Source organism: Heloderma suspectum, chromosome 1, assembly GCF_057233095.1.
Source record: "Heloderma suspectum isolate Gila_16-S chromosome 1, 16-S_ref, whole genome shotgun sequence".
Lineage (NCBI taxonomy): Eukaryota > Metazoa > Chordata > Lepidosauria > Squamata > Helodermatidae > Heloderma > Heloderma suspectum.
In genome coordinates this window covers 145816539-145888627 of record NC_139458.1, presented here as the reverse complement: position 1 = coordinate 145888627, position 72089 = coordinate 145816539, and the positions used below count along the sequence as shown (strand labels likewise).

At 44.5% G+C, this 72089-nt stretch overlaps 1 long non-coding RNA gene across 1 annotated transcript; it reads left to right on the top strand.

Moving 5' to 3' along the window:
• Nucleotides 1-25697: 25697 nt before the first annotated feature.
• On the top strand, nt 25698-60252 carry LOC146358255 (uncharacterized). Its single transcript, XR_014787016.1, has 5 exons — nt 25698-25722; nt 35592-38747; nt 44891-45010; nt 58802-58897; nt 59302-60252. It is a non-coding gene; the product is annotated as an uncharacterized LOC146358255 (long non-coding RNA).
• The last annotated feature ends 11837 nt before the right edge of the window (nt 60253-72089 follow it).

Here is a 72089-nt window from a genome sequence, read left to right as displayed (position 1 = left end):
CATCACCACATCCAGGATTTAGGCAAAGTGCCCTCAGTGGACTTATTTAACATAGAATGGTGAGGCAATGCAAAGTGAGCATTCTTCCTGACATTCTTGGGTTGGGGGTTCTTCGCAATGGAAGTGCTGTTGGGTTAGCGAGACTTTTGCCAATCTTGGGGCCATGGCAAATGCAACAAACAGAGTGAGGCGAGCCTCAAAAGGCACTAAAATATGTTAATGAAAATCATTCTAGCAAGTTAGTTATGGAAGAGACATGAAATGATCATTGCCTGTGATGAAGAGTTATACCATAGTCAAAAACATGTCAGGCATAACAAACTTTCTGGAGCGCTTTTAATAAATAGCATTTTAAATACCTTTTGAAATTCACAGCACTCAGTTGCCTCCTTTTGCCTTGGTCCAACAAACGACCAGCCTTGTCACCCTCCAGAGCTGACCCTGGATCCAGAATATGATTAGATTCTGTTCATCATTCAAATAGATGATTATCTCAACCTTTCTTCCTGAATTATAAACAGAAACAGTGTAGAACTACCTCAGCGGGACAACATTGCATTAGAAGTAATGTGAGATGATACAGACATTTCACCTGCAGTATTTGGTCTGGATGGCCACAAGGCCGGACCAAGATATTTTGCTGTCTGATGCAAGCTGACTGGACTATTAGTTGAAACTTACTTTGATACAGGTGATGAGAATGCATCCTCTACCACACTTAAGGGCAGCAGCAGGCCAGTTTAGGGGATTAGGACAGGCCATGTGGTGCACACAGCTCTGTCCCCCAACAGAAGAAATGGCTGGGGTGCTCAGGAGGAACAGCTGGGCAGCTTCGGTTACTGTCCTGCAGCACTTACTGCCTGAGTTGGCTGCCTCACTCTGCGTAATGGGCTCTGGATGGCCTAGTCGTACATGCAATTCACACTTGAAGCTGCACTCATCAAATGACAAACAGTCCTCTGTGAACCAGCCCTGTGTGGATGATGCTGCCTTTACTTAGCTTACTTGCACAACACTATAAAGAAATTTTTAGATAATCCCTGAATTCAAGACATTGTGGGATGGAGTGATAAGTGCAGAGTTGCGTGTAAAGTCAGGAAAAGAAACAACTTACAAGTGGTGGTATGAGACCTGTTTTATTCCATATAGGTTGACAAGTTCATCCATAGTCACCATCATTGACATTTAAACTTTAAAAGGCCCTGGTTAAAATGAGCCCATAGAGAGACCTGGTTCACACATAATGACAACCCATCAGTTTAAAAAAACAGTGGGTTGTCATGCATGAGTGGGGACAAGTGGGTGTGCTGCCTGCAGGGTGCCTGCCACTTCTCCTTTTACTACACAACCCACGATTGGCTCCTTTGTAGGTTGTGGAGTGTGACATCCAAACTCAAAACAAGCCAGTGGTTAACCTATGGTTTTTTGTTGGGTTAACCACTGGTTCGGACATCACTGCTGGTTTTTAAACCAATGGGCAGCTGTTACGTGTGAAGAGGCCCAAACAGTATATTTGTTAGTGTTTGGATATATGAAATGAAACAGAGCTGCATGGCATAATATAATCAGATATTCAAGATGTTTTCTCTGCTGCTGTTTGTGATGTATACCATGTCCTATGATTACATATAAATTTTTATAAATGAATTAGGTTTTGTTTGTTTTTAACATTTATGACTCAATTTTCTACCATAGGCACTCAAAGCAATTTAGACCATATGAAATAATCTGTAGTTGTGATAATTTTTTTTAAGTGCCTGAGTAGTGCCATAAGACATCGTCCCAAAAACAGTTGAGATACCCAGTTTCTTTCTTGTAGATCAGTACTCTAAAAAATTGAAAGGAAAATTCTCTCTCTCTCTTTTTCTCTCACACAAATCTCTTCCCGGCTTCCTGTAAAACTCAGTGCATGGGATCGGAGTTAAGCTTACGTAGTCACATTGCTTGTTATTTAGGCCTCCAGCCATGTCCAATAAGAACTTTTCCTTTACATCTAATGTTGAGTTTTGGAGAATTGGCTAATGGCTCCTAGTAACCCAAGTTACAGAACAATGCCATTCTCTGTATCCCCCTTTAATTGCTTTGTTTATATCTTGGGGACCCAAAAAGTTCTTATGCAAAACCAGAGAGCATCATATGTCTTGTAAACTTTTAAATACCATGGTCAAGTATCTTTTTTCAATTTTTCTTTTTAAACCATCCTGAAAAGACTTAACAGGAGAACCTAGCTGTATTATCTCACAGTGCTGGGACATTTAATGAGCTGTGCTTTATAAGTCTGTTTTTCAGCAATTAAAAGATAAACCACAGGTTCCAAGTTAAGAAATGCTAGCGCAAATTATCTGAGCGGCGCCTCTGCTGTACATTTTCTCAAGGGAAGCGGGCCTCAGATCTGAAGCTTCAGAGCAACCAGCGTGACTTAAAAACAAAAATAATAACAATAGATTGGCATGGATCAGGGCTTTTGGGCAGAACAGGGTTGTGGAGAAAGACAACGAGAGAGGGACACTAGAAGGCTTGCATAACCTGGCTTGACTGGAGTCAAAAGGGCAGCAAAGCTTGTTTTGTGCGGTTCTCCAAACTTTCCTCTTTTTGTTATTTCCTGTAATTTTGAGGCGGCCTGAATAGCTGCAGGCTTTGCAAATTCTCCCCTCAGTGAGACTTGAAATAACAAAGCCAATTCTCATGGTTCAAGCTAGTAAGATAATGGCAGGACTCACATTTTATATCTGGAATGATTAATAAAGAGGAAAATCGTGGCGAAGAAAAACAGCCCCCAACCCATTTTGTAAATAGCACACCATAATCGCAGTCTGATCCTAGACTTTAGGCTTCTGTTTCAGGAACAGTTGCCAAAAGGTATGCACTTGCCTTAAGCAGAGGCTGGCCACAGAAAATGCATCATTAAAAAAGAGGACAAAAGAGGATGCCAATTTGCATAAAATTTGCATACGTTCATTTATATGTATCGATCCAAATGTAGAAATAGTTATCATACTTGAAATAGAAATATAGTACATCTCACCCTAGTGTGGAAGACTGTGACCAGGTGACCTGTCTGCCTTTCTCAATTGCCTGTCTAGGTGCCGCTAATGGGCAATTTCAAGGACCAGTTCTTCCTTCTGATAGGACTTTATCATTATACCACACCTGGACCGAACAGCCCTTCGAATAGAGGATGCCTTCAAAATAGAGGACAGTCTTCTGGCAGCCCTTCAGATAGAGGGCTGTCCTCTGTAAAAAGACACTTGGCTAGCCTACTTAGGGCCAAACTAAATGTGACAGGCAGCCATGATTGTTCTTCATGTGTGTGCCCCATTTGCATCTAAAGCAGGGTTGGGGTAGGTGTGGGGAGTCTAATTTTTACAACAAAGTGTTCCCACAGTAGAGGAGACTTAAATTCTCTCCTGTCTTACCTCATTGCACTCTATCATGGTAAACACTTTTCTTCTCCCAACCCAACTCCAATATCAAATGTGAGCTGGACTGGGGGTGGGGGGCGGGGAAGAGCTTCAAATGACAGAGCTGAGAGAGATCTGGCTTTACCCGTGCACACAATTTATTCCACACTAACATCGTAAATAGGGCAGGCACATGAATTGACAAATATGGCTGCCTCTATCTAGTTTGGCCCATACCAGGACAGCTTTGGAGTTAAAGGTTTGATTCGAATCCCTCCTTCCTTATGCCTTTCTCTTCCACGTGGTTGTACTTGGATGGGATATGGTTAGTTGCATCAGCCAAAATTCCCTCATATACAGGCTGGGATCCTATTATTTGAACCCATGCTGAAGTTTTACACAAACAAATCACTATATACACAGACACACACACACACACACACACACACACACTGGGATGGGCATGGCATACCTCCAATCAACCCACATTTTAACCAGCTCATAAACATGGGCAGAATTCCCATCTCTCCATGTATCGAAGAAGATACACCGCCAATTATACTTGTTTTAAATGACAACCAGCCTCTAAAGTGGTCATGTCGATTAGCCTCAGCCTCCATTTCATGAACTAAATATAAATATAAAATAAAATATAAATATTTTATTTATAATAAAATATAAATACAGTATATCTCACCATAGTGTAGAAGACTATGTCTAGGTGGCCTAGGTGCCATTCAGAAGCTAACTGTTGATGAGCAACCATTCTTATGGCTCATTAGCTTTAAACACCGGACAGGAATTGGACAGCCCTTCAAACAGAGAACACCTTTAACTAGAGAACGGTCCTCTGTGAAAAAGGACACATGGCCACCCTGTCTTTTCCTAGGATACTTTGGACTTAGCTTGGGGCCAGTTGGACTGGAATGGTGTTTGTTAGACAAATGGCCAGGGCCAGGCCCGCTCTTCCCCCCACCCCTCTGGTGAGCATGATGAGCCCCAGCCTTTCTCCCAAATTTGGAGCTGGGGAGAGAGATTGCTTCCCCCCAAAATGAAGTTTTGCTGCATTTCCAAAGACCTGGGAGTGTCTCCGAAGTAGGGATGTCAGAGAAACCTTCAACAGAACTAAATGACTTCAGATTTTCATGAATCTGACCAGTGGATTCTGCAGTGGACCAGCTCTTCCCCTGCCAGGCAGCTTCCACAGACTTGTGGACTAGTTTTCTATCTTTCCTGAATTTTGCGCAAACTTCATTGCAGAAAAATATACAAATAAAATAAACACGGCCAAAAATGCACATTTCCCCTATAGGCTAAAGCTTGAAGATGCACTTTGGGGGGGAATTTATGCATTTTCGCACATGTGAATTTGCACAAATGTGATTTTGTGCAAATTCAGAAACAGAAAAAAATATGATGCTGTCAATGGGCAGATGATGGAATGAAAGGTACCTGACAATCCATGAAACACAGATGGAACAGATTTTATGCAATCCATACAGCCCTACTCCAAAGTGAGGCAAAACCGCAGGGATGTTCCCTGAGCTCTTTTCTCACCTCCAAGCTGAGGGAGAGGACACACTATGCTTCTGAAATGCTCTCAGCACATCAGTTGTGCAGCATGACAATATGGACACATTTCAGATCTCCTCTCAAGCTTGGAGCTAGGCTGGGGTGGTGGGAGTGGTCAGGAGACTGTCCCTGACTTCACATTGTGCTTTGGAAGTACTTTCAGACATAAGCTCATTCCTCCCTCTCTGAGGCCTGGTCTTGGTGATCACAAATGGTTACCAAGGCCAACATTTATGGACCTGGAAAATGGCCATAGGCACATTTCCTTCATATCCCATAGCTTTGGTATATCCCTGCCTTCTTTTATTGCCCTCAGCTGTTGCCTGCACTTGGACAAGCCAAGGGAATGGCAGATAGTGGGGCACATCACTTCTTCTCCAGTTGTTTCTACAGCTGCCAAGTGTTGATGTTTTAAAAATGATGATGGGCTGTTGGGTGGGGCCAGAGGGGCTGAAGAGGGAGGCACAGCCAGAGCAGTGAGATCCTGAGCCAAACCTGGTCAGTCACAAAGATGGGGCTGCCATCTCTTGAAACGAAACATTCTGATCCATGGGTGAGGCCTGGGGGTGGAGCCAGCAGTTTGGATTAAGTCTGGGGATGGAGACCAGCACATAAGATACCTGTGCTTCTAAGGTGTGCAGCTACCCATGGTTGAAAAGGGAAATCCAGCTTTGCTAAGCTGTTTGTTGCTGCTCCTTTGGCAAGCCCAGTCACAGGCAGAGCCAGGGCAAAACCTGGTGTGTTATGGGTATAGCCTGGGAGAAAATGGTGGTTTCTTGGTGTTTCAGACCCCATTAATGGTTCTGTGGCAGAACAAGGTGTTATTGGATGGACCAGTAAAATATCATCTGGTTAACAATCCAATGTGTCCCATGTTTGCCAAATATTGTGACAGTGGGTGTTACGATTCATGGGTCGGCCTATGCAGAATGATGCACTGTAAATAGAGTGAAATGGGCCGTACAAGCAAAAACACATGTCGCACACTGTCCTTATGTTGGAAGTTTTGGAAAGAGGTAGCTTAGTGGTTAAGACGCTGAAATGCAGACTGGAAGGTCAGCAGAACAGCAGTTCGAGACCCGAGTGCTGCGTGACGGAGTGAGCTCCCGTCTTCAGTCCCAGCTTCTGCCAACCTAGCAGTTCAAAAGCAAGAAATTGCAAGTAGATAAATAGGTACCACTTCGGCAGGAAAGCGTTCCGTGCACCTCGGTGTTCAGTCATGCCGGCCACATGACCACGGAAGTGTCTTCGGACAGCGCTGGCTCTTCGGCTTAGAAATGGAGATGAGCACCACACCCTACTAGAGTCGGACACGACTGGTTGGGGACACCTTTACCTTTACCTTTTTTTAGAGTTGACACGGATTTCCCATCGACTATTCTCTTTGGCTCTTTAGAGGAGCGCAAGGAGAAGCAAACAGATTCATGTCCCTGTGCTGATTCCTTGGGTCCATGCCAATGTCTGGATTTAGCCCTAAGTATCCTGGGGTCATTTGGGTAGCTAGCACAACAAAACTCTGTGTGTGTGTGTGTGTGTGTGTATGAGAAAGGCCAAATGTCTTGGTTTGAACTCTTGTGTACACACTTCTTCCTGCAGTGGAGCCAGCCAGGGCAATGTCAAGTGTCCATACAAGAGACCATAACCTCTGTACGCCTGAGTTGCCTCATGCTTGCGGCTTGGTAGCACCGTAGAAGGATCTGGTTACAAAGCAACCTCGGTCAGAATGTCACTGGGTGAAATGTAAATGAAACCTTAGGACCTTACCCAGGCCTATTAATATCCACACAGTCAACAGTGCCAGTGGCGCCCATTTCAGAAACTAGAGTAGTTGGTGTTAGACATAGGTGGTAATGTGGGAGGGTGGCAAGTGTGGGCAAATGCCCACTCAGAAAACTGCCTTGCCCATGTTTTGAGCCCGCATTCACAGAGGCCCATAGAAGAATGTAGTTCCCAACCATGTTGCTTGTCTTAGCTGCTAGCTGGAACTCAGGGCTCAAACCCAGTGTACTAAATGTTTATGTTTTGCCTCCTTTTCTGCCTCCATTCTAGCCAGTCGAGATGACTTCCTCCACACACTGCCAGCATTTAAGCAGAAGAGACTAACAGTACAACCCTATAAATGTCTACTCAGGTCCCACTGAGTTCAGTGGGGCTTACTTCCAGGTAAATATCCAAGTACGGGATTGCAGCCTTAGTAGTGTATCAGTAAAGGAATCAACCCACTACTTTGTAAACTGCTTGATATGTTCTGCCTGAGAAGGGTGGGTGGGTGGGGGAGAGAAAGAAATATGGATGAGTTTGAGACAACAGGGAAGAGAATTGGAAAGAGAAGTCTTAGTTCCCACCCAGAAAATAATACCTTAAACGGAAGCTCCAGGAACAGTCTTCCTCACCATAGCTGCTCTTCAAGATTTCCTCCTTTAGCTTCTCCTTACTGCCCTAGTAGAGCTTCTTGCCTTCTAAGCTGGGATGTTCTGGAGACTCGAACTTTACAGGACAATTCGGGGTCTCCAAAGGTGTGAAGTAGGGGAAATTCTCCTTATCCAAATCCCCCCCCCCCCCAACACACACCAGATTTTGGAGTTCTGAATGACATGGTCTTCTTTCCAAACAGGAATTGATGCATTAGAAATTTTCTTTTGTTCCATTTGTTTAAACTTCTGAATTTGTATGAGGATCAGCACGTCATGTGCAGTCCTTCCCCCTTTACTGATTATTACTGATGCTCATGTGTAACACTGCAAACACTGCTCATGAGCAAGTAACTCTGCAACCCCCCTCCCCCATCTTGATATGATTGTTCATAGGACTGCATCAAGATTCATTTTATCTGGTGTTTTACTATTGTGCATATGCACTTGCAAGCACTGGTAAAACAATGCAGAAAAGAAGTACTGATGCATGTGGTTGTATCAATATTCTTTTTGTGTGGTGCCTTACCAATGGGCAAGACCACATGCGCACATCATTAAAACTATTCCTAAAAAGACTTCTGAGGCAATCATATGAACTATCACATCAAGAACACTTTTTTAGTGGTTTTTTTTTTTAATCTGTGCACATATGTACACCAGTAATTTAGGCAGGGGAAACGATATGAAGGAACTAAAAGCAATGCCAATCTGTGCATGTTCCAATTCTGGGATTAATTTTAGAAATTCTCCTGTTCAAAGGAGAATTCAGGAGAAGTAGATTGCAAAGCAGAACAATCCCATGGAATTATACAAGAAAGGAATAGGGGAAGTTCAGCCATCTCTAGTTTGAACACAGAAGGAATGCATGGTGTATTTGTCTCATTAACAGGAGTCCTGTTAAGACATTAACCTAAACATGGTTAGGGTAGTTACATTATGTAACCCTTGCCCCTCTCAATAGTCCATCACCACTCTTCATTTAACCTGCTACTGAATCCTAGAACTGTTTTCCTCTTAAGATGATATAAATACAATGACTTCCCATTTAAAAAAGACCACACTAGTTCTGTTTTCTTCCATTAATAAATGTATTGCTGTTTATTCAAGCTTGCCCTTAAAAAAAAGAAAAAGGCAGGGGGAGACAATCAGAATTTGCTTTCTGTACAGACTAGGTTGTTCCTAATTAGATGTTCTCCCAGGTAATTGCTGGACACTGTTTTCCCATAAAGTACCAGCAGGAAAATGGTTAAAGATTTCTCACAGAGACTGTTCTAGCAAAGAAGCCAAGAAGATTAGTCCCGTGTATGCTGCATTAGTTGAAATGTTTATCTCCTCCCCCTTCTGTCTTCCAGGTCATTTTCAAGGCCAAAATTTCTTTAGTTTTGGATGTATCTGCAGCACTTCAACTGCTGTGTCAGCCACACAGTAATTTAGACATGTTCATATTCATAGCTATATGCTCCATATATGCCAATTTTTAAATAACCACAGTGTTAGGTTCCTTCGTTTGTCCTTGACACCCTTGTATCCAATGATTCCACTAATTCACTAATTCCATGATGCAAATCAAACAAAGACAATCAAAGAAGACACTTTCACGTTTTATTGGTCCTTAATTTGCTTGTTCAGTTGCTGTCTCACACTCATAAAACGATTAAGGGCACAATCCTATCCAGTTAGGAGGCTGCCTCCGAACTCAGAGGCGACTGCCTATCCAGTGCAGGGCAGGAGAAGCACAGAGGGGATCGTTCCCTCCACGCTTCTCCTGCCCTGCATTTCCGGCTAGACAGCCGATTGTGGCTGTCTAGCTGTGGGAGGACAAAGCGGGGGAGGAGGCTGCTGTAAGACACATTGGATGTGTCGTACAGGCATTCCCACCCTCCCTGCCCCAGAACACCCCCAGACATGCCACCTTTCAACCACTCCACACTCCTCTTGCAAGCACGGAGGATGGGGCTGTTCTGCGCTGCCTCCGAGGCAGCGTGGAAGTGGGGGGAGGTCAGTTCCTGGAGAACAACATATCCTATGGCCGGCTAGTCGCTGTCTAGCAGCCATAGGATTGCTTCCTCAAACTGCAATAATATAAATTCAAACACAGATATGGAACTCCCTCCTGAAGGAGGTATGGTTGGCTCCCTCCCTGTCTGCTTTTAAGTGGGTTTTAAATACCTTTTTATTACAATTCATTTTTTATTGAAAAGGTGACTGAGATTTTTAAATGGTCATGATCTCTGTTTTAAATTGCAGTGTGTTTTTTATTGGTCTGATTAGAGATTTTGTTGCATGCTGCTGTTTTAAAGGTTCTTACATACTGGGTTTTAAAAAATATGTTTTTATTAGGGGTGACTCAAAACAATGATTCCTCCACCCCGCCCTCCCCACAAAATTGGGGAAATAATATATTAACTCTAAGCCACGTTGAGTAAACGTTTGTTTTGAAAGGTGGTGCATACGTTCCTTCAAAGCAAACAAACAAACATTGCTACTGAGCCCAAAGAGGAATTGTGCATTTCCTGTGCCCACACCTGGAAGGAAAATGGATACACATCCAACAGTCCCACAGCAATTTCTGTTCTTTAACAAATCGAGTAAAGAGTAAACCAGTTGGTAACTGCAGCAGCGGTGTGGTGCGGGGGAAGGAGATAAAACTGGAGCAAGATAGCACCAGGCGCCTTTCAGTGTCCAACGTATTTTTCCTTCTACCACAGGGCCTGAGATATTTTATGATTACACAACTGGCAGCTTCTAGACGCTGAGCGTGCCAATTACAGATGCAGCAAAAGGTGAGAAGCTGCAGAATTGAGGAATGCAGTCTGAGAAGATGCTAGAAAAGCCACAGAGTGGGTTGGCGAGCCACATCTGCAGTAGATTTGGAGAGGGATGTGTGTGCATGAACGTGGGAATTAGTTGTATTGAGTCCAAGCAAATTTGCCCAAGGATTTCTTCTTTCAGCCCCCTATGGTAATACCCTTTCTGGCCAAACGTTTTGGAGGGGACAAAGTCATTTATTTCATGGAAGGCATGCAGAAGAGTCGTCTTCTGCTTTCACTGCATGCAGAACACTTGTTCCTTAATCTCCTCTCTACATGTCAGGTCCATCAGTGGGCTTTACAGGTTGCCGCCTGCAACAAAGGTTGAGCAACACGGTGATGTGAAGAATTAACATGGCTTCTCTCTATTGTAGTGCAGTTGCTTGCCAAACATTTTGGAGAAAAAGGTCATTTCTGTCACGGCAGGCAATTAGTATCGTGACAGCCTGTGTAGTGGTGAACATGCAAATGTGTGTCCACGTTCCAGCACTGCTGTGGATTCACTGGGGCTGAATCTACACATAGCAGTTATACCGTTATCATAATTACTGGTGCCCATTGGTGTCATGTGTACCTATAGTTATGATAACGGTATAACTGCTATGTGTAGATTCAGCCTTGGTGGCTTGGGAACCTTGTTCTCTGGATAAGTTCACCACTCATCAAACAGAAATAACATTGACCTTCCTAATCTGGCTAAATGATATAGTTCCCTATTAACTGGGGGCAATCCTGGGACTTGTCTGTGCTAAAACATTGCCCCTTTTTAGCTTTCGGAAGAGATTTCAGGGATGTCACTTAAAAATGCTGCTAGCCTGAGTTGCTAGATTTAAGTTGCCATTGTTCAGCTTTCAAGCCTCTCCCTCTGGTTTCTAGAACGGGGTACCCAACTTTTTTGGACCTGTGGGCACATTTGGGAATTTGAGAAACTGCTGTGGGCACCACTACAAAATGGCTCCCATGGAGGATGTGTCTAGTCACGTAATGGGGGCTTGGCTAGTCAAACGTGAGCTAAAGAGGTGGTGGTGGTGAGGGGGAGAAATAGTGAGGGTAGAGGCTGGGAGTGGGGAGAAAGTAAAGACATGGTGAGAGAAATAGCGAGGCTGGGAAGAAGGGGAAACAGCAAGGCAAAGGGGTAGAGAAAGAGCACGGCTGGAGGCGAGCAGGTGGAGAAACAGTCAGCTAAAGAGGTGGGGGGAATAGCAAGGCTGGAGGGAGGAGGAAATAGCAAGGCAAAGGGGTAGAGGGGAGAGAAAGTGCAAGGCTAGAGGCTAGGAAGGGAGAGAAAGAAGAAGGCTTACGATTGGGAAGGGAGAGAAATAGCAAGGAAAGGGATAGAGGAGAGAGCAAGAGCAAGGTTACAGGCTAGAAGGGGAGTGAAAGAAGACTGCCCTAACATTTTCCCTAGGTTTTTATTTTAAAACATTATTTGAAGGGGCAGGGAGTGGAGAGCTTCATGGGTGCCATTGGAAGGGACCCTGCTGGAGCAGAACAAAGGCCTTTCTAGTCCAGCATTCTGTTCCCACAGTAACCAACCAGATGCCTATGAGAATCCACATGCAGGAGTGCAATAGCACTCTCCTGCTTGTGTTCCCTAGCAAATGGTACTGAGAGGTATACTGCATCTGATACTAGAGGTAATATACCTCTGTCATGACTAGTAGCCATTGATAGTAGGATGGCCACTGATGCTTCACAAAAAAAGAGAGGAAATGCATCACCAAAGAAAGGACAAAGGAAGACACCAATTTGCATAACATTTGCCTATGCAAATGTATGTATAGGGTGGAAATTTAGAAATAATTATTATAATGTAAATAGAACTACAGTACATCTCACTATAGTGTGGAAGACTATGACCAGGGGCCTGTCTTCATGGGTGATTTGCCTATGCAAATTTATGTATAGGGTGCAAATTTAGAAATAATTATTATAATGTAAATAGAACTATAGTACATCTCACTATAGTGTGGAAGACCATGACCAGGGGCCTGTCTTCATGGATGATTTGCTGCAGATGGGGACCATTCGGTGGTCCTTTGTAGCACATGACATCGTGGCCAGTCTGTGGCCACCCCAGAGTTTACCTGTGGGGAAGCCACATTTCTGTAGAGTACTTATATTCCATTTCCCCCCTTTATTTCGGCTCCCCTGCAGTTCAGCTGAAGTGTGCCCATCCCTTCATTTTAAATTTGGTAAGATCAGGTTGTTCCTAGGGCTGTGTCTTTCACCTGGCTGTGCCCCTGGTCAGCTAGGCAAGTAGAATAACTAGCCTGCCTTTCCAACACATCAAAGCACTAGAGCACTCTTTCAAGCCTTCAGAATCACACTGTGCTTCCTTTTGGCCAGTGGAAGTAACTAGCCTCCATGATTATGCACTTCGCTGATGTTTGTCTTACTTTGCTTCTGTGATGTTGTCTGAAGCCACTTCTCTGATGTTGTGTAACTTCACTTCTTTGTGATAGAATCCTAGAATCCTAGAATAGTAGGGTTGGAAGGACCCTACAAGGCCATCCAGTCCAACCCCCTGATCAATGCAGGAATCCAAGTCAGAGCATCCCCAACAGATGGCTGTCCAGCCTTGTTTTGAACGCCTCCAGTGTGTGGGAGAGCCCTCCACCTCCCTAGGTAATTGGTTCCATTGTCGTATTGCTCTAGCAGTCAGGATGTTTTTCCTGATGTTCAGCCGGAATCTGGCTTCCTGTAACTTGAGCCCATGATTCCGTGTCCTGCACTCTGGGATGATCGAGAAGAGATCCTGGCCTTCCTCTCTGTGACAACCTTTCAAGGACTTGAAGAGCGCTATCATATCTCCCCTCAGTCTTCTCTTCTCAAGGCTAAACATGCCCAGTTCTTTTAGTCTCTTTTCATTGGGCTTTGTTTCCAGTCCCCTGATCATCTTTGTTGCCCTCCTCTGAACCCTCTCCAGTTTGTCTGCATCCTTCTTAAAGTGTGGTGCCCAGAACTGGACACAGTACTCCAGATGAGGCCTAACCAGTGCTGGGTAGAGGGGAACTAGTACTTCCCAGGATTTGGAAGCTATGCTTCTATTAATGCAGCCCAAAGTAGCATTTGCCTTTTTTGCAGCCACATCACATTGTTGGCTCATATTCAGCTTGTGATCGACAACAATGCCAAGATCCTTCTCGCTTGTAGTGTTGTTGAGCCATGTATCCCCCATCTTGTAACTGTGCATTTGGTTTCTTTTTCCTAGGTGCAGAACTTGGCATGTATCCCTATTAAATGTCATTCTGTTGTTTTCTGCCCAGCATTCCAGTCTATCAAGATCATGTTGAATTTTGTTTCTGTCTTCCAAAGTATTAGCTATCCCACCCAATTTTGTGTCATCTGCAAATTTGATCAGCATTCCCTGCACCTCCTCCTCCAAGTCATTAATAAAAATGTTGAAAAGCACTGGGCCCAGGACTGAGCCCTGTGGCACCCCACTTGTTACCTCTCCCCAGTTTGAGAAGGTCCCATTGATAAGCACTCTTTGAGTCCGATTCTGTAGCCAACTGTGGATCCACCGGATCGTTGTTTCATCTAGCCCACTTGGACCTAGTTTGCTCATCAGGATATCATGGGGCATTTTGTCAGAAGCTTTGCTGAAGTCGAGGTATATTATGTCTGCAGCATTCCCATGGTCCACAAGGGAGGTTACTTGATCAAAAAATGAGATCAGATTCGTCTGGCAGGACTTGTTCTTGACAAAGCCATGTTGGCTTCGAGTAATCACTGCATTGTTTTCAAGGTGCTTCCAGATGGATTGCTTTATCATCTGCTCCAGAATTTTCCCAGGGATTGATGTCAGACTGACTGGTCTGTAGTTCCCAGGTTCCTCCTTTTCACCCATTTTGAAGATAGGGACAACATTAGCCCTCCTCCAGTCATCTGGCACTTCACCCATCCTTCATGATTTCTCAAAGAGAATAGACAGCAGTTCTGAGAGTTCTTCTGCCAGTTCCTTTATTACTCTAGGATGCAGTTCATCTGGCCCTGGAGATTTGAACTCATTCAAATGCATCACTTACTATCACTATTATGCTTGCAGTAAGGGCATAAGCCTTTATGCACATAAGGGCTTTATTGCAGAAGCTATATACCATGGTCTCAGGATCGTGGGAGTTGAGAAGCCTGTCACTGTGAGCAGGGAGAAGTGGCCAGAGAAGGAGAAAGGGGGCTTGGAAACTATAACTGCATAACAGATTGCTGGAATTGGGCAAAATTGGGGTGGTGGGGTGCTCTTATGGGGATCCTTCAGATGCTACACTAGATAAATGGGGATTCTGGGTTCTTCATGGAAAAATAAGCATTCCCCCCCCCATCCCTTTGACCATAAACAAATGCACATTAGGGCTTTATCGCAGTAGTGATCTACTGCAGTCTTGGGATCACAGGAGCAGAGAACCCTTTCATTGCAAGCAGGGAGAAGTGGCCAGAGAAGGAGAGCTAGTGTCCCTGACTGTTTGCTGGAATGGGGCTTATTTGCACTGGTGGGGGTTTCTCATGAGGAGCAAGTATCTAGCCTGCCTTTTTAGAGCTATTTCTAGCCTTCAGAATTGTGAATTAGTTACTCTCCATTCATAATAATTTAGTAGCCAGGAGAAGCCTGGACAGGGGCAGGAAACAAGGCTCTCTCATTGGTTGAGCAGATCCTGCCAGGTTGATGATGTTCAGTTTTACTCCTCCCACCCAACCCGGAAGTATGATCCTTTCAAGCGCTGTGTGACCTGTGAAAAGTGGATTTTTATGGTACGGTACACTTGGCTTTTCTTGCTTCATGTGTCCTGGATGGACCAAAGCCGATTCCATGAAAATCCAGATAATACTCCAAACACTTCTCATTCTGTTGTTGTGAAGATCCCCACCCCAGCCCAGGTGATCTGTGTGCTGCTGGCTCAGTCTGCTATCCAGATGCTAACTGCTGATGGTCTACTTCAAGGCCCCTGATGCTCTTCCTCTTTATGGTTCTTTGACTTCAAACCAGACTTGGACTGGTCACCCAATAGAGGAGACCTTCATGTAGAGGACTATCCTCTGCCAGCTCTCCAAAATAGAGGACTGTCCTATGTAAAATACAACACCTGACCACCCTAATTGAGAGCCTTCTCCGCCATGAATGTATCCACTCCCCTTTTAAAGCCATCCAAATTAGCGGCCATCATCGCAACTTGTACCACATTTCATAATTAAACTATGTGCTGTGTGCGGAAGTTGTATCTGAGAGTGGTGGTGGGGAATAAATCTGTAGCGCACATGCGTGTAAAAGCAGACACATGAGCACTAAAGTAACTTTGTGGAACTGAACCTACCATTTCACACACTTTGGTTACTTCCAGATGGATGGCGCCTTGTGTTACCAGTCCCCCAAAGTGCCGCTGTTCTGTTTTTTCATCCTTAACAGATTTTCGGTGACAAAAAAAGATGGAAGAAGCGGGGAGAAAACACAGGAGGGTTACAAAGGGAAGACGACATTGTCCTGACCCCAGTAAAATTCATTGAATGAGGCAGAGCAATTGCACAATAAAAGGCTTGTCTAGAATCACCGTGTGTCTGGTGAACTGTTTTGCAAGAATATATGATGTCTTCCTGGTGTATTTTTAACCAAACAAACACACACAACCTCTTTGCTTTTAAAATCAGTGTATGGCAGGCTATTGCCAAGAAAATAAATCCAGGGAAAAGACGCAGGTAGAGAAGAACAATGTGTAACAGGGGATGGAAGGACTCAGGCAGTGATCCATGGCATGGGAATATGGGTGTTACAGTCAAGTACACAAGAGCATCCCTCCCTATATTCAGCGCTGACATGTCAGAGCTGATGGTACTATAAAGCATTTTATGCAGGTACAAGAGCTACGTAAATCCGCCATCATGATGATAGGGGGACTTTCCTTTTTTTTTTTTTAAGTTGGCAAAATTCCTTATGTGACTGAAATGTTCTTTAAAGAGTCCAATTTCTTGTTCTTGTACAAGTGAAAGGATATGCCAAAAACACAAACTCCTGCCTCAGTCATAACAAAGAGAAGCACAGTTTCCTGAATACATAGGAGTGGTGCAGCTACAACAAAGGAAGATATATAAAACGTTATACAGAAGTTTACAAAGGAGAACAGGCTGGACTGCTTGCTTGACATATGAATTCCAGACGTTTGAAGGTGGGAAGTGCCTCAATTGGAGCTTCCACATCCATGCCATACCATAACTGAGGGCCGAGAAGCAAGCGGATACATGATGTGCCAATCTGCCCATCTGCTCCACCTATTTAGATTTTATGGGAGACTTTTGTGTGCGTGGTGTGCGTGTGCATGCGTGTGTGTGTGTTGAAATCAGTGCCTATAGATGCAGGGGTTTAAACTTGGGCCCAGAAGCCCAGCTTCCAGATCTCAAATGAATGTGAGCTAACTATAGTGATTCAGGAGAGAGGAAAAGGCAATCTGCACATGCCAGATATATTCTCCTCTCTCCAACAAGCTTGCGGATTCAGAGAAAAATAATTCCAGTGAATGGGGGATTTTGCAGAGACAGGCTGTAGAGCAAGGGACTCTTCCAGACTCCCCAAGTACTGCCACTGGAGGCTATTGGGGGCTTGGGTGGGGGGAGATGGAGAGAGGAACCCCTGCTGTTATTTCCCACTTGGGAGGGGGAGTGGCACACAGGGGAGCAGCCAACTCAGGCACTGGATATTCCTCCACAGGCACCTAGGCCGGGTAGGCCTCTTTCGGCCCGGGCTTTCCCTAGCACCCCTGCTGTAGATTCTGACCGGAGAAAAGGGCCCATCTGTCGGGCAGCTTGACTGCATGTTTTATTTCAAGAGGATGGCAGTGCTATTGCTCTAAGCTTTTAATTCTCCTATTTCTCACTTTCTTGGGCTAAGCTTCAGATTTGAAAATGACCCTTGGTACTTCCTGGTACTTGCCCGATGTGTGAAAAGCCTTGCACGTTTACAAGGCTCAGTGTGCAAGGCCAAGCTTTATACACTCTTGTATAAAGTCGTACAGAAATGTCGGGTTCCTCAGTGCAATACTAACATGAGCAGTATGGCAGCAGGGCCTAGTGTGGCTTGCAAGCCTCAAGCAAGAGGGCGAGTTGGAGAATGAGCCAGGTGGCTGGAGAAAGGGCACTTTTCTCCTGCTTTGTTGCCAGGAATAGGAGGTGGTGTGCAAAGGAGAGTTCCACCCATGCACGGCCTCCGATGAAGCCAGCACCATGATCACCAGCACCTGTGGCAGGGGCGTTGAACCTCTTTCAGCATGAGGGAAGAATTCCATTTCTTTTGGGGGCCGCATGGTGGGTGGGGCTGAAGGCAAAAGGGGAGCGGCCAAACTACCAGTGTATTTTAGCTTAAAGCTCAGTAACTAAGACTTAGGGGAGGCATTTTAACTTTTTAGAAAGGGGAAAAAAACACACTAAAGCTGGGAAGCTACCAAAGAAGTGGTGGCTGGGGGAAGATGAGGTGGGCCAGGGGAAGAGGGTGCAGCCATTTAGGGGACCCTAGTGGGCCAGATTGGGATATCTGGGGGGCCACATGTGGCCCCCGAGGCCTAGGCTCTGCTCCCCTGACCTATAGCATCCCAACATTGTACAGGTGGCAATAGGGGACCCTTGTCTACTTCTAGCATACCTATCACTACCAAAGGGATCCCTCCTCGCTATGATACCTAGCTGAGCGCTTTTTTCTGCACACTGTATGATGTGTCCTTTTGTTCTGCAATAGGCTGGCTGTGAAGAGGCTATTCTTTTGGCTGCATATCCACCAGAAATATATAATTTCCAGAGCTGTGCTTTATAATTTTAAAGCAAAGAGGCTATTCTTTTGGCTACAGATCCACCAGAAATATATAATTTCTAGAGCTGTGCGCAAACGGCTCCTCAAAATTCTCCAGGCTATTTGTGGGAAGAGAAATTCGGGGGACAATTTCACTGAATTTCTCCTAGGTGAGGAGAAATTCTCCAACAGTTTCTCACAGATAGTGCTCACTATTGGCAGGGGTTGTAGCACAGGTCCTTTCCTTTTTCCTAAGGGGTTTTGGTTTATTGCACGGCTTTTGTAGGTGGCAACAGTGTCAATTATGTTGAGGCTTCCACTTTTCTGAGGCAGAATTTTGAATTTCTTTTGGGTTTTGAGCTTACGTAATCACTGCAAGGTGACCGAGGGTGCTGTGTGTGTTTTCTCTATTACACATCTTTCCATTGCTCTGCAGCCTGCCAGGCCACCTGCACTTCTTGAACTGAAAAAGCCCCATGGGAGGAATTGCCTCATGACATCTTCCTCATGATGGGTTTAACTGAAGTACAGGAAGCCAAGCAGGCCACAGGCTGCCACGGAGCTTACTGTACAATGACCAACAGGACACTTATACACACTCCTCAGCCACCTCACAAGTAAGATAAGAACAAGAACCCCAAATCCACCCCATGAGAATTTCTCCAAAAATTCTCCTCCTTTGAATTTCTTTTCGAAAGCAATTTCTTTTCTATCAAATTGAACGAGAATGGTCGAAAAAAATGTGGGAGGAATTTTCAGCACGGCACTAATAATTTCCACAAAGCAGGTATCATCAGCAGTTTAGAATGAACCAGACCAGCCGGTGAAATGAAATGGCAGGCTTTGCACTTACACAGTGTCTTAATATTCCTGTGCATGTTCTTACTTGCATGAGCACTAGAGACAAGAAGACATGAGGTAGCACCCACCTTCACTGAGATGTAATGTCTGGAAATCTGAGAAAGGGGTTTGAAACCTGAAGAATGGCAGCTCTGGCAACTCACAGTAACATTTTTAAGGCATTCCTGAAATGGTCTGCAAAGATACAATAGAGGCAATGATTGACTTATTATTATTAATAATAAAAATAATAAAAATAAGAATAAGAATAATTTAACCCACCCTTCATCCTAAGATGAAATTCAGTAAAAACATAAACCAATATTCCAGTAAAACCAGATCAGAGGTGTTAAAAGCAGAGTAGGCTAAATTCAAACCAATATCACACTTTAAAAAGCCTGGGCAAAAAAGTTTTAACCTGCCACTGAAATGATTGCAGCATTGGTGATAGTCAAACTTCAATGGGGAGGACATCCCAGAGATCGGGTGCATCCACAGAGAAGGCCTTCTAACTAGTTTCTACATAATGAGCTTCCCTTGACAAAGTGATCCAGAGAAGAGCCTCCTCTACAGATCTTAAGACATGGGCTGGCTGGCAGAGGGAGAGATGCTCATTCAGGTATTTGGGTCCCAAGCTGTTTAAGGCTCTTAAGGCACCAGCATCTCGAACCAGGCTTGGAAGTGAACAGGCAGCCAATGCCTTTCACAATTGGTGTAATGCGATCTCATCTGGCTGTAGCAGTTAAAATTCTGGCAGCTGAGTTCTGCACTATTTGAAGCTTTTTGGTTGTCTTCAAAGGCAGTCCCAGATATAACACATTACAATAATCCAGTCAGGAGGTTACCAGAGTATGGAACACCATAGCCCCAGACGATCCCTGCCCAGGAACAATTGCAATTGGCAAACCAGCTGAAGTTGATTAAAGGCAATCTGTGCCACTGAGGCTACCTGAGTCTTAAGTGACAGTGCTGGGGCATCACCACATGAGGTGAAAATCCTGCACCCCTACTTGGGCTTCTGCTTCCGGATTCTTAGTGGGATTAAGTTCAGTTCCTTTGCACAGGCTGACACGTGCAGTTTTTCGGGGGGGGGGGTCTTTCTTGGCAGGTTCTATATGTTTCATTTTACAGCCACTAGATGGCACTGTGGTTTAGTGCAATTATGGAAGTACACCGAGCAGCCCAGCCAGTAAAGTGCTTCATCACGCTTCTGTCAGGGTGGAAACTGAGCCCAGAGCAGTTCTGATTCTGAGGAGGAACAGCAATCTGTGGGAGAGGAGCCAGCTCATACCTCACAGGCTCAGCACCTGGCAGAGATTCCTCCTGTTGGCATTCCAGAGATAGATAGTGACCCTGGTAGTGAGGGAGTGCGGGAGGGGGCTTCTTAGATGCTCGACGCAGACGCAAAGAGCGACGAGCGATGGAGGGCGTGGAAAGGGGGCGTAGCGCCTGTTTGGCGCGCAAGCAACGGCCGCCTACCATGGACCCAAGGGAAATAGGGAGAATCTCTCCCTAGCCCATAAGTTCTGGGTCTTCAAGTGACTCTCTTTCAAACGGGGATCAACTGCCTACCTGAAACTTAGGCCACTCTGCTGTTCCTTGCTTTAGCCACTGGTGATTAGCATCTGAAAGAGTCATTATGTTGTAAAAGGATTAAAGCTTTGAAAAGAATTCCTTTCGTCTGTGTCTTGAGTAGGGATGGTGGAGAATTTCTACATGAATCTTTGGGAGGCCGAGCGCCAAGGCATTCGGCCCCCCGAAAGTGTTGGGGAAATTCTCCGCCGGCCCTCCGCCCCCCCCGGGATGGGACTTACCTTCAGTGAATGTCCCTTTCGGAGGCGGGTCCCGGCGGCGGTTCAGCGGCGTTTCGTCGGGGGCGGGGGCGGCGGCCGGTCTCCTGACCGGCTGCCGCTGCCGCCATTACAAAATAAAAAAGTAAAAAAAAGCAAACACACACACCCGTGATAGGCTACGTGACGATTTACGTAGCCTATCACGGCTAGATTTCCAAAGTCAGCCGTGATAGGCTACGTAAATCGTCACGTAGCCTATCACGGGTGACTTTGGGGAAAAAAAAAAAGCGCGTATGCAAATGGCGGCGGCCCATGGGCGCCGCCATTTGCGTTCCTTATGTGGTCCCAGTAGTTTACGTAAAGATTTATGTAGACTACTGCGAAAATAAGGGCAACGCAAATAGCGTGCCCTTATTTTCGCCGTAGGCTACATAAATCTTTACGTAGACTAGACGTGCCAAAATAAGGAACGCAAATGGCGGTGCCCATGGGCCGCCGCCATTTGCGTACGCGCTTTTTTTTTTCCCCCCAAAAGTCACCTGTGATAGGCTACGTGACGATTAACGTAGCCTATCACGGCTGACTTTGGAAATCTAGCCGTGATAGGCTACATTAATCGTTACATAGCCTATCACTGGGTTTTTTGTTTGTTTTTTTACTTTTTCTTTCGCGGCTGGGGAGACGGGGCGCCTCCCCCCCCCGGCCTGAATTTCGGCCGGGCGAGGCGGGATGCCTCCCTGCCTGAACTTCGGGGGGAGACGCGAAGCGTCTCCCCCCCCACCGCGAAAAAAGCTGCGGGACAAGGTAAGTCCCTTTCGTACATCCCTAGTCTTGAGTTGGCTATTGAAATCTACTGAGAGGCCGCCAAGGTGCTCCTGACAGCTTCCTAGAGAAAAAGCGCACTTTCCCCAAACTTTACAAACCCAGAATAATGGTCATAAAGCACGGGAGAGGCCCTGTAGGTTGATGATGTTGTGTAAAGGACCCACAAACGTCCATGAGTAACCAATCTTGATTGCAGGATAAATGCCTCATGTGGAGAAGCCCCTGGATCTAAGACTATCCCTGAGCTACATACCTGTTCTTTCAAGGAGAGGCAATCCTATTTGGAACAAGATATACATCTAATTCCTGGACATGAGAATCACCTACCTGCAGTGCCCCTGTCTTGTCAGAATCCAGCTTATTGGTCCTCATCCAGCCCATTCAGGCACCAGTCTAGCATCTGTGCAGCCTTACCTGACTCAGAAAACATAGAGAGAGAGAGCTCAGTGTTGCCAGTATACTGACGGCACTCCACTCCACACCCCTTGATGATCTCAGCTTCATATAGATGTTAAAAAAGCATGGGGGACAAGATAAAACCTTGTGGAACCCCAGAGCATAAATGCCATAGTCAAGTAAAAAATCCTCCAATGCTGCTTTCTGAAAGCAACCCTGGAAGTAGAATGAGAATCCCTGCAGCATTATGCCTCCTACTCCCATCCCGTGGAATTGTTCCAGCAATATACCATTGTTGATGGTATCAAGAGCCACTGAGAGATCAAGGAGAATTAGCTGAGTCTCACTCCCCCAGTCCTTTCTGAAAGAGGTCATCCATCAGGGCAACCAAGACTGTTTCAAAAACAAATCCAAGGCTGAACCTGGATTAAAATGAGTCCAGATTGATTGACTGATTGATTACATTTCTATACCATCTACTAGTTGAAGCTCTCTGGGCAGTTCAAAAAGAAGAGTTAAAACCATAAAACACACAACATTATATAAACACATTAAAAAGTTTAAAACAGAATAAAACTAGAATAGAAAACCAAAGTAGAAGCCAGCAGTAGTGCAAGGACTTCAATACACACTAACAGATTAACCCCCCTCCCCCGAAAGACTAGAAAAAGCCTAAAGAAAAGAGCCTGGGAAAATAAAAAAAGGTCTTTTTTTGTTCAGTCGTTAAGTCATGTCCGACTCTTCGTGACCATATGGATCATAGCACGCCAGGCCTTCCTGTCCTCCGCTCTCTCCCGGGGTGTGCTTAAGTTCATATTCATTGCATCGGTGATGCTATCTAGCCATCTCATCCTCTGCCATCCCCTTCTCCTTTTGCCTTCAATCTTTCCCAGCATCAGGGTCTTTTCCAGGGAGTTTTCTCTTCGCATTAGGTGGCCAAAATATTTGAGCTTCAGTTTCAGGATCTGTCCTTCCAATGAGCACTCAGGGTTGATTTCCTTTAGGACTGACTGATTTGACTTCCTTGCAGTCCAGGGGACTTGTAAGAGTCTTCTCCAGCACCACAGTTCGAAAGCATCAATTCTTCGGCGCTCAGCCTTCCTTATAGTCCAGCTCTCACAGCCATACGTTGCTACTGGGAAAACCATAGCTTTGATTATATGAACCTTTGTCGGCAAGGTGATGTCTCTGCTTCTTACTATGCTGTCTAAGTGTGCATAGCTTTCCTCCCAAGGAGCAAGCGTCTTTTAATTTCATGGCTACAGTCACCGTCTGCGGTGATCTTGGAGCCCAAGAAAGTAAAATCTGTCACTGCTTCCATTTCCTCCCCTTCTATATGCCAGGACGTGATGGGGCCAGATGCCATGATCTTAGTTTTTTTTAATGTTGAGTTTCAAACCAGCTTTTGCACTCTCTTTACCTGGCACCAAAAACGCCATAACAGGGAGTGCCAGGCGAGCCTCTCTGGGGAGGGCATTCCACTATTGGGATGCCACCACTGAAAAGGCCCTCTCCTTAGTGGCCACCTGACTCACCCCATTTGGTGGAGGCCCTCAGAGAAGGGCCTCTGGACTTCATCCAAAAGCACCTGGAGTTACAACAAAGACAGGTACCAGGAAACAGGGACTGTTCTTGGTAGGGACCATTAAAAGGATATGCCATCAGAACAGAATAAGGGAGAAACCCTCTCTCTTCCTTTTCTGTTTATCTAGCTGGATTATGGCCTGCTTCCCCTCTGACAGTGCCAGTGGTGGAATGGAAAAAACTGAGGTTTTGTTTTTTTGTTTGTTTGCAAGAGAACTGGTCCAGTGCAGGTGTGTGCCATGAGAACAAGAGAGCAGAGGAGGAAAAGGCTACATCTCTTTATACTAAGTTAGGTGTTGGAAGCAGCTGTTATACTTCAGGTCACGGCTGTCTGAAGTGGGAAGGGGAAGTTGCTGAGGAGTGTGGCAACCAAGTGGCTCTCAGGCAGTTTTCTAAGGTGGTGGCTGAGGGCCAAACTACATGTGATAAAGCAGATCTATGACTGAATCTCCTGGTGTCTTTTTCTTTTGCTAAAAGCAACAAAGACAAGGGGGGTGATTTGGATCCAGGATGTGGCATGGAGGGAGGGAAGCTTAAGCTTTCCCTCCTGTGCTGATTTCCTGATGCAAATTGCTCTCCAGGAGCTATTCACTGTCTAGGGAAAACATACAGGTACTTCTGGTTTGACTCTTCTGAAACCTGAGGATTTCATCTTATCTTCACTGTGCACATTAGCTGTTCTTTCCATATATGGATCTGAGAACTTTTGTCGCTACAACAAAATGGGGGTCTCTGACCACTGATGCCTGCTAACCAATTGAGCACACAGGGCACCCATACCTCCCATTGTCTGTTCAGTTTGCAATGGAAAAGGAGGAAGGCATATTGACCATGGGTCCCAACAGCTGACGATGGCATTCCTCAGGGCCTACACTGCAGCTTCTGTTTTGGCTGACCCATCTTTTACGCTTTTAGTGGTGCAGAGAAAGACAAATGGGAGATGAACTGGAGTGGGACTTGCTTACTTTCAGTGGTACAGGCAGCTGGTTATATCCTGCCTGTTCCTGGGTTGTGTATGGAAACTTCTGTTCTTTTAATATATCATGTCACACCCCAAAGCTAAAGCTTCTCTACTAGCTAAAGCTTCTGTACAAGACAAACAATAGAGACTTCATTGCCCATGGTGTGCACAGTCCATGGGTTTCTTTTGTTCCACTATCATCTCTGGTTCAAACAGGTTTTCCAGGTTTTTGAAGTACTTACAAAAACTTGCAAGACCCTTCAGCATAGAGAATAATTTGATGGTTATATGTACGGAGCAGGCAATGATGCCACTATTATATTCCTGTCAGTTCCTAGGGATTTGTCTGTCTCTAGCTTTTGCCTGTGGAAGAATTGTTCACTTTTTCATGGCTTGGATTCTGGCATTTGAATTGCCCCAATCTGAATTGCAGACTTATAAAGCAGTTACAAGCAACTGCTCCAGATTGTTTTGAGAACAATCTCCAGTCCACCACCTTAAGAACATAAGAAGAGTGATGCTGGATCAGACCAAGGGTCCATCTAGTCCAGCATTCTGTTCACACAGTGGCTGCCCAGCTGCCCATGGGAAACCCACAAGCAGGACTTGAGTGCAACAGCACCTTCCCACCCATGTTCCCCAGCAACTGGTGTATATAAGCATACTGCCTCTGATACTGGAGCTAGCATAGAGCCACTAGGATTAGTAGCCATTAGTACTAGTAGCCACTGATAGCCTTCACCTCCAGTGTGTTTTCTGACTGGAGCAGAAGCTTTTTAAACACTCCCCATCGAAATGCCATTCCAAAACTTTTGAAATATAAATCAATGTGAAGGAGAAGGAAAGAGAACTGGGGAAGAAGGAAAGCAAGCAAGCAAGCAAGCTGGAAATTAGTAAGAACAAGATTCAGCAGTGGAATTAATGGGAGCAGAAGGGTGCTGTGGGTTAAGATTCCAGAGCCATTTAAAGATGAATAATAGCTGTTTTCCTGTCAGATTTGTTTAGGGCATGGAGAATAGAACAGCCAAGCTAGGAGGGTTGTATTTCTCAACTTCAGATTAAATTAGAGCTGCTCCAAAACCACATTGCCTTTGAATCGACAGATACACTTGCTCCTTGGGAACACTCAGTGTGAGTCCTGGCAAAGACAAGCCTCTTCTGCTTTGTCCTCAAAAACAGCTGTGTGGGTTTCCTGGACCTTGAATGCATTGGCAACGGCAGTTGAACTCATACCAAGGATGGGAAGGTTTGTGGATGGTATCCCCCCCCCCCCCGTAAAATATTTGAAGATAAGTTACATTTAGGTTACATAGGCATTTTCTGTCTAAAGTTCAGTAGCTGGGAGACCAGAGTTAATGGTAAGTTTGTTTTCCATTACTACTGAACTACTGCTCATATCTTCTTTGCTGCATGTTCACAGGTTTATGCACAAAGTCCTTTGCTGCCAGTCTCTACACCATTCAATAAGCTGATTTCACCTTCGTGCAGAGAGCACTCTTAAGGACTGTGTTGCTACCTCATTGTCCAGGAAGTTATTTTTCTGGTACTTAGGATGGTACTTAAGACAGATCCTACTGAGCTTATCAAAGTCCCCACCCTCCATCCCCTGCACCACACACATGACTTTGGGATTTCCCTCCTTTTCTCAGGGCCTTAGGTAGGGTGACCACTTATGAATCATCAAAAAAAGGAGAAAAGAGAACACTGATTTGCATAACATTTGCATATGCTAATTTATATGTATAGATGCAAATTTAGAAATAATTATTATAATTTAAGTAGAAATACAGTACATCTTGCTATACTGTGGGAGACTGGGACCAGGTGACCTGTGCCCCTGCCTGTTCAGCCTGCTGTCCAGGTGCTGACTCTCAGTGGCCAACAGGTCTTATGGTTCTCTATCGTGAAACGAGTTGAACATGACAGCCCTTCAATTATTTTATATATTTTAATTATTTGTTATTACACTTATATCCTGCCTTTTCTCACTCTTGAAAGGAACCTAAGGCAACTTACATGGCCCTCCTCCGTTTTATCCTCACAACAACTCTGTGAGGTAGAGTACGCTGAGAGTCAATGACTGGCCCAAAGTCAACCAGTGAGCTTCATGGCTGAGTGGGGACCAGAACCCGGATCTACAGTATGCAGGGAGAACAGCCAAATCAGCCAAGGTCAGGATGCCTCCTTACAGAAATAGGCCAGGCAGAACAGGTCAGGTGACCCCCTGTTCCATGACCCTATAAATGCTTCCAGGTCAAGCTTGCTCAGTGATGTGAGTAACTGGAACTAGTATCCCACCTAGACAAGTGTGTTTGGTGCCTATTTTTCTATCTTTTAGGTGCCATGTGAAGTACATCCTCTTTTTTCATGTCTTTAATGGCTTTTAATGTTTGAGACTCTTCTGAAAGCCTTTATTGTTTTGATATGGCTTTTCTGGCTGTTTTTAATTGGTTCTACTGACTGCTTTTTATTGTTGTTTATGCACTGCTACTTTTATGTCGTCGTTGTTTACGTTTCTGTGGTTTTTATTGTTTTTTATTTTTATTTACTTATTTATCTTGTATTTCAAGCCACCTTAAGACTGATAAGGTGATAAGGTGGTATGACAACCCTGTAAAGAAACAAACAAAAAGGCCTATTTCAGTGGGCCGCAGAACCCTTTCGCCCTCATAGGAGTGTGATAGCATGGGGCTTTGAAGTATGTCACTCAGAAAAAAAATCTGGTTCAGGCACAAGCTTCATCTGTTCTTCAGCTTTACGTCACAATTTGATGGAGTCATGAGGAGTCTGAAGACTCGTGGCTCCCATGTGATCACAGCTTGTGAGTCAATGCTGAGACAGGACTGGAAATTTCTTTGCTTCCAGCTGTAAGCGTATGAATCCATGTGGTTTTGATTGACTCTTGTATGCAACACAGGAGTGGCTTCTTTTCAAAATGTCCGCCTCTTAAATTCCTTTCTACTTATTACACAGAGTGGTTGTACTGGTGTCGCTTGCACTGACACCTCTGGGCTCCTTCACACTGAGCTTTTATCCTGTGATTGAGATGGCTCTTTCATGGACGTTTGCGGGCTCTTTACATGACGCCGTGACTCTCCAGGACATCTCCTGCACCAAATGCCCTTTGTTCCATTTTTAAATAGATCGCAGATAATGAGCTATCAAATTACCCCCGTTGTGTTCCGCTTCAGCTTCCTCCGTGAAAAGAGGAAAAGTGGCAAGAAGAGGAGCGAGATCAATGAAAGATAATGGAAGACTCAGATAAGGGGAGAAGGAGGGGGAAGGGGGTGGGGAAAAAGGAACCATGTGAAAAAGGGAGTCGTCGTGATCCTGCATTTAAAACGGAAGCTGAAAGCCCCATTTTAAATGCAGGATTTTAGGCTGGTGTAGAGATGCCCTCTATCTCATGAAAGGGATTTCACCAGTGAGATTGTTTTGAATTTGGCAACTTTGTGGAACTTTTACATAAGGTCAGGGCACACATACTCTACAATATGAAAAGCAATACTGATGGAATATATATGATTCATACCCCATTCAAAGCTTTGTTTAACTATGGCTATTGTATTAAATACACAATCAATATTGCATTAAATAAATAATTTTCCGACTGCAGTCCTATATATACTTATCCCAGTAAGCCATGCATAGGATTGAAGTGCCATTATTGCATTAAACAAATAATCTAAGCTAGACAACAAAACTTAGGGTCAAACTATACGTTATGCTGAATGTCTGGCATGTAACTACATCTTCACTTTTTTTCTTTATCAGTACAGGTGTGTATGCATGTGTGTTCGTATTAAGTACAGAAACGGATGTGGAGGGGAGGCTTGTCTCTTCTCAACCCTGATCAGAATGAAATCCCTCCCCCCTCACCACTGGATGGCTAGGAGCTTAGGAAAGAAGTTCCCATTAAAAGTTGTCTTTTAAAAACTCTTTAAAAGCCTTCTAGCCATCCCTGGGGTGGTGGTGGATTTCATTCTGACCGTAGTTGGAAAGTGAAGAGATAAGCCTCCCCTCCCCATGTGTTGCATTCTCAGTAAGATGATCTTCCCACACCCTGGTTATTCAATAAAAAATGAAGATGTAGCTACACACTACATATTCAGCATAACATGTAGTTTGACCCTGAAATCTCAAGATCTTTTGAGGATGGACTTCACAACAGATCTAGCTAGTAATGCAACTCAAGAATATGGGGGGAAATGTAGTGTATAGAACAGAACAGAGTTTATAAAGAGGCTTGTGGGATGAGCAAAGGGGGAGCTGAGAAAATAAACATCAGTATGTATGAAACACATTGGGCAGTATCTAGTGTGACACTAGTGCTAATGGAAATTACATTGCACTAGCATAAGGGACCTCTAGCCCAAGACCAGTTGCATTAGCTGGTGTGACAGGTTTTCCCAGAAAATCTATCGTGCCAGCAAATGCTATTGGCATTGTGCTAGAGGTTCCAGAGGTAGTTTGTTAGTGCAACGTAAATTATTTTCACATTGGATATTGCCTACCCCATATATGTATATGCACACACACACACACACACACACACACACATATATATACACATACATACATACGAATGAATAATGTCAGAATCTCCTCAAAAGTTCCAAACCTTCTTCATTCCCTAAATGCAACCTTTTATTGCCAGGGCCAATCATATATGTCCCCAGTTATGCGCGGTGATGTGTGGTGTAAAAGAACATGTTTTGCTAACCCAAAGACATGAGATAACTTGGTCTGTTATAGTGCTGTCACTGCCCAAATATCTGGCAAGGATAAATATAAAATGACAACTTGGCTAGATCTACACTACTGCTTTATAGCGGTATTGAAGTGCACAGATAATTGTTGGGACACATTACGCATTCGATATACCGCCTTCGTAGTGTTATTTCCTACTTTTTATTCCACATTATCTGAAATACTGCAACAACTGTCATTGTGTGTCATACGAGGTATAAATGCACGAGAAGTATATAGCTAGGCTGACCATACGTACCGTTTTAAATGGGACAGTACCGTTTTTTTCACATTTCCCGACCGTCCCATCATTATAATATAAATGTCAATTTTGTCCTGTTTTTAATTTTTTGTCAAAACCTGAACGTGTTTATCATAAGGCTCTATGCTAATCAATGCGTACAGTAAAACTACTAGTGTGACGGAAGAGGAAGTTCCATTTACTTTATCCAGTCAGGGCCAGGCTTCCTGAGCTAGCAACGATCATACACCATCCCCTTGCTTGTCTGCAGTGGCGGGGAATTCCAGAGGCGGTCGCTAAGCCCCATTCAGCGTGTGGGAGCCAGGAGGGTGAGTCTTACTGTTATTTCTACCATCATTCCGCCCATAGAGATTCTTTCTGCCCTACATTCAGTTTGATTCGGACTTTTCAGACTCATATTTCGGTTCAACAGGCTGTTAGCTATTTTTTTTATTACAGCGGAACTCTCTGCTGTAATAAAAACCCCGTCCCGTTTTTGTCATCCCAATATCCCGTTTTTGTCTCAAGGAAATATGGTCAGCCTAGATATAGCATTACCAACATGGGATCACAATGATATGACCCAAGGTGTAGATCTTCTACCTTATCTCTAAGGCTTTCATTACACAAAAGGAAATGGTGATACAACAGTTCTACAGTGTGTGAGTTAAAGAAATGATTCTTAAAAGATAAGTCTCCTGAAGCAAACCGATATCTGTCATCATTGTTATCAAATGAGGGGAACATTGTGATTTCTTGATTCTCCTGCTCACCCCAAATCTTAATCACAGGCTTGTTTCCAAGTAACCATCTTAGACATTGGCATGTTTAGGCTGCAATCCAATGCACGTTTACTTAGGAATGTGCTCCATTGAATTCAGTGCAACTTATCGAATAGGATTGTGCTGTTAATTAATAAGCAATATCAAATATATGGGGAAAAAACAGGAAGAAGAGAAAATCAAAGCTCATTACTTTATGATCTCCTTTCTTTTTAGATGGTATTTCTACATAGCTAGTTTGTTTTACTCACAAAACTGTGTCAATAATTTGAGCACCACGATCAGAAGAGATCTCTTTCTAAGACATACTTCATGCACTTCATTTTTTGTTTGTTTACACCTACGACATTTTAAACGCTAAAAGGAAGCAAGAGTGAAGATGAGTGATGATTATCTTGTTATTTTTTTTCCTCAGCTCCTCCGGCTGAGTATAAATACCACTTTAAAAGAGTTTCCAAAACGTTAACCAGGCATGAATTAAGGGCTAACTGGCAGCACAATCTTATTGATATCTACTCAGAAGTAGCCCCATTGAGTTCAATGGGGCCTATTCCCAAGCAACTGGATATAGGTTGCAGCTTTAAGCTGGCTTCTGGTAGCACTGCAGCATGAAGATCATTCTTTCCGTTTCTTTAAGTACTATGTTTATGGTTACTTTTGTATCTGTTCTTATGTTTTTGCATTTGTTCATAGTAATGTCCATTGATCGCTGCTCCTTGTATTCTTCTGTCTGTAAAAACTAATAAAAAACGTATTTTTAAAAAAAAGTTTCTGAAGCTACATACAGTATAATACAGCCTTCCCTAACCTTTCCCCCCTTCAGATGTTCTGAACTTCAACTCCCATCAGCCTGAATCATCATGACCAATGGCCAGGAATTCTGGGAGTTGCAGTCCAAAATGTCTGGAGGGCACCAGTTTGGAAAAGGCTGGTGTATTAGCTGCCTTCTTCAGACATCATCTCAGTAATAGACTGCAGCATCTGGAAAGCAGTTTGGAAATTAGCTACTGAAACAGGTCGCAGTATGCAGCAGGGAGCAATTCTAAGCCAAAAGCAGGAAGAGGAGATGACGCTTAGAGGCTTTGAAGATATTCAAACATGCATCTTGGGATGTCAGTGCCAAGGATAATTTGTCTCATTGTGACTTTGTAGTTTTCTAGAACTTCATCAAATTTCCACAGCCTATCAGTATACAAAGGAAGTATAAACTTTTTCTAGTATGTTGGTTGCGCAGAACGGGGGGAGCAATTCTATGAACGCTTGTCAGTGGCTAGAGGGCCACAAGCTATCTGGTTTTCTGGGTACTGACCTTGGAGCCCATGCTTTGAGGTCGGTTCCCAGAGAACCGACCTTCCCCCCCTTCCGCACTGCCTCACAGTCAGCGTGGACAAGCCCCGTGCTTGCAGGAGGAGCGCGGAGCGGCCAAAATGGGGCGTTCCGGGATGGGGAAAGTGGAAATGCCAGTACGACACATCCTATATGCCCATATGACACATGCTATGTGTCGTCCGGCAGCCTCTTCCCCCACTCCACTTTCCTGCGGCTAGATGGCCGAAAGGCAGGGCAGGAGAAGCGTGGAGGGAACGATCCCCTCTGTGCTCCTCCTGCCCTGCACTGGATAGGCGGTCGCCTCTGGGTTTGGAGGCAGCTGCCTATCCACACAGGATTGCGCCCTTAATGACTTAAAAAGGCACCTTCATATTATGAAAATAACTTGGAGATTGGCATTGTAGGAGGTTACGTGAATAGACTAGATATATTTGCTCCAGGTTGCCAACACGCTTTTTCAGATTTCTTGTGTGTTCTGTGTGAAAGGACATCTAGAATTGTTGTGGTTGTTCAGTCGTTCAGTCGTGTCCGACTCTTCGTGACCCCATGGACCATAGCACACCAGGCCTTCCTGTCCTGCGCTCTCTCCCGGAGTGTGCTCAAGTTCATATTCATTGCATCAGTGATGCTATCTAGCCATCTCATCCTCTGCCGTCCCCTTCTCCTTTTGCCTTCAATCTTTCCCAGCATCAGGGTCTTTTCCAGTGACTTTTCTCTTCGCATTAGGTGGCCAAAATATTTGAGCTTCAGCTTCAGTATCTGTCCTTCCAATGAGCAGTCAGGGTTGATTTCCTTTAGGATGGACTGATTTGACCTCCTTGCAGTCCAGGGGACTCGTAAGAGTCTTCTCCAGCACCACAGTTTGAAATCATCAATTCTTCAGCGCTCAGCCTTCCTTATAGTCCAGCTCTCAGTGCAGCACTTTAACAGCATCATCTTTTAGGATTTTAAATAGCTCAGCTGGAATACTGTCATCTCCGCTAGCTTTGTTATTACTAATGCTTCCTAAGGCCCACTTGACTTTACTCTCTAGAATGTCTGGCTCAAGTTCAGTGACCGCACTATCATGGCTATCAGGGACATTAAGATCTTTCCTGTATAGTTCTTCTGTGTATTCTTTCCACCTCTTCTTAATCTCATCTGCTTCTGTTAGGTCCCTGCCTTCTTTGTCCTTTATCATGCCCATCTTTGCACAAAACTTCCCTTGATATCTCCGATTTTCTTGAAAAGATCTCTAGTCTTTCCCATTCTATTGTTTACCTCGATTTCTTTGCATTGTTCATTTAAGAAGGCCTTCTTGTCTCTCCTTGCTATTCTCTGGAACTCTGCATTCAGTTGGATGTATCTTCCCCTTTCTCCCTTCCTTCTCGCTTCCCTTCTTTCCTCAGCTACTTGTAAAGCCTCATCAGACAGCCACTTTGCTTTCTTGCATTTCTTTTTCTTTGGGATGGATTTAGTTGCATAAGAACAAGACCTGGAGCAGACTGTGGCTCAGATCATGAGCTTCTTATTGCAAAATTTCGGCTTAAATTGAAGAACATAGGGAAAACCACTGAACCATTCAGGTATGACCTAAATCATATCCCTTATGAATATACAGTGGAGGTGAGGAATAGATTTAAGGGATTAGACCTGATAGACAGAGTGCCTGAGGAACTATGGACGGAGGTCCGTAACATACTCAGAGCAAAAAAATAACCCTTCCCAAACTCATTGAGACGGTTAAGCAATACAGAGCAAGAAAATGTCATATTGCAGAGCAAGCATCTCTGGATGGTTTCACAGCTTATAGATATGGTATCGTAGCCCTTTGAGTTTGTGTACCATGCTTCCTGTTAAAGACAACATGTAACATCTCTGTGTCCTGGAAGTTTCATCTCAGAACTGGAACACAAATGGTGGTTGTTTTTAAGGCTTGTTCTGCTTGAGTGACCGGCAGTTTTGGGCAGCCACAGCTTTTATGGATGCTCAAACCTCAAGTGCCAAGGATTATAATATTAGATATTTCCCCCTTTCATCTATGTCTCTACTTTGTTCTTCCCCAAGGTTGCTTGAATAAGCCTCCATATTGCCTGCTCAAGGGATGGGAAGATTTGGCATCTAAGGCTTTTGCTTGTGCACAGACACAAAAGCTCAAAGCTCTTGGACCAAGGATGAAAGCACTTGCCAAAAGTGCCTGCACATCGTTCAAAGAAATTCTATCGTCCAATGATCCATCTGTCCACCTCTCATCTCTCACCTATCTAATTTGTTAAACGCCTGATAAAATAGACTTGTCTAGGCATTGTACATTTCAATTTAAAATAATAACAGAATAATAACAATACAATAAAACCTCCATACACAATAATATCCAACACAGCACAAAACCAATACACATATGCCAACACAGCATAAAATAAAGATATAAAAACTGTATTGCTGCGATAGGCTCTTGACTGCATTGGTCACGAAAGGCACATCTGGCAGTTTTCTGCACATAAAACTGGAAGTGCAGGAGTTCAAAACAGGCCCCTGGAAGAAAGAGGCACCTTATTTCTCTCTGCTGTTGAGCAGGTGAACCCTGCGCAACCTGTGGCCCATGCTTGAGCTGAAATCAGGCCAGTATGTCATGTGGACTAGTGTTATACTGTAGTTTTAAGCTTTTATAGTTTATACTATCTTTTATGTTGTATTTTAATGAGTGAAAGAATAAATACATAAATAAAATAGAGAACCAGTATAGACAGAAGTCACCAACACACAGGGACTGCTTGAGTTGGATGTTCACTAACCGTACCAGGCGTGGCTGAAGAGTTCTCAGCCTCATCTCAAACCCAACTCCATTCTATTTAGGCTGGGAAATTTTCAGCCAACCCAGCCCTCATACATCTGACCTACTTTAGGACTGCCATGCAATCTCCCACAAATGTTAGTTCTCATGGTTTTCCTTTTTTAAAAACAACAACAACATACACGCACAAACCCCTCGGCACTAGAAGTGTTCTTCTCCAGCCTTCTGGGACCTGACTGGCTTTCCAGGAATTCTCCAATATAGTAGTTAGCTGGGCAAATCTTGGACTTACTGGGTTGTATCCAAAGCTGTCCTTCCGTTCACAGAAGCCACGTTGATTGATTGATTCAGTGGAGGCTTTTGTGAGTGGAGGGGGAGGGCAAGCAATTGTTGCAAATTCCTGATGCCCCTTGCAACCCCCCCCCCCTGTTCTGGAGGGTCGCCCAACTCTTTAGAGCAGAATTTTTTGGGTGTGCAGGTGGCTGCAGAGGAATGTGGGAACTGGTGAAAATTGCCTCCTTCCTCCTCCCATTCACAGAGGCCTCTGCTGGATTGAAGAGCCTCCTGTGAACGGAAGGACAGCATTGGATATAATCTACCATTTCCTTTGGGATCCCTGGGAGAAAATCATTAGGTCCTGGACTGCTTATGTGAATTTGTTCAGATGATCCTCTTGAAGTAGTTTTTGATGTGCTGCTCTGTAAGCATGACACATACTGTTTGTCCATAAGTTTAGTTCCTAGCTGTCGAAGTCGAAATGAGAATTATGTCTTCTTCAGGACATAGTGGGGGAAGGCTGTGATGCTGGAGATGGAGTGGAGTTGTTCTTGATTGCTCCAGAGGGTAGGGCTAGAACCAGTGACTGGAAATTGCAGGGAAGCGGATTTCAGCTAAACATTAGGAGAAACTTGCTAACACTGAGGGCTGTCTGGCAGTGGGACAACTTGCCTCAGGAGATGATGGACTTTCCTTTGCTGGAAGTGACTAAGCAAAGGCTGAGGGGACCTCTGTCAGGGATGCTGTAGCTACATCCTGCATTGCAGAGCCCCCCTATAACCCCTGAGCAGGGAGCTGGACTAAATGATCACTGAGGTCCCTTCCAACTCTATGATTCTATGCCTATTGATGGCTTTGTTCTCTTTTCCTGTGCTATTTTGCCTAATGTTTTATTGCGTTTGGTTTAATGGATATTGTTGTTGGCCAAATTTATTTATTTTGCATGTACGTATGTGTGTGGGGGTGTGTGTGTGGGTGTGTGTGTGTGTGTATATATATATATATATATATATATAGAGAGAGAGAGAGAGAGAGATTGAGAGAGAGAGAGATTTATTTTTTTGCTTTGTCTTGAAGGGTCTCCTGTTCCTCCAGATCCCTGACATTTCCTTCCTCAAAGAAGCCTCAGATGCTGGAAGGAGATGACCTCCTCTGTTGTCACAGAGGCTTGCTACCCTCAGTGAAAATTCTGAACTTTCATCACCAGCTGTCTACCTAACACTCCCCTATCAAGGATTTATAAATGTCCCTGAACTGGGCCCAAGTGCTGTCCCTTCCAGAATCGTGTCCTACAAGATTTCCTGATCTTTATGAGACTACCAGATTGTATGAGACTTCTTGGAATGGTGGTAGAAAATTCTGTGAACATAAGTGAAGGTTTGTGGGATGTGTAGACCATGTGGGATGGGTTATATGACTCCAGCCAGCTTTTCTACTGTGTGTCTGTGAGAATCCATAACAAACAAAACCATTTGTTTATCTTCCTGGCTAAGATAGGAGTGTGGAGTTGTGGCTATGAATTGCCTGAGTCAGACATCAGCAGGGGTATGCACCCTCATCGGCGATAACCCAACACTTGATACCTCAGAGAGAAAAGCATAGTATGGAACCATGAAGCAGACTTCCTCAGAACAGGGAGACTGCTTCTGGCTACCAAACTGGGGATGAAGAGGAGGGGAAATGTATGCCAGAAAATAGAAACCTTCACATTCCTCTTTTTTCCAAAGAGAGCATATTATTGCCCTAGCACAAAAAGGACAATCTGCAAAGGACTAGGTTGATTGGGGGGCGGGAGGTCCAGATTCTTAATGCTAACAGGCATTCTTGCCTTTGTGATTCACCCTTATGCAAACTTTACATTATGGATGGGCCTGAACTTCACAAAGGTAGGTTCTACCTGTGTGATTCTGACCACTGATTGATTTCATTTCTCTATACTGCCCAGCAGCCAAAGCTTTCTGGGTGATTCACAAAAATTCCATGTTGCAATGCCTTTTAAAATCATACTCATGCAGAGTTTCTACCAAGGCATTTCCCCCCACAGATGAGTTGTGTTCGAATTCATTACGATAAGTACATAGGAAGCTGCTTTATACTGAGTCAGACCTCTGGTCCTTCTAGCTCGCTGTTGTCAACACCGACAATACTGCTCTCCAGGGTTTCAGGCAGGATTCCTTCCAATCTTACCTAGAGATGTAGGGATTGTACCTGGGATCTTAAGAACATAAGAAGAACCATACTGGATCAAACCAAAGGTCCATCTAGTTTAGCATTCTGTTACACAGTGGCCAACCAGCTGCCGGTGGGAAACCCACAAGTAGGGCATGAGTGCAACGGTATGTGCTCTACCACTGAGCTATGGCCCATCCCATGATTCTTTAGGGCAAATGGGTATACAGGGAGGGCAATACAATGGCAAGAATTCATCTGGTATTTGCTATACAGGTTGACTGAGGATCATTCATGGGATTATATTTGATGATGGGCTGGGTTGTCTGCTCATATGACACCAAAACAGTGCCAGCTGCTCTTATTGCCAGTGTGTTTTTGAGCCCAATTTAAAGTGCTGGTTTTAACCTTTAAAGCCTTTTAACCTTTAAATTGTTTGAGCCCAATTTACTGCCATACCAGCAGTCTGAGGTCATGAGTAAAGGCTCTTCTCATCTGCCTGCTGCCGAAGGCAGTTAAGCTGGTGAGTACAAAGGAGAGAGCTTTTTCAATGGTGGCCCTACACTTTTAGAAGTGGCTTCCATCAGGGGTTCATCAGGCCCTTCTTTGCAGGTCTTCAGAAGACCCACCAGGGCTAGATTTACACTCATGCTTTTTATGGCTATTGATGTGCACTGATAACAGTTGGGGCACATTATGCATTCCGTATACTGCTTTTCTAGTGCTATTTCCTGCTTTTCATTCCTTATGATCCAAAGTACTGCAACAGATGTCATTGTGTATGCTACGAGGTATAAATGTGCAAGAGGGATATAGAGTCACCATGATGGGATCGTATTGATACGTCACAAGGTATAGATCTGGCCCTGTTTCCACTAATTTTCCCATAGTCCACGGGCTACACGTTTTCTGCAATGACATTTTTACTGAATATTGATTGATTGATTTTCTATTATATTTGTATTGCATAGTTATATAATCTGTACTTTGCTGTTGCTTGAAAAGTATGTCAGCTTTGCAATACATCCAGAACCCACCTGAAATCATGTTGATCAACCATTGCTCTTTAAATGAAAAGCTCATTCAGAGTGGACATAGTTGCTGAGGGGAATTAAACCAATTAAACAAAATATTATTAATCATGAGTGTTCCAAAGAACACCACACTACTTTAATAATTCTATGCTTCTTTCGGTCTCATCATTCCAGTAACACTCCCCTTGGTTTGATCATTTCGATTTATAAAGCTGACTGCTTTCATTGGGAATTTCCCTTTGCAAAGAAAACAAAGAGACTGACATAAATAAAAATTATTTGCATCACCCCAGGCAGTTTCCTGCCCTTGCTTTCATTAAAGCTCTGGTTCCTTTGCAACAAGGAGTGGCGGTGGTGATGGAGTAGAAGGCTGATATATTTGTGGCTATTATTAAGATAAGATTTTTTTTAAGCATCTGCACAGCTGTAACTGTGAATGGTTTTCCACAGCTGTACACGGTGGGGCTGATACAGCCTTGATAGACCAGTTCCTAGCAAAAATGTTAAGCCTGTAAGCTGAACGCTGCTGCATATCTCTAGGTTCCAAACTTTTCCTTTCTCTGGGAATTGGGACCAATGATGATGATGACCCAGACGGCGAAAGAAATGACTTGCCATTGAGATGTGCCTGGCCTAATTATCTTCAAAGCAGTGTTTCCTGGCTGTAGGAGAATTGCAGATCCTTGGAAAGGGTGTGATCTTAGACCGATCCTTTTCCCCTAAAGGGAAGGCGAGAATTTGAATACACCTGTGGATTTTGATTTCATCCTGATAATGACACTGCCGCATTTATCTTTTGAGACATGTGGAAGGACATTTGCTTGAGAGAAACTAGCATTCCCTAGAGTAAATATTGGCTGTTTGGCCAGCAATCAACACCAATAATTTTTCGATGGCCTGGGACAAGTGCTATGTGTACTCAGTGCTTTGCAGACGGTGCACAGGAAACAGAAGACTGCTTTGCAGAGGGAGCTGTGCTGGCTGAGGAACTCGGTGTCAACCTTGACAAATCAACATTACAAAAGGAGAGGTGATTTCAGTCCCTTTGGGCTACATATATTTTAATCTGTGGACAAAGGTAGTTAATTTCAATAGCACATTTAGCCTGAAAACTATTCTTTCTTGTGATTTTTTTTTTTTGGGGGGGGGGAATACATGTAGACTAAACAAAATCCATACGCTTTGGACTAGCTTAACTGTTTCTCCATGCTGGGAAAACAGACTTTTTGGATCATTTATAGCTAAGCTGTGCACTGCTATGGATGGCTGACTTTGCAAAACTTTCCCTGCTGTGGTTGGTGACATAAGAGAGGACACCAGCTTGGAAGGAGGGTATTACACTCCTAGGAGTATAGGCTTATAACCACTGTTAACTTTCATGGGAATTATGCCTCTGCATTTAAAGTGCAAGGGGCTTTCAAAATGTGTTCTGGGAAACTGGTCTTCCTCAGAAGCTCTATTGGGGTTCTTTAATAAGGAGATCAGTAATGGCAGACAGGCTTCCTTGAAAGAGTGCTTGCTCACCACTACCAATCCCCTGAAATGTGTGTTGAAAGTGAATATTGTTTGGCCACTGTTCAGAATAATAGTTAGGCCTTGGAGGCCTTGCTAAAAGGCTGCATAACATGAGGATTCTAGGATTTCCTAGAATCCTTTGCAACATGTAGCCATTTCATAGAATCATAGAATAGTAGAGTAGGAAGGGGCCTACAAGGCCATCGAGTCCAACCCCCTGCTCAATGCAGGAATCCGAGTCAGAGCATCCCTGACAAATGGCTGTCCAGCCTCATCTTGAAGGCCTCTAGTGTGGGAGATCCCACCACCTCCCCAGGTAATTGGTTCCATTGTCGTATTGCTCTGACACTCAGGAAGTTTTTTCTGATGTTCAGCCGGAATCTGGCTTCCTGTAACTTGAGCCCATGATTCCGTGTCCTGCACTCTGGGATGATCAAGAAGAGATCCTGGCCTTCTTCTCTGTGACAACCTTTCAAGTACTTGAAGAGTGCTATCATATCTCCCCTCAGTCTTCTCTTCTCAAGGCTAAACATGCCCAGTTCTTTCAGTCTCTCTTCATAGGGCTTTGTTTCCAGTCCCCTGATCATCTTTGTTGCCCTCCTCTGAACCCTCTCCAGTTTGTCTGCATCCTTCTTAAAGTGTGGTGCCCAGAACTGGACACAGTACTCCAGATGAGGCCTAACCAGTGCTGAGTAGAGGGGAACTAGTACTTCCCGGGATTTGGAAGCGATGCTTCTATGAATGCAGCCCAAAATAGCATTTGCCTTTTTTGCAGCCACATCACATTGTTGGCTCATATTCAGCTTGTGATCGACAACAATTCCAAGATCCTTCTCGCTCGTGGTGTGGTTGAGCCACGTACCCCCATCTTGTAACTGTGCATTTGGTTTCTTTTTCCTAGGTGCAGAACTTGGCATTTGTCCCTATTAAATGCCATTCTGTTGTTTTCTGCCCAGCGCTCCAGTCTATCCAGATCACTTTGAATTTTGTTTCTGTCTTCCAAAGTATTAGCTATCCCTCCCAATTTTGTGTCATCTGCAAATTTGATCAGCATTCCCTGCACCTCCTCCTCCAAGTCATTAATAAAAATGTTGAAGAGCACTGGGCCCAGGACTGAGCCCTGCGGTACCCCACTCGTTACCTCCCCCCAGCTTGAGAAGGTCCCATTGATAAGCACTCTTTGAGTCCGATTCTGTAGCCAACTGTGGATCCACCGGATCGTTGTTTCATCTAGCCCACTTGGACCTGGTTTGCTCATCAGGATATCATGGGGCACTTTGTCAGAAGCTTTGCTGAAGTCGAGGTATATTATGTCTGCAGCATTCCCATGGTCCACAAGGGAGGTTACTTGATCAAAAAATGAGATCAGATTCGTCTGGCAGGACTTGTTCTTGACAAAGCCATGTTGGCTTCGAGTAATCACTGCATTGTTTTCAAGGTGCTTCCAGATGGATTGCTTTATCATCTGCTCCAGAATTTTCCCAGGGATTGATGTCAGACTGACTGGTCTGTAGTTCCCAGGTTCCTCCTTTTTACCCTTTTTGAAGATAGGGACAACGTTTTGAAGATAGGGACAACTCCTCCAGTCACCTGGCACTTCACCCGTCCTCCATGATTTCTCAAAGAGAATAGACAGCGGTTCTGAGAGTTCTTCTGCCAGTTCCTTTATGACTCTAGGATGCAGTTCATCTGGCCCTAGAGATTTGAACTCATTCAAAGTAATGAGGTGTTCCTTGACCATATGCCTGTCGATCTCCAGCTGCAATCCTGCCCCTTCAGCCTGTACTTCGCCTTTGCCAGGGGGGTCATAGACCCTCTTTTGGGAGAAGACTGAGCCAAAGTAGGAATTGAGCATCTCTGCCTTTTCTTTGTCATCTGTTATCATTTTTCCATCCTTATTTAATAGCTGAACCACCATTTCTTTCCTCTGCCTTTTACTATGCACGTAGCTGAAGAAAGCCTTTTTGTTGTTTTTAACATCCCTCGCTAACCTCAGCTCATTCTCAGCTTTAGCCTTCCTGACGCCTTCCCTGCAATTCTGTGCTACCTGCCTGTACTCTTCCTTTGTTACTTGGCCTTCTTTCCACTTCCTCTATGTGTCCTTTTTTGTTTTCAGGTCATCTCTAAGCTTTTTGTGAAGCCACATTGGCTTCTTCTGTTGTCTTCCACCTTTTCTTCTTGTTGGAATTGCTTGTGATTGTGCCTTGAGAATTTCCTTTTTTAAAAGCTCCCACCCATCTTGAACTCCTTTTCTCACTAGCATCGCTTGCCATGGGACCTTACTGATCATTGTTCTGAGTTTATGAAAATCAGCTTTCCTAAAATCCAGGGTACGCGTTTGACTACACTCAGCTTTTGCTTCCCTTAGAACCAAGAACTCAAGTACAACATGGTCGCTTTCCCCCAGAGTTCCTGTAACTGCCACTTTATCCACTAAGTCATCTCTGTTGGTTAGGATCAAGTCAAGGATAGCCGATCCTCTAGTTCCTTCCTCTACTTTCTGTAGGAGGAAGTTATCCGCCACACAAGTCAGGAATTTCCTGGAGGGGCCATGTTTTGCAGAATTTGTCTCCCAACAAATATCGGGGAAATTGAAGTCCCCCATTACTACTGCATTATGCTTCCTTAAAACATTGGCTATTTGCTTTTCAAAAGTTTCATCCTTGTCTTCTCCTTGATTGGGTGGCCGGTAGTAGACTCCGACCACCAGGTTCCTTTTATTCTTTGCTCCATTTATTTCAACCCAGATACTCTCGATGGGGCTACCAAGCTCCTCCTCCTGTATTTCTGTGCAGAGATATGTCTTTTTCACATACAGTGCAACCCCACCTCCCTTTTTGTTCCTCCTGTTCTTTTTGAACAAGTTATATCCTTCAATTGCTGTATTCCAGTCATGAGAGTCATCCCACCAAGTCTCAGTTATACCTATCAGGTCATAATTTCCCTCTTGTATTAAGAGTTCAAGTTCATTCTATTTGTTTCCCATACTCTGGGCATTAGTATATAGACATCGAAGACCATGTGCTTCATAGTCTGGCTTTCTTCCTACATGTGTCTGAAGACTATTATTGGGCGCTATCAGAGCTGTTCTCTCCATTGCAGTGCATGCGCCTATGTCCATTGTTACCCCCAACATTACATCTCCCTTCCCCGTAGGATTCAGTTTAAAGCCCTCCTGATGAAATTCTTCATGCTGTGGCCAAACACATTCTTCCCAGCCTTTGTGAGGTGCAACCCATCCGTAGCCAACAGCCCATCTTCCAGGAAGTATAGCCCATGGTCCCAGAATCCAAATCTCTCTCGTCGGCACCACCTTTGTAGCCAGTCATTCACCCGGAGTATTTTTCGTTCCCTTTCTATCCCTCTTCTAACTATTGGAAGGATGGATGAGAAAACTATCTGGGCCCCAAAGTTCTTGAGTTTCCTTCCCAAAGCTTCAAAGTCTGACGTGATCTCTTCGTAGCTCTGCTTGGCGGTATCATTTGTTCCCACATGGATGAGAAGAAAGGGATACCTGTCAGTGGGCATGTGATGCTCAAAATCCTACAAGCTAGGCTTCAGCAGTATGTGAACCGAGAACTACTGGAAGTACAAGCTGGGTTTCGAAGAGGCAGAGGAACTAGAGATCCAATTGCCAATGTTCGCTGGATCATGGAGAAAGCAAGAGAATTCCAGAAAAACGTCTATTTCTGCTTCATTGACTACGCTAAAGCCTTTGATTGTGTGGATCACAACAAACTCTGGCAAATTCTTAAAGTGATGGGAGTACCAGACCACCTTATCTGTCTCCTGAGAAACCTGTACGAGGGTCAAGAAGCAACAGTAAGAACCAGACATGGAACAAACGAGTGGTTCAAAATTGGGAAAGGAGTACGACAAGGCTGCATATTGTCACCCTGCTTATTTAACTTATATGCAGAGTACATCATGAGAAACGCCGGGTTGGATGAATCACAGGTCGGAATTAAGATTGCCGGGAGAATTATCAACAACCTCCGATATGCAGACGATACCACCCTAATGGCAGAAAGTGAAGAGGATCTCAAGAGCCTCTTGTTGAGGGTGAAAGAGGAGAGTGCAAAAGCTGGTTTGAAACTCAACATTAAAAAAACTAAGATCATGGCATCTGGCCCCATCACTTCCTGGCATATAGAAGGGGAAGAAATGGAAGCAGTGACAGATTTTACTTTCTTGGGCTCCAAGATCACCGCAGACGGTGACTGTAGCCATGAAATTAAAAGACGCTTGCTCCTTGGGAGGAAAGCTATGGCAAACCTAGACAGCATAGTAAGAAGCAGAGACATCACCTTGCCGACAAAGGTCCGTCTAATCAAAGCTATGGTTTTCCCAGTAGTAATGTATGGCTGTGAGAGTTGGACTATAAGGAAGGCTGAGCGCCGAAGAATGGATGCTTTCGAACTGTGGTGCTGGAGAAGACTCTTACGAGTCCCCTGGACTGCAAGGAGGTCAAATCAGTCCATCCTAAAGGAAATCAACCCTGACTGCTCATTGGAAGGACAGATACTGAAGCTGAAGCTCAAATATTTTGGCCACCTAATGCGAAGAGAAAACTCTCTGGAAAAGTCCCTGATGCTGGGAAAGACTGAAGGCAAAAGGAGAAGGGGATGACAGAGGATGAGATGGCTAGATAGCATCACCGATGCAATGAATATGAACTTGAGCACGCTCCGGGAGAGAGCGCAGGACAGGAAGGCCTGGCGTGCTATGGTCCATGGGGTCACGAAGAGTCGGACACGACTGAACGACTGAACAACAACTATGTGGAAAGGACTCCCTGAAGCTGGAAAATTTTCAGACTTTTGCCCTAGTAGACAACTGATGGCGGAGGGGATGGGCGGGTGGATTAAACCTAGACACTGAAAGCAACAGAGTAGATTTGCTAAGGATTGTTGTTCACGGGATGGAACCAACTGCCTAAGGAGATGGTGGGCTCTCTATCACTGGAGGTATGCAAGCAAAGACTGGACAGGTTAAATTCTTTAAACTGGATTCCTGCACTGAGCAAAGGGACTCAAAGGCCCCTTCCAACTCTTTGGTCACTGATGCATTTGCATGGTCTTCTGTGCAAGCAGGAGCTGCCCCGATTGCTTCCATGTCTGGAAATGCTCCCTGCACACAGATGGACCTGCAGTACCCTGACTCTGAAGTGGACGAGGCATGCGCCCCTCCACATAGCTGCACAGGCACATCTGTGTCCTCATATTCACCCTGAAGCAGCCAGTCTAGGGCTGTAGCCTGTGATCAGAATTATACAAACTGATCTCAAATATATTTACTAGGACTAAATCCCACTGATTTCAGTAAAGCTTATTGCCTGGTCATTATGCTTGGACTTCAGTTATTTTAAAACTATGTATAGACTTTGAAATATTGATAAGCAAAGTAATTAGATTTAAGCATTGCAAAAGCCAACGTATCGTGTATTATTAAATTGCTTGGACTGGCTGATTCATCTTTAATATTTGCTTGCAGAAGAGGGCAGTTTTTAGGGTTTTTTCCTTACCAGTTGCAGTCCTTGCCATCACACTTTCGGTCCCTTTTGAACTCAAAATTCCTTCCGCATCAGACGCTAGTGCTCAACAGTAAGCTAACTTTGACTTTGACAGCCCTTCCGAGACTCTGCGTTTGTCCACCCAGAAAGGAGGATGCAACCCATCTCTCTGAGATACATTTGCCACACAGAGGGCTGGCTTGCCCTATCGATCCCACTGAATCTGCATTGCTTTGTGCCACGAAAGCAAATGAAAAGAACGAGAGGTAAAACTAAATTTAACATTTGCACACGTTTGACTGTCAGAACTCAAATTCAGTATTTTGAGTTTCAAACGTTTTCAGGAGCTTTTCTGTTCTTTCTGACAATGAGGGGTAATTTTTTTTGGTAAATGTTATTTCAATATTGCGATATGACTGTGACTTCTTCCCCCACCCACCCCACTTTCATTTCATTTCAGGTCTGGGGTGGGGGGTGGGGTGGGGTCCTGTTAAATCAGAGGGGTTCAACCTCTTTCAGCCCAATGAATTCCATTTCAGAGAAGCTATCAGGGGCTGCATTCCAGTGGTGAGTGAGGCCAAAGGCAAAAGGGGGTGAGGCCGAAAAACCAAAAATACCAACATATTTTAGCTGAAAGCTCTTACCAATAACTAAGCCTTAGGAGAATGAGGTATTGTGGTAGGTGAATTGCATGTTGGGAGTTGTAGTAAAGGCATGGAAAGAAGTGGGGAGGAAGAGGAAGTGAAAGGGAGGAGTCAGAAGGATTGCGGAGGGAGACTGGTTGAGTTTCAGTTTTAGAGGAAGGCCTCGTGAAGGCGTACAGTAAAGAGGCGTTTATGTCTCTGTCTCTGGTGTCCTGGGATTCTTGCAGTACAACAGAGAGGCATTTTCCCCCTTTTAGAATGAGGAAAAAACTGCACAAATGCCAGGAAACCACCGTCTAGGGAACCCTGGAGGGCTGAATTTGGCCTTCAGTCCGAAAGTTCTTCACCCCTGTGTTAAATATTTATTCCTTTATTATGCTTTTGTTTATTATCTATGAAAGATGCACAGGAAAAAAGAGATGATTTTTAAGTATGATGCAAATGGCAATTAGGGAATTCCACCAGGCACAAGCACATAGTGAGACTCTATTTTGGGCACAGAGATAAAGATGAATGAGGTAAGGAAACACATCCTATCGAAATGGAGGAATCTGTCAATTTCAGTTGCTCTGAATTTCTCACTTTTCCAATTTTAAGTTTGGTTCATATGAAAATTTGTGTGCATTTCTCCTAATACATGCATTTTTTGTATACAATTTTTCATAATACAGACATGTTTTGCAAGCAGTTTTTTTTAATATGATGCCTTTTAAATGTTATTTTCACTGATATATGCATTTTTGGTGCACTTTTCTTGAATATATACATTTATGTATGCATTTGTTGATTGGAGAACTGTACAATCTGGAGAAGTGCAAATTTCAAAGGGCAACTGAATTTCAGTTTGCATATTGGTTTTTAAAATTCCAATATAGTATTTCTTTGCTTTTTAAAGGTCTAATCATCCTAGGTACTCTATATATGGCTAACATGAAGTCCCATGCGAATCATTTTTGGCATATTTTGCCAAAGTAGAGCACATTTCAAATTCACACAGAGAAAGGCACATCTCAGACTCTAAACAGTAGAAAGTTGCTCAGTTCAATATACATGTCCAATTCTGTTTTGAGACATAGCATCTCACCAATCCTACAATGGGCTTCTCTTCTATTGGACTGCTTGAGATACTCCTAGAAGTAGCCAAATCCAAAACCATGGACTTTGCACCTGCTTGCTAACGGTATCTATTAGATTATATTGGTTGTTAAGTGTTGGCAACCTTCCTTGGAATCTCTGCCTTTTTGTCCTTTAGCAACACTTCAGCTGTAACCCCTGTCTACCCCAGCTTCCAGTTTCCAGATGGTTGTGAAAAAGCCATTAAGTGGAATATGACGTGACAAATACAGCTGCAGGACTCCCCTTTAAAAACTTGGCAACATTTTGGGAATAGTCAGTAGAGTCAAACAGCCAAACCTGTTTCAAACTACACCCCTTGGATAGCTGTGGGTCAAAAAACTGCTCATGCTATGGATAACTCTAGTCCTTATTTGTGTGGAAATGTTGATAGAATGTAACATTATGTCATCATATACCTTTGAAAGAGGCCATCCTAAAGGGACAGGTCACTGCCCTAGATAAAATGGAAGACAAACCCTGGTGGATCTAGAGACATTTCTCTCATCTCTCTCTAAAGCTATCAAAGCCAGTGGCCACCCCCCCGATCTTGTGGCAGTGAATTCCATAAGTTAATTATGTATTGTGTTTAGAAGTACTTCCCCTTTACATTTCCTGTCCTGAATCATTTGCCAATCAATCTCAGTAAGTGTCCCACACTTAGGATGAGAGAAGGGGGAAACATTATCTCCATATCCTGCACATGATTCATAATTGTATGAACCTCAATTGTGTTGAACCTCTAGATGGACCAGTGGTCTGAACTATATTTTTCTGTCCATGCCTGTAGCAATATCTTATGCATTGCTGGGCCAGGAGATATTGCTGCCTGATGCAGAGGACAAGATGGCACCCTTCCCCATTCCATGCACAGAGGCCAACTGGAGTGGCAGCAGGCCAGGTTAGGGGGTGCAAGGCAGACTGCGTGGCATGCACAGCTCTGTCCGCCAACACCATGCCTCTGTTCCCCAACCCTAGCATCTGCTGCCTGAGGTGGCTGCCTCACTCTGCCTAGCAACAGGGCCAGCCGTGATCTTGTGGGAACTTGCCCCCAGGTGCCTGAGGTATGATCTCGAGATGATGCTGAATGAGGAAGTAGAGCCCTGAGGTGGGAGAAGGGACATAAGTTCTTCAGACTAGGGTTGGGTGAGAAATTCGTTTCAGTTTGGGTTTGATGAGAATGTACCAAAAGTCGCAAAGTTCTCCATATTTGGGACAAAAAGAACTAGAGAATTTAAAAATTTGGATGGGGGAGAAATTGAAACTGACATATTCATCTGTCCAGGCCCAGGGCTTTGAGTGCTTAGCTCTTTTAAGTCTGTGTTTGAATCCTTGTGTGATGAATGTTGAATGAGGGTTGCCACCTCTTTTTTCTGACAGGTTCCACATCTTTAAGAGTTATATGGCAGGCAGGTACATCGTTGTCCTCTCAGCTGGGAATAGCTGTACCTCTTGAAGTTGACTGGTGCAGATGGGTGAAAATTTTGTTTTGGTTAGTTTTTTATATGAATTTACCAAAATTTGCGAAGTTCTTCATATTTGGGAGAGAATGAAATAGAGATCTAAAAATTTCAAGCACAGGAGAAAGCGAAACGGACAGATTCACCCATCTCTACTTCATACTGCAGGTGAAGGTATCACATTTTTTAATCTTATGATTCTTGAGATTTATTTAAAGTAGAAATCTAGCCTAGGAAGGAGTGGGCAGAGCTAGAAACTTTCCCACTGTTGTCCAGTTTTGTTCCTATTTTAACTTGTGGGGACCATTTTTATGTAGAGGAGCATTTTAAAAATGGTATCCTCCACCTGCAGTCTATTCTACCACTTCGTCTCCTTCTGCTTCGTAGCCCTCTTCAGTCATTCCCTCCCACTCTCCGCATTTCACGCAATTAGAACTGCATGAGGGAGAGGGAAGATGACCCTGTTGGCTCCCGCTCCCTTTCTGTCGTCATTGGCGTTATTGCCACCTATGTGTTGGAGGAGTAGCTTCTGCAGTGAGGAGACTTCTCTACTCATGCATGATCTAGAACCCTGAAAGATCAGGGTACTAAATTGCATGGGGTGCCTACATGAGTGGAGAAGGTACCTGCTGCAGACTTTCAGCTCCTAATGCATGGAGAGCCAACTGGATTGGTGATAGGGACACATGGGAGGAGAGGGGGCTAAAGGGCACATCATCCCTTTCCCACTCATGCAGTGGTAATGGTGTGTGTGCATGCGTGCAGGGGGAGGGGGAGAATGACTGAAGAGGGCTCGTGGCTGGATCAGGCCTAAGTCATCAAGTGGTGAAAATGTACAGATAATATTAGTGTACATGTGTGGTGGGAATGGAAGTGAGAGTGGCTGAGAATCGACATTTCTTGATGGTTAAAATGTGATTTTTTTACTCTGTTCCTCCTCTGAGGAATATTCTATGTCAAAAAATCAGTTAGGGCTGCAGAGGGGTATGTGTGTGTTGATGGATATGGGTTGAGGGTTTTGTTTTTTGTTTTTTTTAAGCAGCACATGGGTGATGCAATGTTCTGAATCCATAGGTGATGTTTGTGTTTCTCTGATCTGGGCTTCGCTTCGAACAATTTAATTTTAATTTTTTTTTTAATAAAGCCCATTCATTCCCTGGGTTTTTGAGTTGGCAGCCTCAAGTCCATGCTGTCAACTGCAACATCTGAGCTTGGGAACAAGCTAAAGTTCCCAGGACCTGGGCTGGCAGAGGCTAAGTGTGTCGCCTAGAAGCTGCATTCAAGTCCCCTGAGGAGGGGAGATAGTTGGGCAACTCCTTGAGACTGGGGGTTTCATGGCATCTCATTAGCATTGGCTCCCTGAGGACTAATTTGTCTGCTCTCCCTGTCAGGGAGATAGCGTGAGAGGATGACTCCACAGGGGAACAAGGGCAAAGAAATAGGACAGCAGAGATCAGGCTGGAGACGCCAGGGAGTTGTGCCAGATGATGGGAGACAAAACACTTAAGTGGGAAGCAAATTAGGGAGACAAATAATTGAATTACAGCTCCTGATGTAACCCTTTCAGTCCTGTTTGTGCCAAATCTCCTATGCTTCATATTTCCATTATTGGGAAGTAAAGTCAAATTAACTAGGTGAAAATGGAAGACTATGGTAGCATGCCACATCCATTGAGTATGTTGTTCAGGTAGGCTCCCAGCCACACATCCAATGGTATACGTTATATACATCCAATGGTATACATCTAATGGTAGCATGCCACATCTGTTGAGTATGTTGCTCAGGTAGGCATCCAGCCACACATGACTCCTAAAAAGTACCATGATCGATCCTACCGAAGGCCTAGCTAGTCCACTGTTCTGTTCCCACTGTGGCCAACCAGATGCCTATGGAATGTCCATAAGCAGGACATGAGCACAACAGCATCCTCCCACTTCTGTTCCTCAGCAACTGGTATTCAAACACATGTTGCCCCTGAAACTGGAGGCAGTATATTGTCATCATGACTAGTAACCATTGGTAGCCTTATCCTCCATAAATGTGTTTAACCCCCTTTTACAGCCATCCATGTTGGCAGCCATCACTACATTTTGTAGTAGATTGACCCTAGTCTTCGGGGTGTGGACCACTTGTCTTTACACCTCACATACTGAGACTATTATTACAATGGAATTTCCACTGATGTCCCCTTTAACGTTGGGAGAAATGAGTTTCTAAAGGGGTTTGTTTGTTTGTTGACCATCCTTGGATTGGTGGATCACAGGTTTGGCAGGCTTGCCCCTGCAGGTTCAGTTGACGGGGTGATGAGAAACCCTATTACTGAATCCAGGCAACCCCCTCTGTATGTTGCCAGAGCACCCAACTGAAGGTATGTGTTTCCTCCAGATGTGTTATAAGCACCCAAGAATAATCACTCTCCTCCCCTTCTCTGCAGACTTGTTAAAATGTGGATAGGCTTTCCATAGTAATTGCTTGAAAGAAGTTCTTCCTTGCCTTGTGAATAATGAGGCCAGCTGGATCCTTTCCATGTAGTCACCGGTTCTTTTCTTTTAGTACCATCTTCCTAGTCATTAGGAACATTGCTGAGCTCTTGGGTTTCAGCCAGGCACAGAAATGCTTTAACATGGCTCATTGAAAGTCAATATTTTCAAAAAACCCCGTTGGTTGTACTTGGTGTAACCCACTTCTTCCTTTCCAAAGTTAATTTGGTTTCTTTCTGGAATATCAGACCCAATGTCCTGTGGCATTCCTTCAGAACATCCCGTTCTAAGAAGAAGAAGAAAAAAAGGGTTTGGATGCCTTTTCTTTCCATTTTGCTGAGCTGCTGTTCTAAGGTCAGATGTTTATGGACAAATGAAGGCTTAAAAAAATGGAAAATACTTAAATAAAATCAAATCCAACAGTGCTGGTCTTTGGCGCCAGCAATTCAGGCCAATGTCCACTTTAACTCCTGCTAGCTATAGTCCCCTTTCTTCAGCAAACTGGTCTCTCTCTTTCTGTTTTTGTTTACCGCGACCATAATTGCAAGTCCAAGCTCCGACCTCAGGCCACTCGAGAGAGCTGAAGCCAGAAGGAAAGTCTTCCTGAAACCTAGTAACGCTGACGTCAGTGGCTTTGTCCCTTGTCGGCATGTCTCAAAACATTTTGGCTATCCGATGGCAAAGCCTGAAACATGGGATCAGTTTCTGAAGGACGTTATGAAGCACATTCTTTAATAGGGGCTGAACTGTTAGCAGGAGCCATAAGGTGACGAGCCAGATGTGACTGTGGTGTAAGACCTCTCTGACTGAAACTGGGTTACATGAGGGAGTGAATTCGTTCTTGTGGTTTCAGCAGTAATGCTAAAACTTTCGCAGAATTCCATCTGCTTAGCTCAGTCATTAGCGATTGGCTTCTTCAAGCAGAAGTCTTCCTTGTTGTCTCTCTCTTCTTCTTCTTCTTCTTCCTCTTCTTCTTCTTCTTCTTCATTTTTTACAGCTGTTGCCTGTCCAAGCTGTGTTGACATTCAATAAATGTAAGGGACACCCCCCCCGCCTCTGTAAGAAAATCACAAGCCTCCACTTCTATTTGTCTGTCTTAAATGCAGCACAGTACTTGTCTCTGATGCTTCTCAAATTATGTAGCTGCAGAAGTGGAGAATAAACATGAGCCTAAAAGTTTTCCAGTATAACCGTCTTCATCAGGACACAACCATCCATACACATGTATAATTGTGGTGAGCGAGGATCCCAAATTCTGAGTTCCCACAGGAATGCCATGCCAGGTTTCAGTGGGGCAGGGCCACACTTGGGGGTGAGCGGCATTAACAGTAAGGGCCACAGGTCCACTATTGGATTATTTAAGGTTAAATTGCAAAAAAGAAGAGTGTATTTTAAAATCATGTGAATAATCATACATGGCCTAACACAGGGGTGAAGAACCTCTATCAGCATGAAGGCTGAATTCCATTTCAGAGAAGCTTTTGGGGGCCACATTCCAGTGGCAGGTGGAGCCAAAGGCTAAAATTACCAACAATACCAGCATATTTGTGCTTAAACCTCTTAGTGCCACTAACTAAGCTTTAGGAGAGGCATTTCAACCTTTTAGAATGGGGGAAAACTGCACAAAAGCCAGGAAACAGCCAAATGATTGGTGGCTGTGGGAAAGTGGGTGGGACCAGAGGAAGGGGCATGACCATCTGGGAAAGGCCTAATTGCTACCCTGAAGGGCCAGATTTGGCCCTCGGGCCTTAGGTTCTGCACCCTTGGACTAAAACATGGGGCATCCACCCTTCCTGAATACTCATCTTTGGTTCTTATTACGAGTCCCAGGAAGGAAGCGTTGGCATGATAATACCCCTTCAACATTTCTGTCCATTTCTTATTCTATTTGCAATTTAACTTTCCAATGGCATATGCTGGGCATATCCTTTGTCATGCCCAGTTCTGGAAGCCATTGCCAGTGTTCATCATTCATCTCATAATTAACAACTGATGGCCAGTCAAGACCCTGTCCAGCACTGCTAACTGCTTTGATACATTGTTGGCGGGGGGAACGGTGGCAGTAATTCAGCAGTTTAATTGATGAAGATCATTCAGCAAAATCTCTTTTTGTCAAGGGATATAGGATGTATATTTCTATCTCGGTGCAACGTTTCCCCCATTATTTGTGGAAAGCCTCTCTGGATCTATAACCATAAGTACTTCAAACGACAAGCAGGTCTTTACTCATTTTCAGGCGTGTTCAAATCCATTCCATCAGCACTGGCTTCAAATTGTATAAATCTTCTCTATTGTGCCACACAATCTCCTAGTGTGGACAGCCAACATCAATTTGTAATTGTTAATGATGGAGTTGGCACTGGAACTGGCAGCCACCCAGGAATTTGGAACACTTCATCTTTTCTTCAGGTCTCATAAAATAACCTGAAATAATTGAGGTAATCAATTCAGTGAGAAAGCTACACCCGGTTCTTATAGAACAGTGTAGAAAGGTGGAACCCACCAGTTAAAAGCAATGAAGTTCTTCCTGGCTTAGAAACATTCATTCATCTTCAAGCCAGTCAGAAAGACTGTTGCAACTTGAATGTTTACACTGGAAAGTCCAAATGTTTCCCACCAAAATGCATCCATTGTCATTTTCATCATTGCTGATCTCTTTTCAGCATGCAAAGAGCTTAAGTATTCTAATTCCATTTATTTGGACAGCAATCTTGAGAAGTTAGTTAAACGGACAAGATAGTGACTTACTCAAGGCCATTAAAGGACATATGTAAAAACAGACCACAATAGGATCTGAGGTCTCTAGATTCTGGTGAGTGGTAATGATATAATGTCTAGGGCCCAGAGCTCTTCAGACCCTTTCTGGACCTAATTGGACTCATTTTGGCCAAACAGGCATCTGGTTTTCCAGACTCAGAAAATTTATCTGTTCACATCTGACATAGGAAGATGGCACTTCTTTGGGGTGGATTTTCAGCTGTGATTTCCATCTCCTGAGGAATCCACCTGCAAATCCCATGGAGGTTGTGGAACTCCTGAATGGATGTCTGGTGGTATTTTGGCATGGATGAGAGTGTACAAGCTGAGACTTAAAACAAGTAAGATGGAGGTGCTGTGGGTTGAGAAGCTGACCAATCTGAGCGGAGATGTGAAACCGGTCTTGGACTAGATCTACATGGCAACGCATGCAGAAGCGTTTTCAGCTGTTATCTGGATTATAATGAAATTGGCTTTGGTCCGTCAACAGCACACAAAGCATGAGAAGTGGATTATACACCACCTAAACACCTGCTTTCACAAGTCACACAAGAGCACTCCTTCCACTGTTGCTGGCTCCCGCTACTGTCCGCCCCCTCTCCTTCCCCTCTGTGAATGAAACTGCCCTTTTTTGAATAGGAAAAGGAGTCTAGATAGCTGGTGTGCTGCTCTGAAGGCCTGAAACAGCACAGCTCCATTTTTCTCAGTGTGAAAAAGACACTATAGATTCTCAATGGGTAAATGCTTGTAATGGGAAAAAAGAGGGAATGGGGGGAGGGGTGGCCCCTCCCCTTGACCAGGTCCCTGCCAGGTCACAGAAATAGGCATGCCCACTATTTAATGTAGGAGATGGGCACACAGCAGCAGAGCCACTCTGGAGCTGCATTTGAGAAAAACAATGCATTAAAACAACTTTCAGAAAATGTGCCTTTTCCGGAGGGAAGCTTTGGGGTTGCTGCGGGTTGGAGACAGCGTCATCTGTCATGAACAACCCTGATGTGTTCTCCATCCGCATTGAATCAGCCATGTAGATTGGCTCCCTGGATAGGGGCAGCAATGGGGGATCAAGTTCTTAGCTTGAGCTGCTCTTAGTCTCATTGCTATCAGTGGAGGTGCAAGTGATATCAGTGACCACGAGCACCTTTTACCATCTTTGGTTACTCATGCATTAGTTACTTTCAGACTTGACCACTGTAATGTCCTCTATATGGGGCTGCCTTTGAAGTTGGTTCAAAAACGTCAATTGATGCAAAATACAGCCACCCAGATAACGGTGGGGGCCAAGAGGTCCAAACTGATAACACCAGTTGCACCAGTGGCACTGATTACTGATGCATTTGCAAACCCAATTCAAAGTACTGGTGTTAACCTTTAATGCCTTAACCTTTAATGCCTTAAATAGTTCGGGGAACAAGTTACCTACCATGTTAAGATCATCTACAGAGGCCCTGCTCATATAAGATCAGTTAGCTTGGTAGGCACAAGCGATAGAGCCTTCTTGGTGTTGGCACCATAGTTATGGAATTCCTTTCCAATGGAATTGCACATGCCTCTGCAGTGCAGGTCTTCAAAAGGACCTTCAAAAAAAGTCCTATTCCAGGCCGCCTTTCCTTAGCGGTGTTTTTGTGCTGCTGGTTCTGGAGAGCTTTGTGAATCCAGTAAACTTGCATACCATGAGACAAGCAGCCCATGCTTTTGTTACAACTACTACTTGGATAGCTATCGGCAAGTAGGTTTTAGCTAGTATTGCTAACTCTAGAAAGCAGATAAGTTTCCAAATTCAGTCAGCCAACTTTTCAGTGCCTGGCTCTTTCATCGTTTGGAAGCAGTGATGCTTCTGGTCTGTGTTGGCAACACAAATGTGTGTGTATGCGTGCTGTGTTCCCTAGAAGCGTACCCCATCTCCTATAATTCTTAGAACAGAGTGAATAAATGATTCAAAGCAAACATTTCAATGTCCTTTCTTCCTGGAATGAAAGCCACAGCTGTCCCCTACCTATTTTGCAACCCTGTAATAACAAAATAGGACATTTTGTCTTGGAGTCCATATTTCCCCAGCACAGTTCTACTGTGGTCCATTCTGATTTACCCTTCCCTACTAACTATGGGGTAAGTTCATGCTTTCTGTCACCTATTCCCATCCCACCTGGATTCTGTCTTTTGAGAACCATATAAAAGAAACCAGTTCCCTGATTTCATTTTATATTTGGGAAGTGAGGGCACTTGGTCAGTGATGTCCTTTGAGATATAAGGCATGGGAAGTGACTTAATGTGCCAAAGTGTTGCCTAAAAAGTCAGGAGCCTGCCTCCAAGCACCATTCCTTTCACAGAAAGTGCAGTTGTTTCATGGAAGTGTTGAATGGGAGCCATTGGCAGGTCAGGGATGATGGATAAGCAAGTTCACAGTAGCTGCTACTGCTGACATTCTTTACTTTCTCTTACTCCACTCTTTTCTTCTCTTGCGGTGACTTTTGACATGAATAATCCAGGCAGACTGAACTTGCTTCTGCATGTCTGCTTTTGGTATGGGCACCGCGAGGTCATTGGGAACAGTTGTTCCTATGTTTCAAAGGAACTGGAAGGCTGGAGAGGAAGGTAGAGTTTCCATAATATATCTACCTTTCTCCCTTTTCCAGTGCTAACTTCAAACTATACTCCCAACTAGGGCTGTGCAGGGACCTCCCAATCCGACTCGGAAGCGGCTCCATGGTTTGAATTTTGTTTCTGTCTTCCAAGGTATTAGCTATCCCGCCCAATTTTGTGTCATCTGCAGATTTGATCAGCATTCCCTGCACCTCCTCCTCCAAGTCATTACTAAAAATGTTGAAGAGCACTGGGCCCAGGACTGAGCCCTGTACCTTGCCACTGCCCTCTTTGCCTTTACCGCCTTCTCCTCGCCACTGCCTTCTCCGCCTTCGCTGTCGTCGTCATCGCCGCTGCCAACTCCTGAGGCCTGGATGTGCACTGACTCTTACTGCAGGGGGTCACCATTTTTAAAATGGCAACCTCCTGGAAGTTGCCATTTTAAAAATGGCGACTCCTGCAGTAACAGTCGGTGTGCGTCCAGGCCTCAGGAGCTGGCAGTGGTGATGACGGCGGTGGTGGAGGAGGCGATGGAGGCAGCGGCAGAAGTGGCAACGGAGGGGGTGGGCTGCTCAGGAAAGGACCTGGAGGCGCCGGTATGGCTGGGCCAGGGGTGCTGAAGCTCTGAAGCACACCAAGCTCTTTGGAGTGCCCCTGACTTGCTCCAGGTCGCTTTGTGCCCCCTCCATTCACCTTGGAAGCGGTGCAAAGTGACCCGAAGCAGCCCGCTTTGACTCGGGGTTCGGGCCTCGGGCTGAAGCAGTGCACAGCTCTACTCACAACTATGCTTCTTTAGGGATCAGCTAGAAGTTTGTTTGGATTGCATTTTAACACTTTTTAATCCACTTTTTATTGTGAGTTTCCACAAAACAAAGCAAAAGAACAAAAACATAACAAAACCAACAATTTGAAAATATAACAACATACTCGAAAGTCCTCAGTTTCAAACATTACAACATTCTAGGGAGAAAAAAGGAAAAAAGAATAGATTGCACACATAAACTTCAGTAAAAGCAGACCAGATATCCAAATATAAGTCCATTCGCAAGTGACGCTTATACACCACACTTTCAAATGTTGCTAGTGTTGGTAAGTCTTCAGTCCCTTACATTATAGGCAGTGAGCTTTTATCCTTCCCGTATTGTAGTATCAGTCTTTTAGCAGCCAAGAAGATCGCATTTTAATGTGAACTTAACTAATTTTGCACTTTTGGACCAACATGCAAACTGAAACACACAGTTATCCTTCAAAATGTGCACGTCTCTGAATTTTGCACTGGAGTTCTCCAATCAAAAAACATGTTCAAAAATGCATATATCAGGGAAAAGTGGACACAAAAATGCATATATGAGTAAAAATGATGTTAAAATGCATTATATTAGGCAAACTACTTGCAAATGAGGCAGACTTGTGCAAAAATGCATGTATTAGGAAAAATGTGCACAAAAATGCATACACATTTTCATGGGAACTTTAAACAAATTGTCAATGTCCAGGATGAACTGAATTTAAGGTTGAAAAAAATGGGAAAGAGAAACTGACATTGATAGGGTCATCCATCCCCATGCTCCTTCTTGGCTTCCTCTTCCTTTACTCTTCCTGGGACCTTTCTGAGGGTTGAGACCTGGAAGCTAAAAGTTAGGCAGGAGGAAGAAGCCAAACGGGAGGATAGTGGCAACAGTAATCACGCTAAAGCAGCCTTCCCCAATGTGTTGCCTTCCAGGTATTTTGGACTACAAATCCCACCATCCTGGCCATAGGCTGTGGTGACCAGGGATGATGGGAGTTGCAGTCCAAAACATCTGAAGGGCACCAGGTTGGGAAAGGCTGCTCTACAAGTTCTCACATGCAGCTCCCTGTTGATAATTGCCAAATATGACCCTTCAATAGGTGGATGTTCCAACAGTGGTGAATGATGACATCATGTCACTCTTTCAGCCATTGCTCTTAGTTTGGGGGAAGGTTTGATAACCCCCTCATCAATAGTGGTTCATTTCTTAGTTGGTTTTGAGCTTGTCAGTATTGGCATCTCTAGTCTGGCATCTCATGGAGTGATGCCCAAGCAACATCAGCAGCCACTGTGACTAAATTTGTCAGGAAAGAAGAGTGGAAAGGGATCAGTTCCAAGTACACAAGAAAACAAAAGTTTTAAAATAAGTAAATAATATGTCCAATCCATTTCGAACAGAGTTCTTCCTTAGAGACATTCTTGCACAACTAATTTCATTCCTGGTTATATCTGCACACCATTACAACTTGTTTCTAAGCCATTCATCAGGCCAGAATCAAACAGCATCCATGTTGAAATTGCAATCTGATCTGCAAATGTGGAGATAAAAATCCCAAGGCCTGCATTTAAGCAGCCTTGCTTAGAAGGAAATGAACCACAAATCTGTCTTTCTTCCTGGACACACTGAAGCCAATTCAAATCGAAGGTGTTCAACAGGTTGCATATTGGGGTTCCTCATTTCCTTTCTGTGGTCTGCAGCCATAACCAAGATGATTGTATAATGACTTCATAACAATAGGTGAACTTACTGGAGGGGAAATAAAACCTTGCATGGACTCTGGTGCTGGGATTATTTTGGTGGGTTATATTTTCTTTCAAGAGAGCATTAGCAGCTGAAACATGCAGTAATTAATGGACGGAATTTGCAATAGCAGGAGCAATTAACTGAAGGGGCAACAGTTAACGGCTCAAAACTTTCCATCGTTCAATCATAGGGAAGTATATTTCTATCCCAAATCAGTGACAAATGGCTGTTGAGAGGAAAGCCAGTGAAATGGCTTGACTTCAACATCAGCACTTAATAGCACCGACATAAACAGACACTTTGGTTGTGTTTATTTAATATATTTCTCTGAGAGAAATTCCTCTGTTGAAACAGCAAGTTTCCAGCCTTAGCCAGAGACGATGTTAAATAAACAACCACGTTTCAAGGGGAAATCTCTCCAAACGAAAGTGATATGTTTCAAAAGCGAAAGGTTAGATCTGTTTAATTTTTCTCTTTGTTGCATAGAATTTTCTCCATGAACATCTGGAAGGAAGTGGCATATTTATGTGCAAATGACATCAGAGCATTCCCCATCTGACAATGAAGAAGCAAGGGGCACTTGTGAGTGGATCTCATAACGATGCTGCAAAATGGGGATTTGGCGTTTCTGCAAGATTTTTAGTGAGGTTACACTGATTGGTTACTGACACTGGCAAGGGTGGAACTTATGTTAAATTCATATGGGACCACCAAGACATTTTTCATGATAGTTTTATGGCAGTTGGCAAATGTGTATAGACCAGGGATAGTTGGATCTGTAAATATTGATAACATTGAGATTTTTGGTATTCCACTACCAAGCTTGCTCCATCCCAGTATTTTTTCCCTGCACAGAAATCTATGTACATTTTTGCATGCATTTCAGATATATGCATTTTTGTATATATGCTTTCAGAAACTTATGCAGTGGGTTTGTACATTCTTCAAATGTGTGCATTTCAAATAATGCATTTTTTCTTTTGCAGAACACATCACAAGCCGTATGGACTTCTGACCACAAACTGTGTTCATTTCTGCATCGTGTGAATTAGTTAAATCTGTAAGAAAAACAACCCCTGCCTCACAAAACTCTGAAATAATTCAGGCTTCCAAAATTGCATGACATGCTACATCCAGTGCTGGGCTATGGGGAAAAAACCCACCCAGATATATTAGTAATGCATATTTCAGGACTGAACGCACAATATACTCAGTATTCCCTCCAAAGAATGTAGACCCTTATTTCAAGCACTCTTATCTGTCCTTTGTCTTTTGGAACACTACATAGGCCTTTGGTGTGATTCAGCAATGGCTCTCCTTTTGTTGGTGACGGTGACAAAATCCAGTGCTTGCCATGTGCAGTCTGTATTAATGTTTATATGTGTTTGCTATGTTAAATAGAACCCAGGTAAATTAGGGTTAATTGTTTGGTAGAAAGTGAGTGAAAAGTGGGAGGGGCTTGTGTGTGTGAGGAGACTGAGTTTATAAAAGGCAGGAGCAGAGAGTTGGTTGGTTGGATGGAAATAATGTTGGGAGATAGGGCCTTAGGGTCTGATGAAGCTACATCTAGATAGGGGGGTTATTTTTTATTTATTGCATTAATATCTCACTTTTATTCCTTCAAGGAACCTAAGGCAGCGTACATAATCCCCCTCCTCTCCATTTTAGCTTCACAACAACAACCCTGCGAGGTAGGTTGGGCTGAGTGTCTGTGACTGGCCCAAAGTCACCCAGTGAGTTTCCATGGCTGAGTGGGGACTAGAACCCAGATCTCCCGGCTCCCAGTCCAACCCTGTAGCCACTACATGACACTAGTTGAGGGAATGGGTGTTAGAAGGGGTCAAGTAAGCAGGGCAAGAATGAGAATTGGGTAATTAAGTATAAGATATAACATCTCTTGTATGAAATAAACTTTTATTTGTTCGTTTTTAAATTATAAAATCCCACGTCTTGTTCATCTTTCTACACTACCAATACTGTTCATATTTCCTGGGTACTTCTCCTGGTTGGGTAAAGAGAACCAATTAGGCATGTTGGGTGTCTCTTTTACCTGGTGAATTTAGGCTGAAGCTAATAGGACAGTGAGGACAGCTATCCCAAGCGGAGGCAGATGGACCTGATGTCACAGTCACCCATCCGTATTGGGATGCAATGTGTGAAGGAGAGCTGGCAGCCAATTGTGCCGGAAAATATGCTCTCATTTAAGAGGATTTGGAGAAAGTAAGTGTCGAATTTAAGATCTTCTGTGTCCTAGGGTAAAGACTGATCACCAAGGGGTGGTTGTATATTTTATAAGTGCCCTTTTTCACCAGTGGACTTGCCATATAGACATTAGGGTGGGGAGTACAGATTGCTCTCATACCAGAACTTCACAGGCAAATTGGGTAGAGCAGGCAGACAGTTATTCATATCCCATTTTATATTTGAGGAAATGGATCAATGATCATAAAGGAAATCTAAATATTGGCACAAAGACTGAAGTCAAATCTCTAAACATCTTCCTCAAGGCCTATAAAGAGATCCATCCATCTTCCATTAAGGATTTATGGAGGGCTGGGATCAGAGCATTTCACCAGAGCCATCTGCTAGAAGCAACAAGCCCAGTATTCTTGACATGTGATTTGTTCTAACAGATGCCTGCAAATTATACATCGGAAATATATATTTTGGACCCCAAAAGCTGCTGCAGAGGAATCCCAAACAGTGTGAGAGTTGGGGTGCTATCAAAGAAACTGAGATGGATTAAAGAGATGGTGGAAAAAATAGCAAGCATCCTGCCAGGTCAGATGTGAGAATGAAGGTCTAAAGGATCTAAGAGTGGCTACCAAGGTCAAAGAAACCTGAAATAGAAGCCTCTGAGGAGGGACCCTTTACAAAAGCTGACAGCACAAGAAGAGGTTAGCACGTTGTGGACAGTGCGCTGCTGGCATTCCAGCATAACACAAGGTTTTAAAACAACAACAACCCCAAAGCAAAATGAGTTAGGAAGAAGAGGAATACACTATGAAAGACCTTTCCAAGCAGTTTGACACAGGCTCTGGGTCAAATCGGTCATTTTTACAGATTCCTCATGGAACATTTTCTCTCCATTAGGAGACTCTAACAATCTGGGTGGGGTGTTGTTGTTTTTTGCTTTTGTTTTACATCTCTCCCAAAAAGCAGCAGAAGTTTTTTTTTTATCTTTTTAAAAAATTAATTCTGCTGTGTCATTTTCCTGTGGCGCTGCTGAACGCCTTTCTGCTTGGCAGGGGGAGCTGGGCTCACACAATCTGCACTGCAGACGGAAGAGAGGGGCTGGTCATGATGGGTGAGCTCCACCAGACTTGATCTGGAATTTGGCCTTTCCATGCTTCCTTCATGAGCATTCAGTGAAAATTAAGGCTCTTTTGAGAGTTTTCTGCCAGTTCACAAGGATGATGTGCGCTTGTGCATGTGCGCGCGCGTGTGCTGATGATGGCTTTTGCATCACATTGCCAGTTATCACATTGCCCCCTCTGAATTGTGCATGGATGCTATGGCACATGAATGGCACTTGTAGAATTAATTCATGGATGCTGCCATTGTAGGGATGTGCACATTAGCAACACTTGCCAAAGTTCTCTGAATTCCATCTTGAAGCTTGTTTTGACTCGAGTCCGTATCATATTGCAAGCATTTTTTTCATTCTGCATGAAAATCCATGCTAATTTTCGTGCATATTTTCCCAAATGCATGCATTAATCGTGTGCATCCTTGAAATGTACACATTCTTCTCCCATTGGTTAAAGCATATTTGTGCACATTTTTCAAAAGGACACATTTTTTCATGTGCACCTTTCAAATCTATGCACGCTGCCAAATACATTTTTTTTGCTCCGCAGATCACATTGCAAGCTGAAAATGTACGCACTTCAACCACAGATTGTGTTTGAGTCCATGTTCAGTCTGGAAGGTGTGAACTGGGTGAATCCTGATAAAAAATGAACTGAAATGAATTTTTCGTAATCCTGATGCCATTGTGTGATTGCTGCCTAGCATGAGGATGGATAAGGACATGTGGTTGTGGCCATTTGTGGCTAGGACAAGGATGGACCAGGTGGACTGGCAGGGCAGAAGGACAGAAATTGGAATGCAGAACAGCCTTCCCCTCCAGCTGTTTTGGACCAGTGCCCACCAGCCCCAGCCAACATTGCCAATGGTCAGTAATGCTTAGAGTTGTAGTCCAAAACAACTGGAGGGCACCAGTTTGGGGAAGGCTGATGTAGAGGAATGTCTGAGGCTTTCCACACACAATTCCGGTAGTTCAGTTTAAAACTGAACTAGATAGTGATCCTTTGAGGAAAGCAGTTTGGTTTCTGGCCTCTGTGTATGTATGTGTATATATACTGATCTTTTGCATCCACCAGTTTGATTTCTACTTGCATCCTGACGCATGGCTTTGATTCAGAGTGGAGGTGGTTGGGGAATGACACTCTATGACTTGATCAGGTGGCAGATGTTATTCTGTTAAGCATACAATCACCCACTTTTTCTTTTTCTTTTTAAAAAGCACAGTTTTAAAAAAGTTTATTGTATTTGTTTAAAATATTTCTTTGTCGCCTTTCAGGGCAGGAGCCCTCCCAAGGTGGCTTACAGCAGTAGTTCCAGTGCAGCCTTCTACAATTTGATGCCCTCCAGCTGTTTTGGACTACACCTCCAAGCATTCCTGACTATTGACCATGCTGGCTCAGGCTGATGGGAACCGAAGTCTGAAGCAGCTGGAGGGCACCTGATTGAGGAAAGCTTTTCTAGACAGAGCTGTGAGCAGCTGGCTTCTGTTGCAAATATGCAGAACTGGTTTCCCAATCGTGGATATGTACATTTGAACAAGATGCAGTGAACAAAACACACTTCTCAAATGATGCATGTTTGTATGCACCTTTGTTTCCCAGGCTTAGGGTGCAATCCAGGGGCACTAGACAGCAGCTAAATGGCCATAGGATTGGTCGGTTCCTGGAGAATAGCCTCTCCGCCCCCTCTCTCGTAGGCGACATGGATCGTCCCTGGGCTTGATGCTCATAAGAGCAGCATGGAGTGGGGCAAAAGGGGGTGTTCCTGGGGGTGGGGTGGGAAGTGCAGAAGTGCCAGTATGACACCTCCTATGTGTCCTGTGGCCTCCCCACCCTGCGCTCAGACGTCCTGCAGCTAGACAGCCAAAATTGGCCATCTAGCCATGAATGCATGGCGGCTGGAGTGCGGAGGAGAGGATTCCCTCCGTGCACTGGATAGGTGGCCACCGCCGAGTTCGGCGGCGGCCACCTGTCCACAAAGGATCGCTTCCCCCAGTACTAAAATGGCGAACAAAACCCCAACATGAAACAAAATGGGAAGACAGGGGAAAAACCCTCCATCAATTGCTTGGAAATAAACAGAATGATTAATTAAGTCCTCCTTTTAGCTTCGTGCTCATTCAAGGCACACTAAGGAATCATGGTGTTGTAGCGTGGTGTCAGGGTGGAAACTGAGCCAATAGAACCCCAGAGCAGTTCTGATTCTGAGGAGGATCAGCAATCTGTGGGAGAGGAGCCAGCTCATCCCTCATAGGCACAGCAGCTGGCAGAGATTCCTCCTGAGATAGATAGTGACCCTGGCAGTGAGAAAGTGCAGGAACGGGGCTTGCTAGACGCTCGACGCAGACGCAGGCAGCGACGAGCGATGGAGGGCGCGGAAAGGAGGCGTAGCACGCATTTGGCGCACAAGCAACGGCCGCCTCCCGTGGACCCAAGGGACAGAGGGAGGATCTCTCCCTAGCCCCTAAGTTCAGGGTCTGCAAGTGACTCTCCTTCAAACGGGGATCAGCTGCCTACTTGGAGCATAGGCTACTCTGCTGTTCCTTGCTTAGTCGCTGGTGAATAGCATCTGAAAGACTCATTAAGTTGTAAAAGGATTAAAGCCTTGAAAAGAATCCTTTCGTCTGTGTCTTGAGTTGGCTATTGGACAGGGATGTCGGAGAATTTCTCCACGAATCTCCAGGAGGCTGAATGCCAACGCATTCGGCCCCCGAAATTGGTGGAGAAACGGTCCGCTCCCCCGCCCCCCCCCCCGGGATGGGACTTATCTTGCGCGAATGTCCCTGGCACTGGCGGCTCCCGGCGGTGGTTTGGCAGCGGTTCGGTAGTGGCGGCGGCCGGTCTTCCAACCGGCTGCCACCGCCGCCATTTCCAAGTAAAACAACAACAACAAACGTGATAGGCTACGTAAAGATTTACGTAGCCTATCATGGCTAGATTTTCAAAAAACACCGTGATAGGCTACGTAAATCCTTACGTAGCCTATCACAGCTGACTTTGGGGGGGGGGGAGTGCATACGCAAATGGCGGCACCCATGGGCGCCGCCATTTGCGTTTCTTATTTGGGCACGTGTAGTCTACGTAAACATTTACATAGACTACGGCAAAAATAAGGGCAACGCAAATAGCGTTGCCCTTATTTTCGCCGTAGTCTATGTAAATGTTTACGTAGACTACACGTGCCCAAATAAGAAACGCAAATGGCGGCGCCCATGGGTGCCGCCATTTGCGTATGCGCTTCCCCCCCCCAAAGTCAGCCATGATAGGCTACGTAAGGATTTACGTAGCCTATCATGCGGCTGACTGCAGGGACACAAACAGCGGCAGCTATGGCTGCCGCCATTTGCGTCCCAGCAGGAGACGAGATTCGCGGCCGGAGGGACGGGGCGCCTCCCCCCCCGCCAGAATTTTGGCTGGAGGGACGGGGCACCTCCCCCCTGGCCAGAATTTCAGGGGGAGGGACGGAGCGCCTCCCCCCCACCGCGAAGCAAGCTGCGGGATAAGGTAAGGGACCTTCATCCATCCCTACTATTGGAGTCTACTGAAAGCGGCCGCTAGGGCGCTCCTGACAGGTGGCCATGTGTCCTCTTTTACAGAGACCAGTCCTCTATTTGAACAGCTGTCAGAGGACCATCCTTTATTTGAAGCTGTCCTCTATTTGAAGGGACATCCTGTCCAATTCCAGTTTAAAAGTAAAGAATGATGAGAATTGCTGCTCATCAACCATTAGCACCCGAATAGCAGACTGAACAGGCAGGCACGTAGGTCTCCTGGTCACAGTCTTCCTCACTATGGTGCAATGTACTGTATCTTTATTTTAATAATAATAATAATAATAATAATAATAATAATAATCTAAATTTGCATCTATACATATAAATTAGCACATGCAGATTTGATGCAAATTTGTGCCCTCTTTTGTCCTCTTTTTGGCAATTCATAAATGGCTGCCTTTGTATTTGTGTTAATATATACTCCCCTACACACTCTGAGATGCGGTGAAGAAAAAGTGACCTGAAGGTGGGCTTAAGGCACCTTTCACTCCCACCCTCCAAGTTTTGGATCAAAGTTCTCCTAGACCAGGTGTCGGCAATGCAGTGTCCATGGGTGCAGTGGCACCCATCTATTGACTTTAATAGAGATGGAGAAAAGAGTGCCCTGCTGAAAAAAGGTTTGAAAGGGGGAGGGGGAATCCCACCCCCCACCAAGGGCCTTTGGGGCAACTAGGTCCTTGGTGGTGGTGGGTAGACTTCTTTCCCTTACAGCCATTTTTTCGGGGTACCCTTTTCCACACCTAGTCCTATGTGAACTTCTGGCACAGTGCTAGCAAAAATGTAAAATTTGCTGCATTGATGGTCACGATTCTTTTCTTGCAATTTTCAGTTCTAAACAACCATAGCCAAAGATGGTATGTGAGGGAACATGAAAGCTTTGAAGAATGACATGAATGAGGCAAATGGCATCACCAGTGCTAAAGAGAGCCTTATGTCTTAGGGTGTCTCTACATGAGCGATTAGTCACTCACAGAAATTTGCGAGTCCTTTACGTGACATCATCAACCTCCAGAACATCTCCCGTACATTTCCCCCTTTATTCTGCTTTAACAAAGATTGGTGATAAACTGGTAATAAAAGCTAGTGGTGCCATATCAGCAGTGTGTACTGCTGATGTAGTGTTATGAACTTGCTGAAGAAGGACTTTCCTCGATTCAAACCACGTGTGTGTTTGCCATGTAAATGCTTGAGCACATTTTTCAATCACAGGCTGATTGGAGGGAGAAGAGGTTAAAATACTTCCCTGCAATGAAGGGAGACAGATATGATCCCCTACTCCACCAAGCTCAGAATCAACATCCTCTGTTGATTCAGAGCACCCCATTAAGTTCAATGGGGCTTACTTCCAAGTAAGTGTGCCAGGGGATGCAGACTTACAGCACGGTCTTATGTCTACTCAGAAGTAAGTCCCATTGACTTCAATAGGGCTTACTCCCAAGTAAATGTGCCTAGGGTTGCAGGCTTACTGCGCAAACTTGTGTGTACTCAGAAGTAATTCCCATTGACTTCAATAGAGCTTACTCCCAAGTAAATGTGCCTAGGGTTGCAGGCTTACAGCACAATCTTATCTCTACTCAGAAGGAAGTCGTAGCTTTCCTGGGGGCTGCAAGGAAGCAGTACAGCACAAGTTAAGTGACAAAAACAAGACACCCCCCAATGCTCTTTTGCACACATGCCAGGGAGGGAGGGAGACACTCCCTCAATTCAAACCACGTGCCTGCCGTGTAAAGGAGCCCATCCTAATCCCACAAGGAAACTGAAAGCAGAAAGCCACTGTAAGGATGCAGGTTTTTTTACTTAACATAGAGACACTGTTACTCAGAAATACCAAACAGAATCCAGAAAGCTGCTTTTCCTGTGGAGCCTGAGACTGTTGGCGGATCCATCTCCAGGTGCTGTTAAAAGGAATTATTGGGAGAGGGGAAATGAAGAAGGTAGAATGAGATAGATCCGTTCCATAGCTCTGAAGGGAATGCTTTTCAAAGGCGAACCCATCCATAGCTCATAAGGTAGATATGCAGCCTGTTAGAACTGCCAAGATGGAGCTTGCCAAGATGGAGCCTGTTCCAAGCGAGGTCCTGTGCTTGCCTTGTGTACACAAACAAATAGAAGGCTCAGAATCAGAATGCAAAGAAAACCCCATGAAGGAACTCAAACTTATCCCCATGTGCAACCCATTAGGGAACAGCAAGGAAGAGACGATGGAACATTCATGCTCAACCTTTGTGGTCCATTTCTCCTGCCAAGTCACGGCCTCTGGGCAGGGTATAAATTAAGCCCCACACTGATTTTTTTTTTTTAAGCATTCCTTTTTGTGCTGATTTTAGATGGTGTGAAAAAGATTCAACTTGTGCACTCATGACAGCTGCAGTTCAAGGACCTCAGAGTGTGGGTGGCATCGATGAGAGGGCTGATCTAGCAGTAGTCAAGCTAGGTCGTTTTAAACCCTGGACTTAATTGTCGGGGGGGGGGGGAGTTAGGTAGTTATGTGTATTACTCCAGTTGTGAAGCACACAACTAATACTTCTCTCCCCAACACTACCATCCCATGCTTTACAGCTGCTTCTACATGCCTGACATGTTAGAGCAACAACAACACCGCCGTTTGCCAACGCTGATTTTTTTAAAAAAAACCCTCTGTGTGTAGTTCAGCATTTTAAACTCACTTAAATCATAGTGCCATCAGGAATAAAGTGGAACCTCCTTCTATTGCCCTGATGCCCGCAGCACCTGCCACTTTCTGGATGGTCATTTGGGAGGCCCCCAGGCTGCAGGGCCCTGGGCCTCGAAGCCAAGGGCCTGCTTTAGCTGCACCCCTGTAATCTAGTCTGAGATGGCTGACATTCCCCTGCTGTGTATGTCGCCAAGATGCATCCTGTGTATGAAGAGTCACTGTGGGGTGTGTGTATTGTGTATTTGCGTAATCATATACTCTGTAATGGGTGGTTTGTGCTCCACCTTACCTGAATCCTGCAGGAAACTTGCCCCCTTCATCCTATGTTGCCTTTCTACCCACCCAACCCTTTCTCTCTCAGCATCTCAGCTTGCCAGATGGAGAGGAAGCCAGCTGTACAGGAATGGAATTCAGGCAGAGTGCTGACTCACGGACGCGCTCCCCAGCCAACAAGTACGCGTCCAGCTCTTTCTCTCTAGTAATAGAGCAGACAACAGAAAGCAAGAGCGTTAGGAGGAGGATGCGTGTGTGTGTGTCTTTAACACTTTGGAGTCCACCTTTTTCTCCTCTGATCAATGCCACATCTATTGATGGGCAGTCAACCAATGTTTCCAGGGCTTGTGGGTAATACAGTTTTCTGAAAACATGCCACTGAAGGAGGCTTTTAAAGGCACCAGTCATACTTTCAATACGCTAAGCCAAGGGTAGGCAGCCTGGTGCCTTCTAGATGTTTTGGACTACAGCTCCCATAATTCCTGGCCATTGGCCATGCTACTGGGGCTGATGGGAGTTGTAGCCCCAAATATCTTTTGAACTACAACTCCCATCATCCCGACCCATTGGGCAGGCTGCCTGGGGGTGATGGGGGTTGTAGTCCTCCTGAGCAGCACCTTCCAGCGTTCCTGACCGTTGGCCGGGCTGACTGGGGCTGATGGGAGTTGTAGTCCAAAACATCTGGAGGGCACCAGGTTCCCTGCTTCTGCATTAAAACTCTCTGCTGCCTATAGAGAGTTCAATTTCCCAAGTATATTATCTAGCTCTTTTCTTCACATCTTAAGTGTACCCCCTTATTTCCAGAGAATTTTGAAACTGTTTCTAAATTCCTGTGACTCCAAAGACACTGCCTACCAAAGTGGGCTTCAGCCCCCATAATTAGAGTTGCTACTGCAATTTCACTTAGGGCATAATCCTATGGCTGCTAGTCAGTGGCCAGATGGCCATAGGGTAGGCTGGTTCCCAGGAACCGACCTCGGAGCCCACACTCTGAGGTTGGTTCCCTGAGAACCGACCTCCACACCCTCCCACACTGCCTTGTAAGCATGTGAAGAGGAGCACGGAGTGGCAAAAATAGGGTGTTCCTGAGGGCATGTCGGGGCAGGGAAGTCGGAAATGCCAGTACGACATATCCCACATGTCATCTGGCTGCTGCTTCCCGCACTTCGAGGTCCCATGGCTAGACAGCTGAAATTGGCTGTCTAGCCACCGATGCAGGGCGGCTGAAGCACGGAGGGGATGATCCTTCCGCACTTCTCCTGCCCTGCATTGGATAGGCGGTCGCCTCCTAGTTCACATTCAATGTGGTGTGTGTATCCACGTGCATGTGTGTGTGTATTACATTGAACAGTAACTTTAGATTAGATTGAACACTAATGTTAGAGTTAAAGGCAATGTATGCAGGATTTCCAACTGACCAGGACAAAACAACCACAATTCCATGTAGCCGGTTTTGTTTTTTTAGTTTTGCCTGCAGGCTAGCTGCTGAAAGCAAGGAGCAATGCTGATTTCCCTCCTCAGCCATTTTTGTTTTAAAGTTGTACAATTTAGGGAAAAATTGCCCAGAACTGTGTCCAGTTCTGCCCTTAGACCTTCCAAAAACCTCTGGCCTCTACTCCTGTTTCTATCCCAGATCTGTTCTGGGCCCAGTGACTAGACTCAGAGGACTCCACCCCTTCCCCATGTACCAGCAATGTTGATGTCAAAGCCAGGGATGTATGGATTATGCAAAATCCATTCTGTCTGTGTTTCGTAATTGTCAGGCACCTTTCATTCTGTCATCCACCCATCTATGGAATTGGATTTTTTGTTTCCAAATTCACACAAATTCACGTTTGTGCAAATTCGCACATGTGAAAATGTGGAAATTCCCCCCAATTGTGCATTTAATGTTGCATATTTTTCAGGGATGAAATTTGTGCAACATTTGGGAAAGTTAGAAAACCGGTCTGCAAGTCTGCGCAATCTGCCTGACACTGCTGAATCTGCGGCTCTGATTCATGAAAATCTGAACTCATTCTGTTCTGTTGCAGATTTCTCCAACATCTCTAGGCAAAACCCAGCACCCTGAATCTAAGCCATGTGTGGGAGGGAACATACGAAGAGCCCTGCTGGATCAGACCAAGGGTCCATCTAGTCCAGCATTCTGTTCACACAGTGGTCAACCACCTGCCTGTGGGAAGCCCAGAAGCAGGACATGAGTGCAACAGCACCCTCCCACTCATGTTCCCCAGCAATTGGTATACAGAGGCATACTGACTATGATACTGGAGATAGCATATAGCCATCAGAACTAGTAGCCACTGATAACCATATCCCCTATGAATTTGTCCAATCTCCTTTTAAAGTCATCCAAGCAGATGGCCATCACTACACCTTGTGCTAGTAAATTCCATTATTTAACTATCCACTGTGTGAAGAGAACTGTGATCTAAATCCACACTTGACTTATTAACTTGCATTTAATTTCCACCTATGGGATGGTTTAACAATTGTCTTTTTTCAGCTGTCTTGTGATAGGAAAACCAAACATATTTGGCACATGTGGCTAACTTGCGGCAAATAAGGGGTTCCGATCTCACAAAACAGAGAAGATCTGTTTGTGCTGAAATGGAACCTTGTCTCATCTCTTTAATTCTACTTGAACAGTATTCAAATTACTACTTGGCTGGTTGGAGGGTGGAGCTGGCTTTGCACTGCAGGAGTTAATGCATTTTATTAAGCTGCTTATTCACCCTGGGTCATCTTATCTCTTAGAAACTCAAATTTTAAGAAAGCAGCAGTTCCTTCCAAGTAAGCTGCTGGCTTATCCAAGTGATGCTGTTGAAGGGAATGTTGTAAAAGATCCAGTGAAGGGGGGTGGGGGTGGTTGGTTTAGTTTTGTTTTAATGAGGGTTTAAGCATTTGTCCACACGTGCATTTAACTGTATGGTGTTTAGACTGAGATTGCAAGTTGCTATGCTACTAACATCCAGAAAAATCATAAATCACCGCCATAAATATATACATGAAGGTGGAAAAGATCACAAATCCTGTTATCGCACCAACATTTGAAGTCCAGCTCATTCTCGTTTCACACAGAGATGTGAAGTAGTCATGCCTCATTACTTGATAGTGATAAGTGCTAAAGGACATATTTTAAGGTTTTCCTTTCTCATATTTTGAGAAAGGCTGAAATGAGATATGGGTCTCCAGGGGCATAGTCTTTGTAGAATCCCGTACAACTGTAGCAAAACTTTATAACTGGAACATATCCATTCCATACTGTCCTGTTCCAGTCCCAGACTCTTTCATCCCAAATCCAGGGAGAGGGGTGGATGGGTCAAATGTTTTTTAAAAACCCACTACATCTTTTCCACCTCTGTTAAATGCTCTTGGTTATGCGTATAGAAATAGTGACCATTTTGGAAACAAGATTTATAAGGTTAAGCAACCATATATAAAATGGTACAGGACTGGCACCTACAGATGTAGGTGACTGAGGTTGGTCTATACATTCAGCCTGAGATGGAAATGAGGTGGCGGAGTGTTGAGGTGGTGCAATGGACAGTGCTAGCCCAAGCTGCAAGTAGGGGACCGCATCTTTGAATGCTCTCTCCAATGTAAAAAAGGAACTCCCTGCCAATAGATATCTAGCACAGCAGGAAGTCACCTATGGCTGACAGGGTGGAGTGAGTAGCTCCCTGCTCAGTTCTCTTCTAGCCACCATGTGAGCAGCAGCTTCAGAAAATGCTCTTCAGTAGCAGTTTTGCTTTAGTCATGTTTCCTCTTTCTTCTTCTCAAACTTTCCCAATTTCTTTGGTTCATGAGTCCACAGACCGCGGGTGGACTCACGTTTCTGAATGGTCTCCAATTAAAAAGCAAACAAACAAAAACCTCCCTGCGAGTAGAGGAGTGGCACAACAGGGAGTGGGCCAGGCGAGAACCATTCTTTCTTGCTCATTTTTAACTTGCGGGGAGGGCTT